At 45.7% G+C, this 68,144-nt stretch overlaps 1 protein-coding gene across 1 annotated transcript; it reads right to left on the bottom strand.

Annotated features, from left to right (window-relative positions):
• Nucleotides 1–32,609: 32,609 nt before the first annotated feature.
• On the bottom strand, nt 32,610–57,299 carry VXN (vexin). The gene is made up of 6 exons (XM_053558570.1): nt 56,796–57,299; nt 50,329–50,384; nt 42,654–42,807; nt 38,727–38,788; nt 35,110–35,183; nt 32,610–33,581 (listed from the first exon to the last, which is right to left on the bottom strand). The coding sequence occupies exons 1-6, from the start codon at nt 56,860–56,862 to the stop codon at nt 33,398–33,400; spliced, it is 597 nt and encodes a 198-aa protein (XP_053414545.1). The 5' UTR covers nt 56,863–57,299; the 3' UTR covers nt 32,610–33,397.
• Between the last annotated feature and the right edge of the window lie 10,845 nt (nt 57,300–68,144).

Below are 68,144 nucleotides of genomic sequence, written 5' to 3'. Positions count from 1 at the left end.
TTTATAAAATTCATGTCACCATTTTTCTGTGCTTCGTGATTTTTTTCAATTTGGCTACGTATGTTGGGCCCAGGCTTTGTCCTTATCTGGAATCACCAACGGCCCACCTTTCTGACCAGTGACTGCAAATTGGAAGACTTGGGACCCAGTCCTTGCTATTCCATTAATGTCCACAGGCTTGGTGTTCTTGTGGGAGTTTAACATTTCACTGATTCCATCTTGATCTTCTGCGTTGGAAAGTGTGCGTGTAGAGCACATGAGTAGACTTCTGCCACGTAAACCGTAATTGTAGACCTTGAAGAAGGAATATTTCTTCCACCACATACAGTACTAGTAGAGCAGAGGGATGGCTTTAGATACTCCATTGAATACTACTCAGCCTTAAAAAATGGTGATTTAGAATCTTCTGGAACAACATGGATGAAAGTGGACACCATTTTCCTATGTGAAGTATCTTCAGAGTTCTGTCCGTAGAATAGGCAAATTCCTCCTTGACTACAGGCTGCCTTCTGAGAATCAGAAGAGAGCAAACAACGTTCATTATTTGAACACGTAGCATCCACTAACACCTCTCAAGTGTTTCAGGCTTGGCATCTCCCATTACATTCATCAAAGGCTGTGGGATGGAAGATTCTGACGTCCGCCTCAGTAACCTCGGTCTCTGACGGTCATATTCACTACCATGAAGAGAGCTTGGATAAGCGCACTGTAGCAGAGCCATCCATCTGCCTCCAGGAGCAGCACACAGATCCAGAACCTTCTCCCCATCCCTTAATTCCAGAGCCAGAACTGGGAGAAGAGAAGTGACATTTAGGAGACAGTATTTTTTCAGGTTTCCAATTAGTGTTTTTCTGAAGGAAGTCTGTGGGGAGTTCTGCTAAGGTAACTCTTCATTGATTTAGGCTGGCAGGGTAAGGGCCCCTAAAGGAATGTGTGATAACCCTTCTAATGTAAATCGTGTTCCAGTTTAAAAGGATAATGGAATAGGTTGAGCAGGGCAGTGTATTGCTAGCACGACAGAGACGTCAGAATATCCCTTTCTGGATTCCAGGCATCTTCAAGTTCTTTGGGTGCCTGGTTTTCATAATGATCCAATACAATTTTGAAAACCTGTTTTGCAAGCTTCCCCTCTGACCTTGCTTTCAGCCATGTCAGCATCATCCTGCTTTGAATTAGAGGCACCGAAAAGCCTCCAAGGAACTGAAAGAACGGCTTTCCGTCTGGGACTGGGGGGAGGAGTTCACGTCTATCCTCCCGTGTCTTTGATAGTTCAATTGCTGTACGGTGTGGATGTTTCCCCAGCCCTTTCTTAATTGTTGCCAATTTCTTGCTATTACACAAAGAAGGTAGCGCCGTGCACACCTGGGTCTTTATCTCAGGCCCATTCCGAGTGATGCCCCGATGTGGTCCTAAGTGTGAATGGCTGAGTCGAGGCGCGCACACTTGAACACGGATCGTCCACGCGTGACGGGGTCCGAGGGCTCCTGTGTTCATTTTCTCTTGCTGAGAGGAGGCGCACCGACATCCCCTGTTGCCCTGGGCCTGCGGGGAGGCGACCCAGGCCGGTAGCGCCACCAGTGTCCTTTGTCCGCCGCGCGTCCCCGAGACGGCACACCTGCCGGAAGCGGGTGGCGTCGGGTGGCGGCCGCCGCACAAATGCGCAACCCGTGGACAGCGGCTTTGTGCGCTTCAGACACCAGATGGGACACGGTTAGGACGCGACAAGGCGGCCACCGGGGAGGTTCCCGCGGACCTGCTGCAGATGCTGCTGCTATAGGCATTTTGGCGGGAAGAGAAAATTCTTTAAAAACAAAATAAATAAAAGAACGTTTTCTCTGTGACAGGGCTCTGGGACAAAGCGTCTTTCTGACTTTCTGTGTGCTGGGGGCGGGGCTGCGCTCGGAACCGGGCCCTTCTCTCGGGGATAAAAGCCTTTTTGCTGCCATATCTGAGCCAACAAATGAGGGGAGTGTCCATCTGGCCTTTGGGGCAGAGACCAGAGCGATGTTTGCACTCGGCTGAGCACCGGCTGTCCCCGGGGCCCCTGTGCTGGGGACTCGGATGGCAGCGGGGTCCGCGGGTGGCTGGGCGGGGCCTCTCGGGGTCCCGGACGCCGCGGGAGCGCCCCGAGTGAGCGCGCGCCGACGCTGGGACCCGGCGGGGACCCCGCGGCAGAATCTCCCCAGGTGCGTCTCGACCAAATGTTCCGGCGAGAGCAAGACCCCGCAGTCAGGGGGGTGGGCGCAAACCCTGACGGGGAGAGGGGAGGGAGACAGGCGGGCAGAGCCACGGTCCATCTGTGGCCACATTGCCCCCTGGCCTCTGCCACCCCGGTGACCCTTTCTCCACATCTGGCATCACAACTGGTCATAGTAAACATGACTTGTTCAGGCCTGCCACTCAACCACCATTTACACACTGGCGAAGTCCCTGTTCGGATTTGAACAGACTGTCGAGCTCTAGAACACCACTGTCCTGGGCCAGGGGACACCAGGGAAAGTGTAGGGAAGCCCCTCGTATCTTGGGAACACCTGCAAAACACAAAAGGCTGTGTCCTCTTCGGGTCTAGGTGTCCTCTCCAGAAGCCTGGCAGGTCTGTGGTGCTCTGTTAGCAGGTCCCAGCAGGGAAGCAGGGAGCAGGGCACTCATGCAGGTGGTGGCCCCAGACCCACAGGCACTCTGCAGGCCTGGGAACTGGGAGAGGTCTGTGGTTAGGGTGAGGGACAGGTCAGGCAAACCAGGCAGAGGGTCTCTACTCTGGGGCAGGGCAAATAAATCTCTGCAGGGAAACCTCAGAAGCCACCTCTAGCCTGCTCGCCTGAGGCCAGTCTGCTTGGATGCCACCCTACCAGATAACTCTGTATTTCTAAGACACTATCTGAGATAGTGTACACAGATGTCCATCTGTGTTTGGATGGTCATCATTACATTTTGAAAATCTAATGACAATCCTTTGGGGAGTCAAGAGCCCTGGACTTGAATGCCACATCTACTTCTTCATGGGGTGACCTTGGACAAGCCCTTCTACTGCTGAGTAATTTCTCTATTGGTAATCAGTTGAGAATAATACTTAGTCCCCAGGGTCCTAGTAAAGCCGGAAGAATGGCGTCCATAGCTCAGTGAGTAGGGCACTGGCGGAAGCTGGCAGGTTCAAGCCTGGCCCAGGCCAGCTAAACAACAACAACCAAAAACAGCTGGGCACAGCTTGGCAAGCAGCTAAGGAACCAGCCACATACACCAGAGCTGGTGGGCTCGAATCCAGCCTGGGCCTGCCAAACAGCAATGACAACTGCAACCCAAAAATAGCCGGGTGTTGTGGTGGCTGCCTGTAGTCCCAACTACTTGGAAGGCTGAGGTAAGAGAATTGCTTAAGCCCAGGAGTTGGAGGTTGCTGTGAGCTGTGACGCCACAGCACTCTACCCAGGACGACAGCTTGAGGCTCTATCTCTAAAAAAAAAAAAAAAAAATAGCTGAGTGTTGTGGTGAGTGCCTGTAGTCCCAGCTACTTGGGAGGCTGAGGCAAGAGAATCACTTAAGCTCAAGAGTTTGAGGTTGCTATGAGCTATGATGCCATGGCACTCTATGCAGGATAACAGTGAGACTCTCTCAAAAAAAAAAAAAAAGATGGAAGAAGCTCTGAAAAGGCTGTGCTAGCATCAGTGGAAGTCATGATAATGATACCAATGACAGAGGACTAGCTACCCACACCTCCCCTCTCCCCCTACTGTGATAGGCAGTCAGCTTTTTTTTTTTTTTCAGAATACTGGTGTCCTTAGACTAGCCTTTCAATATATTCCTACTTCTCTAACTGAGGAGTTCAATATAGTAGCCACCAACTACCTGGGGCTAGTCATCACTTGTCTGTGCCTGGTTTGAACTCAGATATGCTCTAAGTGTAAAATACGTACCAGATTTTGAAGACTTATTGCAAAAAAGAATGTAAAAATCTCAGTAATAATTTTTATATTGATGAGAGATCAAATAATCCTGTTTTTGATATATTAGGCTAAGTAAAAATATGAAAACTAATTTTTGTTTCTTTTTGCTTTTATTTCTAAAAAAATGAAATAAGGTATTTGGAATGTGTTCTATTCAATTGAGCAGTGCTGAGGTGAGTATTAGGAAAAAGACTATTATTCAACATCCAGCCCTCATCCCTCCTGGAAGCCTGGCTGCTTGTGTGCAGAACTCTCTCATCTGTTCTTGTCTTACCCTTGGGAAGCCCAGACCTTCTGGTTTCAGTATGTTCTGACAGGAAGTTGTTTTGCAGCTTTGAATCTTGCCTCCTTCCTATAAACCAGGAGCCACAGTGGGGCTCTGCCATCAGGTTGACCGACACTGCTCTGGAACTGGAAGTTCCAGCTTCTATAACTTTTCTTTCAACACAGGTGATTTAAAGCCTAAGTCAAAAGGAAGAACCTGCCGGTGACTTTTAGTGTTTGAATGTGCTCTGATGCCTCGTTTAACTGATGTTCTCCTTTCTCCTTTATCAGTTTAAATCAAAGCACAGGACAGTTAAGGCCTTAGGGAATATTTTGACATTGTGAGACTTGTGACTGCCACTGGGAGAAAGAAATGTTCTTTTCCTCTATGAGCAGAGAGGTTAGCCCTGAATACTTCATCAGGTAGGATGTGACCACCCCCCTTCCCCCCGAATCCCCCATGTACAGTGATTCTCCCGAGGATTTCAGAAAGGGAAGAATAATTCCTTCTCACCTCTCTGGGGAAGCAACTGAGCGTGTCTCACTTAGCTCCCACTGAGGAAGTGATTTCACACCAGTCTCTTTGTACTTTGGTCTAGGCCAAGCAGAAAAGTCACATTTTCTTAACTTAAACTTCTCTTCTAAATAGTTCAAAATCCCATTGCATTTCTTCCTTTAAGAATGAAAATAGGCTTTTAGAACACTGTGTGGGAGTTGGGACAGAGATGGGGACACCCAAGCTGGGCAGTTCAGCTGGGCGGCCTGCTTCTGTGGGCAGAGGTACCCTGTGTGAAGCCCCTTTTCTGGCTGGCCCACATCCCAGAACGAGGCTGTACTGGTCCTTCTTGGACACACAGCAGCCTTGCCGACATGGATGACAGAGAAGCCCCCACTTCCAAGGGCAGGATGCCAGAGACGCTTCTCCAGCTTCATATTTGATATATTCCTACAAAGGCTCGGCCAACTGCAGCTGGACAAGTCCTTGAGCCTCTTAAATAAGGGAGTGGGCAGAACGGGCTCTATGATTCCGTCCATAGTGTGAGAAAGAAGAAATAGCGGGGTCAGGAGAATCGGATTCACAGAAGAGGCGACTGAATGTTTCTCAGAAAAGCACATCCCCGGAAACGAGCACGGGTGAAAGGAGGTTGCTGTCAAATGAGGTTTCTTATCTGATCATCCTCTCCTCTCTAATGCGGAGCATGCCCAGTGATAACCATCAAACCCCCAGACTTGGATAAATCAGTGCTTTAATACTTACTGTCCCAGCACACTCCGTGCTGTGACTGCCTTCCTGAGAACAGGGCTTGGGTCACTTCCTAACTCTCAGACAAGGGAGTGGACCCAATTCCAGGCCCTGAGAACTTGAGATGCTGCACATCTGTCGATTGCATGGTTGGCAGGAAGGCGGGAAGGACATGAAAGAGGAGGAGAACTGTCTCCAGCTGGCAGTGGTTGGAAGCCACAGGAGTCATCTCAGAGTGCGTAGCCTCTCCCACTTACTCCCTCACCTGCAAAGGACACCTGGTGTACAAAAGCTCCAAAGTCCTGGTATGATCATGTTACGCCTTTACTCAACACCCTTTGTGGACTCCTCGCTGCTCACATTTGGGCATTTGAGGCTGACCAGAGTGTAACCTCAAGCCTTCCTTCCCAGCTTGCTTCCTCAGACCTCCTGATCAGAGTCTCTCATCTTTTTCTTCCCATCTTCATTCTTTTTCTGGGCTAGATGCCCTTATAAAATGCCCTAACCCCTTAGCTATCTCTTCAAATCCTCATCATCATTCAAGGCCCAGCTGGTACTGCCGCCTCCTTCATGAAACCTTCCTGGATCTCCCGAGCCCAGATTTTCTCTCCCTTATCTGAACATTTGTAGTCTTTGGTTTACATCTCTCTTTGGTACTACTTACTTTCTACCTATTCTTTTTTTGGCCGGGGCTGGGTTTGAACCCGCCACCTCTGGCATATGGGACCGGCGCCCTACTCCTTGAGCCACAGGCGCCGCCCATCTTTCTACCTATTCTTATAATCATTCCTACACATCTTTGACTACACCTTTATAGACCTTAATGCAAGGAGCTCATGCAATGTACCAAGTAGATACTCAACAAATGTGTCTTGGTTGACATATAAAATGAAGCTGGCATGGAAATGCCGGGGCTGGCACTGAAGGAGCAGAGCAGCAGGACATCTGCCAGGCAGGTGAAATGGAGATCAAAGAGCAAATGCTTCCCCGACCACCTCAAAGCACACAGGCTTTATTTTCAAGAACCGAGCTTGCCGCTAGCTTGCCAGCCCTGTCTGCCTCCCAGAGGGCACCTGTTTTTTTCCCTCTTTTCTCCTATGAGCCTCACACACCTGGATCCCTCTCAGGTGCAGTAATGGAAGTGTTGGAAATACAAGATGAGCTTAAGGAAGAGAAGTACTAATTTCAAAAGATTATGTTGTGGGTAGATTACTCTCACAATACAGGGAGTCAAGATTTGATCAATTTCTGTTTGTCGCTTATTTTTTTTTTGTTTTTAGGCTATTTAAAATTAGCTTTAGGACTTCCGGGCTCTAAACCAATGCTTCTCAAACTTGAATGTGCTTACACACCACCAGAGGATCTTATTAAAATGCAGATCCCCTTTCATAGTCTGTAATTTTGTATTTCTAACAAGCTCCCAGGTGTTAGAACAACCAAACCTTTGCTTTGGTTTCATGAACCATACCTCACAAAGCAAGGATCTATAGTTAATTTTCAAATTGTGCAGTAACTAAATTTCCTCAAATTGTGCAGTAACTAAATTTCCTCAAATCATCTTTCTTACATTGTCCTCTTTTTTTTTTTTTTAAGCCATTCAAATTTAGCAGTTGGGGGTTGAATACCAAATTTAGTGACACTAATGGCAATAAGCTCTTCTAACCCTCCTGTCTCACTTTGAATTCCCATAATATCTTGTTTGTACTGTTCTTAAGACCCAGATAGCAGATTTCTTCTTCTTCTTTTTTATTTATTTTTTTTTGTAGAGACAGAGTCTCACTTTATGGCCCTCGGTAGAGTGCCGTGGCCTCACACAGCTCACAGCAACCTCCAACTCCTGGGCTTAAGCGATTCTCTTGCCTCAGCCTCCCGAGTAGCTGGGACTACAGGCGCCCGCCACAACGCCCGGCTATTTTTTGGTTGCAGTTTGGCCGGGGCCGGGTTTGAACCCGCCACCCTCGGTATATGGGGCTGGCGCCTTACCGACTGAGCCACAGGCGCCACCCCTTCTTCTTCTTTTTTAATACAGAGTCTCATTTTGTCATCCTCGGTTGAGTACTGACATGTCATAGCTCACAGCAACCTCAAACTCTTGGGCTCAAGCGATCCTCTTGCCTCAGCCTCCTGAGCAGCGGGGACTACAGGCGCCCACCACAATGTCTGCCTATTTTTAGATATGGGGTCTCACTCTTGCTCAGGCTGGTCTCAAACTCCTGAGCTCAGGCAATCTACCCACCTTGGCTTCCCGGAGTGCTAGGATCATAGGTGTGAGCCACCGCACCCAGCCTCAGACAGCACACTTCATTTTATTATAGCTGTGCCATACATTAGAAGTAATCACCTTGAAAAAAAACCCATTTCTTCCTTACGCCTCTATATTTTTCCTCACAACCTTCTGCCAGCACAGAGTACATCTTCACAAATCTCTGTTAAATGAATGAATGAGCAAATTAATGTGCAAAACAAAACTGTAAAACTACATTCCAGGGCATGGTCATACCCTTTAGAGAAAAGTAATCCGGGAAAAAGAAAGCAAGGTGTTTTATAGAAACCTCCCTCTCCCAGGAGCTGACCTCATCACCTAGGGAGATAGCCACTTTGAATCGACTGAATGCCCTTTCGGATACCATGGGCTCCAGGTCACACTTTGGAATGCCACGGGAAAGGACACACCCTTCACCATACAGCAGTTACCACATGTAAGGTGCCTCTGGGACATCTCACTGCAATCCCTGAAATTATTTAAGTGCTAATTATAAACACTCCCCACCCCACCCTACCCCCCAGCAACAGGCTTTTAGCCTTTCCTTCATATTTCTTCCTCCTTTTTTTTCCTGGTCACTTCTCACTATTTTGGCATTACCCTGCCGTGAACCAGAGCCTAGAACAGGTGCTCAGCACAGCCTTCCAGTCCCTTCCCCCTGTTGCCACGCCCTCTATTCCTGTCAAACTGACCGTTGTCTGGTGCCTGAGCACATTCTCAGGCCTCTGTGGTTTCTGTTTTTTTTTTTAATTTTTTTTTTTATTAAATCATAGCTGTGTACATCAATATGATCATGGGGCATCATACACTTGGTTCATAGACCATTTGACACATTTTCATCACATTAGTTGACATAGCCCTCCTGGCATTTTCTTAGTTACTTTGCTAAGACATTTACATTCCACATTTACCAAGCCTCACATATACCCTTGTAAGATGCACCACAGGTGTGATCCTTTCAATGCCCGTCCCTCTACCCACCTCCCCCCTGCCTCCCCACCCTTTCCCCCTTCCCCCTATTCTTAGGTTGTAACTGGGTTATAGCTTTCATGCGAAGGTCCTAAATTAGTTTCATAGTAGGGGTGAGTACATTGGATACTTTTTCTTCCATTCTCGAGATACTTTACTGAGAAGAATATGTTCCAGCTCCATCCATGTAAACATGAAAGAGGTAAAGTCTCCATCTTTCTTCAAGGCTGTATAGTATTCCATGGTGTACATATACCATAATTTATTAATCCATTCGTGGATCGATGGGCATTTGGGTTTTTTCCATGACTTAGCAATTATGAATAGGGCTGCAATAAACATTCTGGTACAAATATCTTTGTTATGATGTGATTTTTGGTCTTCTGGGTATATGCCCAGCAGAGGAATTACAGGATTGAATGGCAGATCTATTTTTAGATCTCTGAGTGTTCTCCATATATCTTTCCAAAAGGAATGTATTAATTTGCATTCCCACCAGCAGTGCAAAAGTGTTCCCTTTTCTCCACATCCACGCCAACATCTCTGGTCTTAGGATTTTGTGATATAGGCTAGTCTCACTGGAGTTAGATGATATCTCAAAGTAGTTTTGATTTGCATTTCTCTGATGATTAAAGATGATGAGCATTTTTTCATATGTCTGAAGGCCGCACGCCTGTCTTCTTCAGAGAAGTTTCTCTTCAAGTCCCTTGACCAGCCTGCGATGGGATCACTTGTTCTTTTCTTGCTAATGCGTTTGAGTTCTCTGTGGATTCTGGTTATTAAACCTTTGTCAGAGACACAAACTGCAAATGTCTTCTCCCATTCTGTGGGCTGTTTGCTTGCTTTAATTACTGTGTTCTTGGCTGTGCAGAAGCTTTTTAGTTTGATCAAGTCCCAGTAGTGTATTTTTGAAGCTGCTTCTGTTGCCCGGGGGGTCCTGCTCATAAAAAACTCGCCCAACCCAATTTCTTCAAGGGTTTTCCCTGCACTCTCTTCTAGTATTTTTATAGTTTCATGTCTTAAGAAAAGAGATAGCTGAGAATGTTAATAAATGGAAAAACATACCATGCTCATGGCTGGGAAGAATCAACATTGTTAAAATGTCCATACTACCCAAAGCAATATATAACTTTAACGCTATCCCTATTAAAGTTCCACTGTCATACTTTAAAGATCTTGAAAAAAACAATACTTCGTTTTATATGGAATCAGAAAAAAACCTCGAATAGCCAAGGCATTACTCAAAAATAAAAACAAAGCAGGAGGAATTACTCTACCAGATCTCAGACTATACTACAAATCGATAGTGATCAAAACAGCATGTTATTGGCACAAAAACAGAGACGTAGATGTCTGGAACAGAATAGAGAACCAAGAGATGAATCCAGCTACTTACCATTATTTAATCTTTGACAAGCCAATTAAAAACATTTAGTGGGGAAAAGATTCCCTATTTAACAAATGGTGCTGGGTGAACTGGCTGGCAACCTGTAGAAGACTGAAACTGGACTCAAACCTTTCACCATTAACCAAGATAGACTCTGTGGTTTCTTTTTCGCTGTTTGCTTTGCCTAAAACTTTCTCTGAAACTCGTCAGCCCTCTCTGGGCTGTGCTTCCCTGCGCCTCCAGTATCTGCATTTGTCACATTGCATCATCTCAGAGGCTCCATCTCTTTGTCCCTCAAGCCTTCTCTTCTGTGACTTCTGCACCCTTCGGCCTTTGATTCCTAGATATTAGAAATAAAGCCAACAGGGGAACACTTTGGCCAGGCACTATTTTCTTCTGCACTCCCGAGAATCAGAAGGAATTCACATCCACCCAGCACTGACTTTGTGCCAATTTTGTTACCTCCCTATCTTTAGTTATGCATCACAATTTCTTGGTGCTGTAGGTGTCATTATGTTATGTACATAATGTTATGTACATGTTATGTACAAAGATACTGAGGATGCAGGAGGTTAAATCACTTGCTCCAGAGCATTCTGAAATTTTTGTCTCCAGACCTGGGCTGATAATTTAGACATCTGCTAAAAGTTGGAACTCTGGAAGCCCAAGTCCCATCAGATCTGCGCTGAATGCATGTGTCTTCTTAATAAGGCTGATAGGCTGGAGGGCAGGCAGCCTGTCAGCAGCATCTGAGTCACGCATTCCTGAACCAGGACCTCAGATGTTGAATGGAATTTCCCCTTCCTGTGGCTGGTACATTCATATGACTCAAGTAAGGGGCACAGAGAGGAGGGAGCTGGCTGGCCTGGTCTGACGTTGAGGGTGGGGCGATATTTCTAAACCACAGCTAGCTCAATTATTTCCTCTCCAAGAGGGGTTATTGCTAGCTACACTCATGCAGGCATTCTGTGAAAACATTTTTCAACAGTTTTATTTCTTTTTCTATTAAATTTAAAGACATGCGATTTCATGCTTGCTTGTCTGGAGTTTCAGATACACTGCAGCCAAGAGGTAAGGGACTGATCTGGGAGCAAAGCAGAAACATGCTGGGTATCCGTGTGACCTTGAGCAAATTATAGCACTTGTCTGAGCCTCCAGTTTCTTATTTGGCTGGGAGGACTATATGAAAGTGTGTGTTTGTGAGAGGATAAACCTGTTATGGGGTCCACTCACAAATGCTTGCTGGGTATGAGTCCCAGGTCTTCTGCTCTTCCCTGACGTGGGTCTCTCATTGAGTGTAGCAAGCAATTACAATATCAATGATGTATCTCAATATTGAAATAAAGTTGCCCTTTGAGATTTTATTTCTTCTCCAGAAAAATGTGAGCCATGTGAAATGAAGGGAAGGTAAAGTGAAAGCAAATGAAACTCACTACCTGAGAATTTAGGGCCATTGGACTACTAACATCTGAATTCCCTGTTTGTTTGTTGGTTGGAGACAGGGTCTCCACCCAGGCTGGAGTGCAGTGACCTCATCGTAGCTGACAGCAGCCTTGAACTCTTGGGTTCAAGCAATCATCTCACCATCCAAGTAGCTGTGACTACAGGTGCACACCACCCTTCACAACTAATTTTTCTTATTTTTGTAGAGACAAGTTTTTGCTATGGTGCTGATCTTGAACTGATCTTGAACTCCTGACCTCAAGCAATCCTCCCACCTCAGGCTCCCAGAGTGCTGGGATTACAGGTGTGAGCCACCATACCCGGTCTTATTATTTTGTTAAAATGTCCCCCTCTAACCTATGATAATTGCTGGCTGAGGGGCCCAGAATCTGCATTTATATGAACTTATCAAATAATTCTTGTGAAGATTAAGACTTTAGGATGACTCGACTGCTTTTCTTAATTCTGTAAAACTAACAAAAGGTGCTATCCCAGATGCCCTGTCCCTGCTGTGGTCACAGTCCTCCCCTCAGGACACCCCAGACCCATGTTTGGCATTTGTCAACCCCCTTGCTGATTTCTGCAAACAAAACCCTCAGGCCCAAAGGTGGGTAGCTGATGGGTGTTTTGGCAGGAAAACCACGGAGATGTCAGAACTAAACACTGCTCACTGCTGCTGCTCACGGCACTGGGGTTTTAGAGCACAGCTCATGACTAAAACCCAGCAAGAAGATTGTTTTTTTTTTAGACAGAGTCTCACTCTATCACCCTTGGTAGAGTGCCGTAGCCTTACAGCTCACAGCAACCTCCAACTCTTGGGCTTAAGCGATTCTCTTGCCTCAGCCTCCTTAGTAGCTGGGACTACAGGCGCCGCCACAACACCCGGCTATTTTTTGTTGCAGTTGTCACTGCTGTTTTAGCTGGCTGGGGCCAGGTTCGAACCCGCCAGCCTTGAAATATGGGGCCAGCGCCCTACCCACTGAGCCACAGGTGCCGCCCAGGAAGACTGGTTTTGATAACTCTGATATTAATTTTGATAATTCAGAAATTCTGATAGTCTCTATAGGGAACGAAAGATGAATGAATGCGCTCTGTTGTGGTGGAGGATGTTGAATCCAGGGAAACTGCTCCACGTAAAACAGGACACATATTATGGGGGCCACAACCCACCTGGAAATTAGACCCCTTTAATCACTGCACACTGGCGGTGTCTCGCGAGGCTCTCCCACCTGTGCCCGCCTCTGTTGCCCTTCTTGGAGTAGAAGTGTACTAGCATCTCATTAAGCCTGGGAAGCACATGACATTTTGACATTATTGTTTTGACACAAGCATATTTGATACAGCCTTTCAAAAGAAGGCTAAAAAAAAAAATCATGAAAAAATCCACCCAACTCTTCATTTTTCAGCTGGTTTTATTATCAATTAAAGTAAGAGCTTCATCCTCCTAAAGCTATATCAGGCGTCCTCAAACTACGACCCGCAGGCCACATGCGGCGGTGTGATTGTATTAGTTCCCGGTTTGTTTTTTTACTTCGAAATAAGATATGTACACTGTGCATAGGAATTTGCTCATAGTTTTTTTTGTTTTTTAAACTATACTCCGGCCCTCCAATGGTCTGAGGGACAGTGAACTGGCCCCCTGTTTAAAAAGTTTGAAGATGCCTGCTTAGTCCCTGAAGCTCACCTCCATTGAATGCTCCAGAAGGCCACTGAGATAGGGAGTGGATCTAAGGTGGGGACCAGGGACGTGCCAGGGCAGGCAGAAGCTGAAAGAAAACCACAAATAGCAGCGTGGTGGTCCTGTGTTTACCACATGTGTGCCCTCGGGAATGCTCCTCCGTGGTGAGGACCGCTTTTTCTCTGGGAACCCACTTGAGTCTTGAGAGTTCTGCCATCTCACATCCTTTAACTTTCCGACACCCAAACTTGGTGACTTTCAGTTAATAATAGATTTGCAAATACCTCCGCCTTTTCTAATTTTCTTGATTATGTCAGTGGAATTATTTTCTAGATACTAGGAAGGGAGGGAGGGAGAGAGGAGGGCAGGATGTTGGAGACACAGTATGATCCCTTTACCTCAGCAACAGGCTGTCCAGAAAACACTCAACTATATTTCTAACAATTTTCTTCACATATGTTAAGTTGGCATTAGTTAATATTGCTAACTTCCTTTACGATGACAGTTTAGAGGTGGTTTCCTGAAGGGCTAACCTTGTTTGAACAGACTTTTCAAAAATATTTTTACATTTTAGGAAAGGTTTTTAAAAAATAAGTAATGAAGCACATGTTAAAAAACAAAACAAAACAGAAAGGCAAAATTATGGAGATAGTAAAAAGACCAGAGGCCAGCTGCTGATTAGGGTCAGCAGCCGGAGTGCAGAGGATGGTTAGGGCAGGGAAACTATTTTTTCTGATCCTGTAATGGCAGATAAGTGGCATTACACATCGTCAAAACTCATGGATTGTACAAAACACCAAAAGTGAACCCTTATGGAAATTATGGACTTTGGTTAACAATGTACCCTCACTGGCTCACCAGTTGCCACAAATGAACCATGCTAATGAAAGAAGTTAATAACAGGGTGTGGAGAGGTGAGTGAGGATTCTGCCCATTTTTTCCCCATATATTGAAAACTGCTTACAAATTTTAAAACAAGATTTAAAAAAGGAGATGCATTTGGTAAAAGAAAAAATACTAAAAAAGTCAAAAGGATATATTGTGAGGTATGAGCTTCTCACTATCCTTGTTTCCCAGTCTCCAAGATCCCACCCCAGAGGCAATAATCACTGTGAGTTTAAAAACTATCTTTCTGGTGGTGCCTGTGGCTCAAGGAGTAGGGTGCCAGCCCCACATACCAGAGGTGGTGGGTTCAAACCCAGCCACGGCCAAAAACTACAAAAAAAAAAAAAAAAAAATATATATATATATATATATATATATAATAAAATAAAAACTATCCTTCTGGGTGGTGCCTGTGGCTCAGTGAGTAGGGCGTTGGTCCCATATACCCAGTGTGGTGGGTTCAAATCCAGCCCCGACCAAACTGCAACCAAACAATAACTGGGTGTTGTGGCAGGTATCTGTAGTCCCAGCTACTCAGGGGGCTGAGGCAAAAGAATCTCCTAAGCCCAAGAGCTGGAGGTTGCTGTGAGCTGTGATGCCACAGCACTCTACTAAGGGCAATAAGGTGAGACTCTGTCTCTAAAAAAAATAAATAAATAAAAACTATCCTTCCAGGCTGGGCGTGGTGGCTTATGCCTGTAATCCTAGCACTCTGGGAGGCTGAGGCAGGTGGATTGCCTGAGCTTAGGAGTTGGAGACCAGCCTGAGCAAGACTGAGACCCCATTTCTAAAAAAATAACTGGGTGTTGTGGCAGGCACCTGTAGTCCCAGCTACTTGGGAGGCTGTATAGTACTCAGTACCCCTAAAGGCCCCTACCTGTCTCAGCCTGAGTCCCCACACATCTCAAACCCCCACCCCCTGGCAAAATCCAGGAACAGGTTTCAGAATAGAATAAGGAAGTTCCCTGAGTTCTCAAAAACTCCTAGTCACAGGTAAAACAATGGTGAAAACTTACTCAAGCAGAGATTCCCAAGCCACTGAGTCTCCCAAGCTGTCCCAGTGCCAATTACCACGTTGTAGCCCCCCAACTGCAACCCCGCCCTAAGCTAACTGGCCACGTTCTGCCTCTGTGTTTGTTCACTTGCTTGCCAAATAGCAACCAAAAAAGGTATAAAAAGCAGCCTGCTTTTCTCTTTGCGGCCGTTTGCCCTTTGGGGCAGCGATCGCCTGTGCAGGAGTAATAAATCACCATCTGATTTATACCTGAAGTGGGATCCGAGTCTTTCTTGCAGGTGGCAGTGCCTACAACAGCTGAAGCAAGAGGATGGCTTGAGCCCAACAGTTTGAGGTTGCTGTGAGCTATGATGCCCCAGCACTCAACCGAGGGTGACAAAGTGAGATTCTGTGTCAATAAATAAATAAATAAATAAACTATCCTTCTAGAGATCTCCCTATAAGTGCATGTCAATATGACAGCCTATCTTTTTTCATACAAATATTGCATGTTATATATACATATCACTAAAAAGAAAGAAATCAGAGAACTAATATAGAGCAGAAGGCATTAGAGGAAGCAAAATCTTCCATAAATGGTGGTGGCCAGGGGTGGGGCATGGGCAGGGTCACATTTGGGGTTTGATGATACCAGAGAGGAGGTTACACTGGATGGGGGCAAGCTTCAGTTTCTATTTCTGTCGAAATAGTTCTTTTGTCAAATAGCTGCACCACAAAAACTGTCTGAAAACAGCCCACTGTGTCTCTGCTTAGAGAAAAGCATGGTGATCACGTGAAACCCCCACATTCAAATGAGAGCTGTTCTCTTCAAATCCTTGGCAAGCACAGGCAGTCCCTCCATTCCAGTGACGTCATCTCCCAAAGGTCTCTGGAACCTCTCCTTTGTAATTGCCCTTCAGAGTCTGGGGAACAACTTGTTCTCTTGCAGTTTTTAATAGCAAGGGCACTCCGAGGCCTTGAGACACCTGGTGGAGCTCCCTGTGCACCCAAATTTGCCAGTGTGATCATTCTGTTGTCTGTTTTTCATATGATTTAAAAAACAAAAAGGCAAATAAACCAGCAACCCCTCGCCTACTCCCACCACCTATATTATGGTATGAAAAATGAAAAATGATTCAGAAGGCTGTCTTCCATCTGAGAAAATGAATACTAATATGTCAGCTTGATTTGTTTCTAATATTTTTTTCCAGATGAAATGAAATGAAAATCAGGGAATGAAGACATTAGACCCATGCTGTCCCATACGATAGATACTCATTTCATGAGGCTGTTGAATACTCACCAATTTGTAGTAGAGTATAAACAATTTACTTATTTATTAGTGGATTTCATTGTCTCTCCTAATCCTGTTTCATCTCCCCCACTGCATTCCACTAAAATACAGTAGAACCTCCATAAGTTGACCACCCAACAGACTGGAATAAACTAGTCAACATAAGGAACTAGCCCTACTGTGAGGATATGTACACGTGGTACATGTCAAGTTTGCGAAGGTGGTCAATGTAGGGAGGTGGTTGACTGTGGAGGTTCTCCTGTATATACTCCATGAAGTCAGAACAGCACTGGCACTAGAAGATTCTTAACAAATTATTTGTTGAATGAATGATAGAAGAAAGACCCCACTTCTGTACTTGAAGAGTTTTCAGTTTGGTTGGGAAGGGAGCAAATCTATACCCATAAAGTTTGTAGGTGAGAATTTCAGAATATATAAAATTGAAATCCAGGGTGGCGCCTGTGGCTCAGTAAGCAGGACACCGGCCCCATATACTGATGGTGGTGGGTTCAAACCCAGCCCCGGCAAAACTGCAAAAAAAAAAAAAAAACAACAAAAGAACATAGCCAGGCATTGTGGCAGGCACCTGTAGTCCCAGCTACTTGGGAGGCTGAGGCAAGAGAATTGCCTAAACCCAGGAGTTGGAGTTTGCTGTCAGTTGTGATGTCATGGCACTCACTCTACTGAGGGCGATAAAGTGAGACTCTGTCCCCCCACCCCCCCAAAAATAATAATAAAATAAAATTGAATTCTAGATTCTGTGGTGTAGATTATAGGTGCTATTGGGATTCACAGGAAGGGAATAGCAGTGAGGTCTGGAAACAGACCTGAGATGAAACTTGAAGAAAGTATATGACTTGGGCCTGGAGTTTGGGTGACTATCAAGAAAGCAAATGTAACTATAGTTAGATGGATGGTAGGCAATGCTAAAAGAATTAATTCTCCAAGAGGGTAATTGTAACACAGGAGAAAGAAAGGGCGCAGGCTTCAGTTTGGGGGACACTTCTAGTGACAGGCTGGGAACAGAAAGAGAGACCAGCCAAGGAGCCAGGAAATAGAGGACCAAGGCGGTAAGGACAGCCCAGGAGTGCTTTGTGGCTGGAAGCCTCGGAAGAACAATCCGCAGAAAGGAGGTGTGTGCTCACAGGGTCCTGCAGGTGTGGGGCACAAACACTGACATGAGGGGCAGTTTTGACCTGAGGAAAATGATTATTTGTTATCACTTAATAGATTTTGAACTGCCAGGCTGTTTCTAGGTGTAGTTATTGCAATTTGGAGAGTGGCCAGCGTAGGTACTACTTTGCTTATGTTTGACTGATTTGTGAATAACAAAGATCATAGATCACCCTATAATTCAGTCTCTTCTTCTAAACATCTATCTCCTTTGTAAAATAACCTATTATTAATTTCTGCTTAAGAAAATGCTACATAATATAAGTAACTAAGCATCAGTTAAATTCCATTGTCGTTAAACTCTGTTATTACCAGTTACGGCTTAGCTAAATCTTGGCTTTTTTTCCAATTTAAAGGAAATGTTTAAAGTTCTTTCCCTTATTAGGATAAAATTCTAGGTTCTAATTTGCTTGGAATAGTAATTGACTATGATTCTTATCCTGGCATCCTGTCTGGATTAGGATTTGCTCCAGATTTTTCTTTGTAAAGAAGCTGTTACGATATTATTGCTGGTACAGAGATAAGCAGGGATGGGTTTGCTAGGCCTCTACTTCTGGCTTCTGGTCTAGGCAAGCAGTGAATGAGACAGAAGACAGCAGCCAGAGCTCTCCCTTCAACACGTGGTTAAATCTGAAGGGCAGTTGAAGTGCCTGTCCCTTCTCTTGAAACTTTCCAGATGCATTGCGACCAGCACCTCATTTTCAAGGACAGCATGCAGGGAGTCTGCTGATAAAAGGAAGCCTTCTGGGACAACCAACCTGCCCGGGTTCCAGGTGGTGGTAGCTGATGTTGCTGTTCCAGCTGTTGATCACTGCTGGAGACTTGGTGTACCAGCCAGTTGTGCTGGGAGCCATATTTTGGCCTGTGTGATGCCAGATGATCGAAGTGCAGGGCTGCCAGCCAGTGTGAAATGTGGGGGAAATACAGGCTGGGTGTACTTTTGATGTGTTTGGGGAATAGAGGTTGAGCAGTTCTACCTCAGAGTTCCGGAGGAGTAGTTGGAAATCTCTTGACATGTATTGTACTGTACTAAATCCACATTTGGTTTATATTGCTTAGTGTGGTCGGCTGGACTATGCACCCCCACCTCTTGCAATGTCCAAAGATCTCCACATCCTAATCCCCAGAGCGTGGGACTATGTTACCCCACATGGCAAAAGGAATTTGCAGATGTGACTAAATTAAGGATTTTAAGATGAGATTATGTGGATTATCCAGATGGGATAATCAAGGGTCCTTATAAGAGTCAGAGTGGACCTTGGAGTCAGTAGTAGATGACTTGTTCAAAGCAAGGGGTTGGAATGATGTGAGGAAGGGCCATGAGCCCAGGCCAGCAAGTGGATGTCAGAAGCTTAACATGGCAAGGAAAGAGAGTCCACCCCCAGAGCCTCACACAGGAACCCGGAGGAACCAGCTTTGCCAATCCCTTAACTTTAGCCCAGTAAGACTGACCTTGGGTTTCTGACCTCCAGAAGTATAAGATTATAATTTCATGTGGTTTCAAGTCACTAAGTTTGTGGTAATTTGTTATATCAGCAATGGGAAACTGATAGACCTAGTAATGCCTTTTAAATTCATAATAAGCCTTTCTGCCAATGATCAGGTAAAAAAATAGAAAGTTCATGTTTAATGAAAAACTAGACATATTTCTGTGCCTGAAGATAGTCCATAATGAACATGTAACTTGCTTGAGGGTTTGTCGATATTTGTTGTCCACTGTGGGTGCTGGAGGGCACAGTGACATTCTTGACTAGGAAAAGCAGAAGGCACTTATCAGCTTCAAAAGTGTATTGCAGTTTTAAAAAGACTGGGCAGAAAGTTGAAGCAGCTGCGGGAGGTGCATTTACATGTGACCCAGTAAATCATGACTTTTTATTTACATCAAATGCTATTTCTTTCAAATTAATTTCACTGATGTTCAATTCCGAGTATTCTTTTTGTATGCATAAAAAAATTAATCAATTGATGTTAGCGTGGTGGCACAAAAAACAACTTCTTTTTGTAATCAAGTCCTCTGGCTGTATTTAGATTAAAATCAACTATAAATGCTTATCCAAAGTATTCAATCTCCAAACACTTCAGTGTTGGAAGCTTTTCAACAAATTGCAGCTATTGATAACAAAATTGTAAACAGGAAGGTTTTGAAATTTATTTTTATAAAAGCAAAGGAGAAAGTGAACAATTAAACATCGAGGTTCCTTAAATTTAGTTCTCCGCTTGGGTTTATTCTCTCTGAATGTTAGGTCACCTTATGAATTAATGTTTCTCAAACTGAAGATCCACCCAGGTATCAGTGAGCATTTTAAATATGTACTCTCATTTGTGATAATCCAACATCTTCTGGGTTATCTGGGTAATCACCTTGTTACTGAAGTTACACTCCTTTTCAGTGCCAGGATTTTGTTGGTGCTTATAAATAAGAACATCTGTAATTGTTCTCCCTGGTAGAAAAGCAAGGGAAGAGAATGTAATGTGTAAAGGGTGTGTTGGAGCCCAGAGAAGACATGAAAAGATAAGACAGGATGGCCATGGCTTTGGGAAGCTCCCTGAGGGGACACAGGCCTGATTACTCTGGCTCACCCAACATCCACATCTGCAAGTCTTTCTGGTTACTGATTGCACAGGCACCACCCCTGGCTTTAATCTAGAACTGCTATCCCCTTACAACCTGCTGGGTGCCCTGGCCTGGGCACTGAGCCTTCCTTCTCTTCATACTACAGGACTCAGGCTGGCAGATGATTAAGGGCTTCTTTCTATTTTAGAACCTGTGCCCCAGACTCAGAGGGAAAAAGGGATGAGACACTGTGGCTCCAGTCTCCACCAGGGGTGGCAGTTTTATCTGGGCACAATCAGCAAAGGAATGAGCATAAATTCCATTCTCAGTGTCTTGGTGGTAACAACTCTGGATCCTCAAACACAACAAACAAATTGGAATCAAAATCACTCTCTGGTTCAGTGCCCATAGCTCAGTGGGTAGGGTGCCAGCCACATACACAGAGGCTGGCGGGTTCAAGCCTGGCCCAGGCCTGCTAAAAACAACAATGACAACTGCAATCAAAAAATAGCTGGGCGTTGTGGCGGGCGCCTGTAGTCCCAGCTACTTGGGAGGCAGAGGCAAGAGAATTGCCTAAGCCCAGGAGTTTGAGGTTGCTGTGAGCTGTGACGTGACAGCACACTACCGAGAGTGGACATAGTGTGACTCTGTTTCAAAAAATATATACATAATAAAAAAACTAAACTAAAATAAAATAAATATTTAAAAAAATCACATACAAAAAATCACTCCCCTCTTTTATCTTATTATAAGAAATAAAGAAAACACTGATATGAAAGTAATAAAAGTCAAATGACTCATAATCCCACATCCAAAAGTAATCTCCATTTATGTGTTTGTGTATATTTTAAAAATATTTCTAAGTATAAAATTAGATCACATTCCATTTCTACTTTTTATTCACATGTTTTAGCAAATACTTATTGGGAGACCCCTATGAGCTCTTATACACGGTAGAACAAGACAGTCCTGGCCCCTAAAGAATTATAGTTTGGTGGGGAAAGAAGACATTTCTACAAATATCCAAACTGATTTCAACATCCACAACAGCAGCCAGCTTTGTGCTTGGTCCTGGACTCCCAACCAGGTTGTGCATAAACAGTGTGCTGGGGGACATAGGCCTAGAGAGCACCTCTGATGTTTAAAAGTTATTTGTCTGGCAGCGCCTGTGGCTCAAAGGGTAGGGAGCCGGCCTCATATGCCAGAGGTGGCAGGTTCAAACCCAGCCCTGGCCAAAAACTGCAAAAAAAAAAAAAAAAAAAGTTATTTGTCTATTTATTCAGTCCTTTATTTCATGAAAGCAAGCATGCAAATCTTTGGCTCAATAGCTAGGATGCTGGCTCCATATACTGAGGGTGGTGGGTTTGAACCTGGCCCTGGCCAAACTGCAATAAAAAATAGCTAGGTGTTGTGGCAGGCGCCTGTAGTCCCAGCTATTCGGGAGGCTGAGGCAGGAGGATCTCCTGAGCCAGAGAGCTAGAGGTTGCTGTGAGCTGTGACACCATGGCACTCTACTGATGGTGACAAAGTGAGGCTCTGTCTCTAAAAAAGAAAAAGAAAAAAAACTTCCATAAAGTCAACACAATTTTGGTAAAAACACATAATATTTGCATCATAGCCATTTTTAAGGATACTGTTCAACAGTGGTAAGTATATCCACATTGTTGTGCAACAGATCTCCAGAGGCCGGGCGGGGTGGCTCACGCTGTAACGCTAGCACTCTGGGAGGCTGAGGCAGGTTGATTGCCTGAGCTCATGGGTTCAAGAGCAGCCTGAGCAAGAGCGAGATGCAAGAGAATGGCTTAAGCCCAAGAGTTTGAGGTTGCTGTGAGCTATGATGCCAAAGCACTCTATCAAGGGTGACAAAGTGAGACTCTGTCTCAAAAAACAAACAAAAAACCCCCCAGATATCCAGAACTTTTCAGTTTGTAAAACTGAAGCTCTATTTCCAATCAACAATTCTCCGTTTCTCCATCTCCCCAGTCCCTGCCTATCATCTTTCTGTTTCTGAGTTTGACTACATTAGATGCCTCAACCAGATGTATATTCTTTTTTTTTTGCAGTTTTTGGCTGGGGCTGGGTTTGAATCCGCCACCTCTGGCATATGGGGCCAGCGCCCCACTCCTTTGAGCCACAGGCGCTGCCCCAGATGTATATTCTTACCTTGACTTTGCAGAGAAGTGATTATTATCCCCATTTTATAGGTAAGGAATCTGTGGTGAGAGCCTATATGCAAGTAAAATCAAAACCATCCCCTCTCTCTTCCCCTGCTGACTATCCCCTTGAGTTCAAGCTGACCCATGTGCTATTCGCCAACCCCCCTTGTTCTCAGACATCTTGTCTGAGAACGCCCTCTGCTCTCATAGTAAGAGAAATCTCCCTGAACTGATTTCTTGGTATCTTTCCTTCTAGTCTCCTCTCACTGACTTATCTCTGGAATGCCTTTAGGCCCTTGCCCTTTCTTTTCTTGGTAAAATTTGTACTCTTCTTTCAATACCCAGCTCAACTGTGTCGACTTTCCCAGTCAGATGCTCACTCTTTTATTTTCCCTTTCAAATGTATAAATGCCTAACATGCCAAGATTCGCATGCTTGATTTAGTGACATAAATAGATGCTAGTTGTTTATGTTGGTATGTCCCACTAGACTGTTCCATTGTCTAGGAGTGAGAGCATTTTTGCCTTTCCAGTGTCCAGGGCGGTTTGCTGAATAGTGAGTTCGTCATTTATCACATCTGAAATCATCCCACATTTTTTTTTTTTTTGGAGACAGAGTCTCCCTTTGTTGTCCAGGCTAGAATGCTGTGCAACCTCAAGCATAGCATAGCAACCTCAAGTTCCCAGGCTCAAGTGATCCTCCCCAGTAGCTGGGACTGTAGACTCCCACCACAATGCCCGGCTAATTTTTCTATTTTTAGTAGAGACGGGGTCTTGGTCTTGCTCAGGCTGGTCTTGAACTCCTGTGCTGAGGCGACCCTCCTGCCTTGTCCTCCCAGAGTGCTGGGATTACAGGCGTGAGCCGCTGCACCTGCCCTTCATCTCGCTTTCTGACTCTAAGCTTCTTCAAGTTCCCATCCTTTCTGTTTTTCTTTCTGACTGCCAATCTCAATTCCCTCTTCTAATTCCCAGCTCACTTCTTTTAGTGCATATTTCCTAACATCCTCTTTTTCTTGCCTTCCACATCGATCCAACTTAAGTACTACTAAATTCTGTTTCCGTGGGGCGACATTTGCTTTTTTGTTGTGTTGGAAGGAAAGAAAGGTTTGCATTTCAAAACACGATATTAAATTGTGAAGGAGGGTGTGTTTCTTAAATCCCTGTCTGAAACCCAGGTTTCATGAGGGAGTAACAGCGCCCCTTCTGGAGGTCTCCAGGACTAAAGAATCCTTTGGGTGGCATCTAGGCTCATGGTTATTCATTGTGCTTCCAGGCAGAGTCTGGAGACTAGAAATGCTCCCTGGCTGTAGAAATGCTCTCATTTCAAGGTGCCTCCCTGTCCTTTCCTGTGCCCTGCCCCCTCCCCTTTTCTGTGAGGAAGGCTGGGGCATTGACTTGTTTGGCTCTGCACTGTTTATGCTGTTGCCCTGGACACTGGAATGACAACTGAGCCACTGTCTTTCCCAACCAGCTCACCTGCTGAGTAATGGCTGGCTGAGAGCCTGCTCTGTCCCCTGCCTCCCTGGAGCCACAAGCAGCATTTCCTCCTTCTGAAATGAGCCACGGTTCTGGCTAGGAACGCTGTCCACCCTTCTCTTAGTCCTTGGAATGAAAAATTGTGCAATAGTAACTGGTCATTGGAAATGGGGAAAATATCTGTGCCCTTTGTTCTGAGACCTAACAGATTTCAGGAGCAGGTAGGAACCGACTTCATGGTGCAGAGGTTATGTAAGGAGCCTGGACATTCCCAGGTTGGGGATACCACTGTTGGCCTGGGCACTTTCTCACCCCGACATTTCCCCATTAGTATTAACTAGGCCCAGAAAAGCCCCTACCTTGTGTAGAAGGCATCCGGGGTGCCGGAGCAGTTTTTCTTTTTCTTTTTCTTTTATTTTTTAATTTCTTTAGAGACAGAGTCTCACTTTGTCGCCCTTGGTAGAGTGTAGTAGTGTCACAGCTCACAGCAACCTCCAATTCTTGGGCTTAAGCAATACTCTTGCCTCAGCCTCCGGAGTAGCTTGTACAAGAAGGTGCCTGCCGCAACGCCCGGCTATTTTTGTTGCAGTTTGGCTGGGGCCGGGTTTGAACCCACCACCCTTGGTATACGGGGTCGGCGCCCTACTTACTGAGTCAAAGGCACTGCCCCAGAACAGTTTTTCTTTAGGGTGGGTTTTTTTTTTTTTGGTAGAGACAGAGTCTCACTGTACCGCCCTCGGGTAGAGTGCCGTGGCGTCACACAGCTCACAGCAACCTCTAACTCTTGGGCTTACGTGATTCTCTTGCCTCAGCCTCCCGAGCAGCTGGGACTACAGGCGCCTGCTACAACACCCGGCTATTTTTTTTTTGTTGCAGTTTGGCCGGGGCTGGGTTTGAACCCGCCACCCTCAGCATATGGGGCTGGCGCCCTACTCACTGAGCCACAGGCACCGCCCCTCTTTAGGGTGGTTTTCCACTGCAATTAATAAAAGATGATGAGACCCTTGCAGGCATTTTTGCCCAGGGAACAGTGGGTGGCGCAGGAAATTGCGTGTCCAAGTGACAGAGAACCTGTAGTCCACAGCACTGCTCCCAGTGTCCCCTTCTTTGCTGGAACTCCAAGGTGCAGGGTGTGGGGAGGAGGAGACCTCACAGCATTGAGCCACCAGCAGGTCACCATTCCCGGGGGAGCTCAGAGCACAAAAGTCGGAGCATCTGAGGCAGCTTGCCTTGCGTGTGACCAAACTTCCCAAATACTTCTACAGTAGTGCAGAGGACAGAAGATATACCCTGGGGGTCTCCAACTCAGGAGGAATTTTTCTTTGAGTGCTTATGGTTTTTGTTTATTTATCTTCTTGTTAACTTAAAAACAAAAAACTTTAAAACTATTCCAAGCTTGCTGAGAAACTGAACCACTTAAAAGTCAACCACCTGTGTATTTGTATTCTATGAAAATACCACTTCGATAACAGCAGTAACCTCTGAGAAAGAGGCACTGGAAGGGGGAGGGCAAGACTCTTCTATTTCTTTTCTTCTTTCTTTTTTTAAATTATTAAATCATAGCTGTGTACATTAATGCTTCTGTTTCTTACGTGTGGCTTCTGTTCTGTTTATTTTTTTATAATGAGAATTTATGTATACATTACGCCTTTGCTTTAAAAGTACATGAAAGGGTAAAAGTAATAATGGAAACATTTTTTAAAAGTGTAGTTGCTGCCAGGATGCCCCCCACCCAAGGACATTCCCTCCATAACCCCATAGGCCTGTGCAATCAGGAAACCCAGAGGGACATATGTCTGCCACCACCCACCAACCTCTCTGAACACCCCACTCAGGTTCCTCCAGTTGCCCCAGTAGTGTCTGTGACCTATTTTGCTCTGCCTCCAGCCAGACTTTAGGACTTGGTTGTTCAGGAAGGAAAGGGAAGGGAAAGAGGTGTGCACACATAGTATATAGCATATAGTTATGCACAGTTTTATACAGTTTTTGGCATTGTTTTAGTACTAACACCCTCAAAGAGAGCTCAGACTTTGATGGAGATAATCAAGTAAATTTTGCCCCTCTGGGCAGCTGTCCCCTCCAGGCTAGCAGACAGGAAAGAAGCCCTGGTGCCTTTAAAAGTGGCCTCTAGGTAGCCGGGTGTTGTGGCGGGCACCTGTAGTCCCAGCTACTCGGGAGGCTGAGGCAGGAGAATCGCCTAAGCCCAGGAGCTGGAGGTTGCTGTGAGCTGTGTGAGGCCACGGCACTCTACCGAGGGCCATAAAGTGAGACTCTGTCTCTACAAAAAAAAAAAATAAAAAAAATAAAAGTGGCCTCTAGGAGGGCCCCTCAGGACAGGGCACAGGTTGGACAACTAAGCGCACTGGTCCCTGCGGTTCGACTGCCTGAGTCCCTCACCATTCCTGTGTGAACTTGGCACCCTGATTAAATCTTAAGCCACTGTTGGGCGGCGCCTGTGGCTCAAGGAGTAGGGCACTGGTCCCATATGCCAGAGGTGGAGGGTTCAAACCTAGCCCTGGCCAAAAACCACAAAAAAAAAAAAAAAAACTTAAGCCACTGTAAACATCCATGGCGTTGCTTAGAGGCTAGCAGGAGCTAAGGCCTGTGCCCAGACCGTGCGAAACAACTGTGAGCGCCTGTTACTCCAGCCGTGTTTGCCACGAGGTAATGAGGTCCACCACAGCCTGACCGGATGGCCCAGGAAGATGTGTGGGGTTAGCCTGTGGCTTCAGGAAGCCCCAGAACACAGAGATGGGTGTCTGGGGGTACATTTACACAGGGTCCAAGACAGAGGATGACATTCATGCCCCCTCAGGCTGGAGGAGCAGGGAAGAAGTGGCCAGAACATCCAGGCCTCCCATCTCCTCCCCACTTCCTACTTCCTTCCCCCGTCTCCACCTCTCACCACATCCTGAGGAAGAACAAAGCAGCAGCTGGGGGAGATGAAGCAGGACCAGCTGAGCGGTTTCACAGCAGCACCCAGCTCCCCTCAGCTGCTATTGCAGGGAGCTTGGCCAGAGCCCTGGGGAGCCAAGATGACAAAGAGCTTGGCTTTGTTCTGGTTTCTTTATGTGGTAGTAAGAAGGCAGGCCCCCTCTCCACCTCCTGCCCCTCACTTCTGGGATGCTGGTATCTCTAGACAGCTGGAAAACCTCCATCCCTGCTCCCAGCCTGCTTCTAAACTGGCCACCTGCTCCATTTGCAGGGCGGTGCCTCTAGGGGATTTTTCATGACACACTGAGTCTCCTGGGTTATTTGGGGATGTGAGGCTGTGTTTGAGACTGGGAGCCTGCTTTCCTGGTGAGATCACTGCTCTCTGAGTTATTACCTTGCTTTCCTTGGCCTGAGCAAACAGCAGGAATGCCTTGGAGGAATGTTTGTGAAACATCAAGTCTCTGCAGCCTAGTTACGCTTTTGCCGCCAGACCTCTAAGGCTTAGTGGTGCTTCAGGCCTGCAGGACTCACCTCTGTTACCTGTCTTGTGGGTAAGGCCAAGCCGCTTCCCTGGTCAGGGCTGGAGTAGGCAAGAGGGGCCTGTGGTCTCCTGGGCTGAAGTGCTTTGTACTTTCACTGGAGGGCTAATTTTGTTGGTAGGGAATATAGGCAAGAGGCCAAGGGCAGCGTTTGGCAGCTCTTGGAGAGGGAGAGTCGTTTGAATTCAAAAAATTGGTCACCGCCCTGCACATCTTGCCTGTGAGCCCAGGGCGGCTGGCCTGCACCGGCCTGGCGGGCTGTGTGGCCACCCTGGGCTTGTGGGCACAGCCTGCGCACTGCACCACGTGGGATCAGGTAGCCTGGAGCTCAGCGGCCTGGAGCCCCTGCCCGCCTGCTGCAGACGCCTGGCACTGGCTCTGAAAACCATTCTATTTTCAGTTCCCGCCTAGCTCTTCAGCCCTCATTCCTGCCTGAGTCACCTCTCCCCAGCTCTGCTTCTTTCTGAATGGAGCAGATTAGCATAACACCATATGTCAGAGGAGCAATTCACAATTTACAAAGGCCTGCAGGCCTCAGATCTCTGCTGAGCTTTCACCAGCCTGTGAGGTTGACTGGGCAGGTAATTTAATCCATATTTCACAGATGAGGGGAAACAGAGGCTCAAAAAACACAAGTAGCTTGGCAAGGCAAAAACATACACACACTTACACACACACACTCACACACACACCGGCAAGTGCGGGACTGAGGGAGTCCTGCCACCAGGCTTCCTGCCTCAAGTCTGGAGTTCGTCCCGCACCCCTGGTGTTTGGGCTGGCAAGTGGGACCCTGTGCGACATCTGCTTCCTGGCAGCGCTGCACTTTGATTCCAACAAACTTAAAATGCCAGTGGGGTCTAGAGAACTGGGAGAAAGTAGCCTGATGCTGCTCCCCCATTCAGGCTCCTGACCTTTCTCCCCACATATCTCACCTCCCTTCACCTCACCTTCAGGTGCTTAAGAAATTTCGTCTCTCCTTCCTTCGTTAGCAGGTGTAAAGGCCTGGTAGCAGTTCCAAAGCAGTTTTAAAGGCTGACCTCTCCATACCTTAGCCACTGTACACTAGTGTGGCAGACCAGGCACATTCAGGACATCGTCTCCATGAGGACAGTTCAAACTTTGGCCTAGGCAGATGACCCGTGAGGATGAGTGCCCGCCATGATATCGAGTGGGTCCTGGAGGCCTCCCCTCTAGTGTGCCAGGCAGGACCCACGGCTCCTGGTCCCTGGGGAGGGTAAGGAGGGCTGACGGGGTGGGGGCACTCTGGGGGCTCTGGGCACTGGCCCACTGTCATACACGTGTGGCAGTGCAGGCGCATGCCGGCTGCATAGCAGTACTGGTTATTTTGTTTACTTTCTTCTAGGACATCTGAAGCAAGATGAGACATTTTCTTTCTTTCTTTTATTTATTTATTTTAAGATGTGACATTTTCCTTTCAATTACTGAGGAAACTGGGCCTCCATGAGGTTCAACAGCATCACAAGCTCTCACTGCTAGTGAGTATTCCTGGCATTCTGGAATTCAAAGCATTCTACAGGCCCCAAGCAGGACAGAGGAGGTGGGACCCCCTGGTGGGCAGGCAGGTGGGACCCCCTGGTGGGGGTCATGTCCAGACTCAGGCTCCACCAGAGGCCAAGGAGCAGGGTGTGGGGAAATGTGGAGAGCTGGCTACAAGGTGCAGGGTCTCCCTAGCCTGGGGAACATTCAGGGAATGAACCCCCAACTGCTTCTCCTCTTTTCCCAAAACAACTATATTCCTTTCTTCATGCTCTCCCTGCCAGAAGTCAGTAGCTCTTTCTTTGTTTAGTTAATTTTTAGGAACTATGCAGAGATCCTTGTGATCTTTCCCTTCTTACTTCTTATCATATGTTAACGAAGTTGAGTAGAAACCATTAACAGGGTGACTTAAATGTAAAGTCATTCACATTTTCCAATCATACTGTAAGACCAAAGATATGTCTTTTGTCTATGCTACTTCCCCATATTGTCTATGCTACTTCCCTGTGTACAACCCTGTACAGATACTATAAAATAAAGCTGATTTTGTGCTTGGTGCTTGCTGCAACCCTCAGCTCAGTCAGACCTCCCGATCCCATCTTTTGTCTCTGTGTCTTCTCTTGTATTTTCCTCAATCCCTGCCATTTCCACTTTGGTTCACTCCTCTTCCCTGTGCTGGTTTGCGATAGGGAAACTCAGAAAGGGAACAGAAAGGGAAGGACTGTGAGTGTGCTTTGATTGGGAAGATGGCATGGGGAACATCGGAGGTGGGGGACGTGTGGAATCTGAGAACAAAATTGTCCTTGCCTGCAGCTTTGCTGTGGACAGAAAAAGTCTTAGTGGAACAGAGACCACTTCCATTGTTTGCTTTGCCTCTCCATCCAAATATCGTCCTCTGGAGACACATTCACAGTCATACTTGGGGCGCTAGCCAGGTATTTCTGATTTCAGAAATGGCCATGTCTAGCCAGATATGGTAGCTCATGCCTGCAATCCCAGTGCTTTGGGAGGCCAGACAGGAGGATTCCTTGAGGCCAGGAGTTGGAGACCAGCCAACTCTCTCTGTAATGAGATCCCATCTCTAAAAAAAAAAAAAAAAAAAGCCTTGGTGCTGGCCCCAGGAAAGAGGAAAAGTGTCATGGCAACCATGAGGGGCAGCCTGGGGTGGGGATGTGTCTCGGTCTCAGAATGGCTCAGGCCTTAGAAGTCTGAGGGGTGGGAAGGAGCTATTGTTGGGGGTATCACGAGTCTCCCAGCGTGGCTCCCCACACCCTGACAAGGGATGGAAAGGTGGCTGGCACAGCCTCCACCTCCCTATTGACAACTGAGTCACATGCTAAATTCCTTCTGCTGCTGTTTCCCTGCCTCCCTGTTACCTCCCAATAAATGGTATTGATAGGTGTGAGTCTTGTCCCAGATCCAAAGTGGCAAAAAATAAAAAATAAATTTCTAGGCACCTGGCCTGGCCTTCGGAAGGAGACCTCTTTTCTCTGTGCTCAGCAGTAATGCACCTCTTGGTGGAGGAGGCTGACATTCTTTTAAAATATTAAAAACCAAATGCAAATTCTAATTCTTAGGAGACTCATCTTTTTGCCTGTGTTTTTCCTCGCTTGTCCCTTGGTCTCTGCCAATTTAGAGTTGGAGACAACGTGCTACATGATTCCTTTTAAAATTGGGCTCTGGCTGGTGCTGCTTCTGCCTACTGCCCATCTGCCAGCACTAAAGGCAACCTGAGCTGCGGGCGGGGTGGAGAGGCGCCGCAGGGAGTGCTCAAGCAGGAACTGAAACATGGGACTGGACTTGGTCCTAACAGAGGCGCTTTCATTACCCTAAATGTCCTGGAAACCCTGTTGCCTCTGGCTCCGGAAGACTCCAGGCGTGGTCATTCCTGGATGGCTGTCTGCAGCAAGCCTTGGCGCCCTTCTGCAAGTGACCATGACCTGAGTCACGTGGACAGTCTCCAGCAATGGAAGGCTGTATCCCCCTGCAGCCTGGCTTGAGGACAGATAAGAGGGGAGGATGGTGAGCCCAGCGAGGACAGGGCATCAGCCTAACTCCACCAGAAGCACACCTGGTGTTAATTGCTGGCAGGGCCTGTGATATCCAAAACGGACATTGCCTTAGGATAAAAAGAATGGGCCTTGGGTTTTTCTTATAATCCCTCTCATTTAAAGGAATAGTGCTCAGATACTTAATTCTTTCTCTTTGCCAGGGTCAATAAGGGAGCCTCAGGCATGCTCTTCTAGTGGTTTATTAATATCACGAACAAAGCATACTTTATTTTTATTTGAATTGGCCATATAAAATGTTCTATACAAGGCAAACATGAAATATTTAAATTAAAAATAAATAAGTTCCATCCTATATAAATCTCCAACTGCCACATTCAAATGAAAGATAACCAGTTATAAATTAAATAAGTCAAAATAAATAGTTATAGCTTGCTGTGTTCGGTCCAGCACAGATCACCTGCTAGCTCTCTAACTTTGTTCTGGACCCCAGCATCTATACTGAATAAGAATACTGGAAACCCCCTGGGACTAGCCCCTCAGGAAAGAGCACCTGATGCCCAAGACTCCAAATCATGATCGGATATGAGGACTAGGATGATTGGGGTCTAAAGCAGTGGTTGAAAAGCAAAGATAAGCAAGGGCAAAGCACAGAAGCCCAGGTGTCTTATCCATCCCCATACCTTCCTATGTTTCACCTGGAGACATGGAAACAGGTGATTCAAATTCAACAAAAAGCAGGGCATGAGCACAGCATAGCAGTCATAAACCACAGTGGTCAGAGGCCTGCAATGCGGCCAAACACTTCTTTGTACCAAGACATAGCAATTTCCAACACGGTCTTGGGCTAAATTTCTGATTTTATTAAGTGGCTTAGATAATTTTAAACCTTTTAATTAGAAAGAAAGCCTTCTAGAGGCAAAGTTTGGACCACGGATGACCAATAATACAAGGCATGTGTCACTCATCACCTCCACAGTCAGGCATCTAATTGATCACTGCATTCTTCTATCTCAGATTCCATCTCTGCGCAGAACTCCAGGCAGCCTCTACCCATCAATTGTGTTTAGCTCTTTAGCTGAAAATTATTTAGTAACATTGGTCCTTCCCTATGTTCTGAACTATTTTGTGGGAAAGTGTAGATGTAACGCAGGCATTGAAGCCTGATGCTGACATAGTTAGATGCCGTCTGTCTAATCATTTGATTTCTTTGAACTGGTGTCTATTGTATGAGTAAGACCTCCTATCTGAAAGTTGTTAGAAAGATTAGGATAACATATTTACAGTGCTGTGTCATCCTGGCACATAGTAGGCATTGGATAAATGATAGCTATCATTATCATTATTAGTAGTATATTATCATTTTAAGGCTACTGATGTTGACGATGGAGTTGATGGTGGCATTTCCGTGGAAAGAAGGAAAGCATAATATTATATATAAGATTGAACCTCATGAAATTGATACTCAACCTAATATACGATGATGTATTTCATTCAAATCACTAACTTGTTTCCAACTGTATCAGTTTCTTCCCTCAAAGTTTGCCCCTAGGGACAAATCATTTAATAATTTCCTCAAATCAGGTGTTAGAGTAAGCAAAGCAGAGAGTCTGCTGGAGAGAACTTGAGGACCTGGGCTCGACTTCCAGTTCCTACTATCTAGTCACATGGGCTCCATAGGCCTCAATTTCCCCATCTATAATCTGGGAATAATTGTGCTTTCTTCAACAGAGTTTTTACGGAGATAAGAAGAGAAAATGGACGAGAAAGCACTTTCAGAAGTTAAAATTACTTTTTTTTTTGAAACAGAGTCTCTTTATGTCACCCTTAGGAGAGTTCTGTGGCATCACAGCTCACAGCAACCTCTAACGCCCGCCGGGGCTTAAGCAATTCTCTTGCCTCAGCCTCCCAAGTAGCTGGGACTACAGGTGCCCGCCACAATGCCTGGCTATTTTTTGTTGCCGTTGTCATGGTTGTTTAGCTGGCCTGGGCCAGGTTCCAACCTGTCAGCTTTGGGTATGTGGCTAGCGCCATAACCACCGTGCTAGCCAGAAGTTAAAATTATTATACCAAAGCATGGTATTATTAATTTCACTAGACTATGCCACTTCAAAAAACATTAGCATTTGAGATTTAATTTTTAATGTTCTTCTGTAGAAAAACTGCACATAAAAGCATAGAGAACTCATGCAATCATGCCAATGACCATCAGCAGCCATCTTGATGATATTCTCAAGTGCATATTGGCACTACTAAGTTAATATGTGATGCCTTGTCCTTCAAAATTAGACCTCATCAAGGTGAAATAAATGTGATGATGGGAATGGTAAGAACCATTGTGTTCACAAATGCCTCAAAGTCAAGCTCTTAAATTTACATCAGAAAATCACACTTTAGAATGACTCACAAGGAAGACAGAGGAATCCTCCTCTTCTTTTCTCGGAGGTCTTTAAAATGGGATGCTATGGTTTTGCATAAATAAGGGGATATAAACTTTATGACCATGGCTCTAGCAATTGAGCAGTTTTTATTTTGCCTTGAAGGGACAGACTTTTCCATGCCCTAAGCCCGGGGTGACCAGTTAGTGAGGGAGGATGACGGGTTTGGACCAGCTGATAGCAGAGGTGAGTGTGGCTCAGCTGCAATCCTGGATCTTTCTCCCTTTGTCCAGGGAACCTTGGCCAATGCAGGGGAGGGTCACCTTAGTCAGCCTCAAAGGCACTGTTAGTGGCTCCCACATATTCTGACTTCTTCTTGTGTCTTGACCACATTTTCCGGAGGATGCTGGGGACCCCATAGGAAGCACTGCCTGTCAGTGGTAGGGAGGCTTCCGCTCCTTGGGGAAGAGTTGGGTACTCTTCGGTCATCTTCTTGCGATGCCTGGACCTACAGTAAAGCCAGGGTGGGCAGAGAGGGTGGTTATTTCATTGAGAGAGACTTAATTTTTTTCCCAGGAGAAGATAATTCTCTTTCCTCCTCAGCTCCTTCATCCTGTGACCAGGCTGTGCATTGTTGGAGGGCCACTGTTGGGACCCCCTCACTGGGATGACTCTACCTGAACAGTCATCTTACTGGAAAGGGCAGGTGCCTCAATGCATCAGCTACTGAAACAGCTTAAGCCTGGGGGCTGAATCCTCCTCTCATCTTACTATGTGACCTCAGGCAAGTGACTTAACCTTTTCCAGCCTAAGTTTCTTCACGTTTAAAATGAGTATAATTTCATCTAACTCATGGGGCTTGTGTGAGGATGAAAATGAGATAAAACAACATCTGGCACATTGTAGACCCTCAATAAATGTTCATTTTGCTCTCTACTTGCTTCCCTAAGGTGAAAGAAATGGCCTCACTTTATGGGGCGGCGCCTGTGGCTCAGTGGGTAGGCGCTGGCCCCATATACCGAGGGTGGCGGGTTTGAACCCGGCCTTGGCCAAACTGCAACAAAAAAATAGCCAGGCATTCTGGCAGGTGCCTGTAGTCCCAGCTACTTGGGAGGCTGAGGCAAGAGAATTGCTTAAGCCTAGGAGTTTGAGGTTGCTGCGAGCTGTGATGCCAAGCACTCTACAGAGAGTGATAAAGTGAGACTCTGTCTCTAAAAAAAAAAAAGGCCTCACTTTTCTATAGCCAGGGTTCAGGAACAAATTGAAATAGGAATGACTGAGCTTAGAATGAAAAGATTGGCTTACTTGTGCTAAGCTCCCATGTTACCTCAGTCAGTTCTTGTAATAGGGACGATACCTCTGTCATTCCTGTGTTGCTATTTTGTTTTGTTTTTGAATGGCTGGGGACTCTGCCTGAAGTCACGGTGAATTAGGGGCAGTGCCAGCAGGAAAGCAGATCTGGGTGAAGAGCCCAGCCTGTCACCATCCTGAAACCCCTTTTCTGCTGCCTGTGGCATGGATGATGTAGTGAGGGACATAAACACACACACTGAATCAAATTAAAGATGCTGGCCGGGCTGGCACCACACTGAAGGCCGTGTTCTCTGGGGGGGACTGGGGACCCTCCACTTTGCCGTCCTCACACTGTTTCTGGGTCAGGGCTAACAGGCACTCTGGGGTTCCACGTTTGGGGTGAAGCCTTTGTATTTGATACCCTTCGTCATCTGTGGGTGGGGTATCCCAAACTCAGGCATCGCTGACACCAGTGTGCCCATGGGTGGTTCTGAACATGGCTCGAGATTGCATTCCCCTAATTCACCAAGACCACTCCCAAATGACACTTCTCCAAGTCGACCGAGTGGCGTTAATGAAGTGGAAAGTGTGACATACACTCCAGCGTGATCCCGGGGAAACAGTTGAGGAGGCACTAAGATGGCCTCATTAGAAGGCTTCGACCATCCTGAGAGCCAGGCCACCTGTCGCTTTTCTGCAAAGGACCAGAAAAGGACCAGGGGGGTGCAGAGCCCAGCACTTACCCTCTCGTCAGAACGGCTCCCTTCTCCGAGCCAGTGGCTGCTGCCTCCACTGGGATTCGGGGCCCTGGAAGCATCTGCCATGAGGAAGCAGGAGTGACAGTGAGGATGTGTCTGGTTCCCACCCTGGCACCCACTATTGTCCTTTGAAGGGGGGGTGACTGAATTGAACCATTACCAATAGCTAACAGTCCTCACCCTTCAGCCGGTGTCCGACCCCCCTGGAGGGTTCGACACGGCAGTCCCCCCACACCCCTATTTCTGAGTCAGCTGGTCTGATGTGGGTCTAAAATCCTGCATTTCTAACAAGTTTCCAGGTGCTGCTAGTCCTGGGATCCCATTTTGAGAACCACTGACCTAGAGGAACTTGAGAGGGCACAACTGAATCTTGCACAAGAACTGTCACTCTCCTGCTGTCATTGCCTATGTCCAGTTTGTTGTCAAGTCCCTCAGCTTCCTTCTTTGAATGGGCTGCCTAGGCCAGCGCCAGCTTCTCCATTTCCTATGCCTTTGAGGGACAGTCACCTGGGACCTCTTTATTTCTGGCCAGATCTGCTGCAATCTGTGTGCCCCTCCTGGACCCAGAACCATCAGGACACCCTGCTGCCGGGCAGACCAAGGCCAGGCCCACATCTGCCCTCAGGTTCCTCCATGCCGTCCACGCACCTCTGCCTCCTGTTAGTCCCCGTGTTTGTCACCGCTTCCAGTTCTGGAGGAGACAGGGGTGAGGAGGTGGAGGTCCTGCCTTCCCTGAGGCTCACACACAGCCCTGCACCTTTCCTTTACTTTCTGAGCCAGGCCTCATCTCTGCCTGCCCTTCAAGGCCACTGTCTTCAGGAAGCCTGCCCTGAGGCTGGTGGGCCTCTTCATGTCCCCATGGCGCTGAGTGTCTATGTGACATGTTTTGGCATCCCACCTATCGTCTTTGGTGGCTCTCTGCTTGCTGGCTTCATGTGTTTGTCCAGTCTCTCATCCACAGTGAGACTGCTTGGCGTGTGTGGGTCTGAGACCTGACTCCCTTGGTAGCCCTCTTCCACTCTCCCAAAGGAGGTGGTAAATACTTGGGAACATATGTTGAATTGAAAATTAACTGCTGGCCTAAAAAGGGCTGGGTCCAGAGGCTGCTCAGCCAGCTGATACTATGCTTTGCTCTTCTGCCCTAAGCCCCTTGGAAGGCTTCGAGTCACCGCATTCCTTGAAATTGCTGGGAAATTCCAGGTCAAGGGCACAATCACTCACCACCTCCCTCTCTCCTGAGCAGGCCAAAGGTTTGGGCAGAGTTGCTGTGCCACCTTGTGGCCTCTCTGGAGCACTCCCTCCTCACTATGCCAACCTGTCCTCTCCTTTAGCCTTGGGGACAGAGGGCTGAGGGCTCCTTGTTCCACTCCTTTCCTCTTCTTTCCTTAGTCCAATACCTGTATCATCCCATGTATTTCAGTATTGAATCATATTTAGCTGTGTGGGCTCTGGACCTCTGTCCTTCTGTGGGAACCCCCCTGTCTCCAGATTCAGAAGAAGGGGCCGGCTGTGCTGCCCCATCCTCCTCTATGTTGCGAGTCCCTCCCCTTTGTAGCCGTATCTCCATCACCATCCTGTGCATTCTGGCTCCCTCTGTGCCCAAGCTAAGGGCTGGGGCACTCATCCAAGGCCATGAGCCACCTTCCCTCACCCCCAACTTTTCTCTTTTTCTAGGCTTGGCCAAGGACAGGTATTGGAGCTGACAATCTTCCCTCTGTCTCAACCATCCTAGTTTCCCCCAAGTACAAGGTTGGGAAAGGGGCTCCCTGACAAACAGCTTTTTCCATCCCTGCCCTTTATGTGGATTTCCTAGAATAGTGACGACCCAAATGAGATCCCAGGATTAAGTCTCCTGCCCAAACGAGGAGTGAGGGAAGTACCCACGTCTCTGTCCAACTTTTCTGTAAAGATGAGGGGTTGGCACAGACAATGTCTTGGGTCTCTTTTCACATTGCGCCACCTATGAATCTTGATAGCTGATACTCATAGAGCCTAGTGTGACGGAGCCAACCTCACCTCCAACCACTGCTGAATCTGCTGACTGAGAGGGAACCTGACATTCATGCCCAGAGGATGACAAAGGAGATGTAGACCCAGAGATGGTCCACCTGATCCCCCTTCAAGGAAGGACAGCTGCCCAGCTGTGAGAGGGAGGAGCTGTGAGAGGGAGGAGCTGTGGGAGGGAAGAGCTGTGGGAGGGAGGAGCTGTAGGAGGGAGCTGTGGGTCTCTGCTGCAGAAAGCCAATTGGCTCAAGGTCACACCCTTCCCAGGGCAGCCCACCTACTGTGATGAAGTGAGGAGGAAATATAAAATCTCAGCCATTCTAGACCAACTTAGACCAACCTGGATGGGCAACATTTGCCCCAGAGCTCCCTGCCAGGAGGTATGGGGCCTACATCATGGTTCAGCAACTTCCTTCACACAAACCTGCTTTTCCCACTCCTGTTATAGGTGTTGGTACCTAATATACATCTAACTCCAAACCCCAAATCTCAGAATCTTCTTTTGGAGAAGCTGACCTCAGATGTCCCCGTCCTGAGATAGCTGGCTGCTAGGGACTGAATTTTTGCATATCCCTACAGATTTATATGTTGAAGACCTAACCCTTAATGTGAGGGTATTGGGAGGTGATTAGGTTTAGATGGGGCCACTTATGATAGGATTATTTCCCCTATAAGAAGAGGAAGAGATGCCAAGATTGTGCTCTCTAAGCATGTACAGAAGAAAGGCCATGCGAAGGCACAGAGAGAAAGCTGCTGTCTGTAGGCCAGGAAGACAGCCCTCACTAAACAATAGAGCTGTTTGCACTGTCTTGTCCTTCCTGGCCTCTGGAACTATAAGAAAATGTTCCAGAGCAAGTCTGTTGTTATAGCAGCCTGAGCCTACAGCAGCCTGAGCTAAGACACTGGCGTTCTGGTTTCACAGTGCTCGAGAACCTTACTTCTTTCCCCACTTATAGCAGCTCCTGGGAATTAGTCATTTCCACCCAGCAAGGGCCTACCCTAGACACCAGTTCTTGGATGTCCATTGGACAATAGCTGCTTCTGTGTGCCTGAGAGCTGCATTTCTAGACAGAAAGAAGCAGCCAGTAATGTTTTACAAGTGCACACAGCAGGACCAACTGATAGCTTTTAGGAGCAAAGAATGGCCAGCATACGCTTTTTTTTTTTTTTTTTTGAGACAGAGTCTCACTTTGTTGCCCTGTGCTATGGCATCACCCTCCCCCCACCAGCCTACCTCACAGCAACCTCAAACTCCGGGGTTCAAGTGCTCCTCCTCCCTCAGGCTCTTGAGTAGCTTGGACTACATGTGCTTGCCTCGATGCCTAACTATTTTTCCTATTTCTTTTCCACTAGAGATTGGGTTTCACTTTGCTCAGGCTGGTCTTGAACTCCTGAACTCAAATGATCCTCCCAGCCTGACCTCCCAGGGTGCTACGATTACAGGCGTGAGCCACTGTGCCTGGCCAACGTGTGCTTTTCTAATAATTCCCAGGCCTGGAACAAAGGACACTTAGTGTCCCCTCATAGAACAACAGAATCAGACATGATGAGAAGATTAAAGCATGACAGAAACAGGCAACCAGGCTTATTTTACTTACCAAAGATTTTCCATATGCTCGGTTCCCACACAGATTTGATGCTTTGGGTTCAGAAATCCCCACTGCAAAGTTGAAGGGAGGGAATATTGCTCAGTGGTACTCTGTGTTCGGCATCCCCTCCTTCCCCCGGGGTGCATCAGTTCCCTTGTTAGCCCATCAGTCCCAGCAGGGGGTTTCTAAAGGCCTCCACTCTGGGCAGGGTCAGGCGCAATTGCCACCCTTTTGTGGGGCTGGAACTAAGATTTGAATAAGATCAGTGTGTCTATGGAGGTTCCTTGACTGAAACAAATGTGCCACTCTGGTGTGGGATTGTGGTACTAGGGAGGCTGTGCGTATGTGGTAGGAAATCTCTGGACTTTTAGCTCAGTTTTACTGTGAACCTAGAACTGTTCTAAAAAATAAAGGCTATTTAAAAAAAAACCCATATGTGGAAGCATTTAGCACTGTGTCTAAATACCACATGCGGTGGGGTGCTCAGAGAATATGCCCTCAGCATTTTCTTTCTTCCTTTCTAAGGTCTCAGATCACAAGTGGTTAAAGAAACTCTCAAGGGTTAAATCTCTACAGTTGGGCTTAATTATTTAACACGGTGCTCCTGGACATTCCTTTAAATATAAGCAGAGAAGTCATGTCCATGGTGGGAAGCTCAGCCCCATTAAGGTGGAAGGACAGGAATTTCTCAGATGAGAATCCTAAGACACTGACTGTATGCAAGCTATTTGGGTGGAAAACCTTCTTTCTAATGCCTTCGCTCCAGATGCCCAAACCTGCTTCTACCCCAAAGTGTGTGAGGCTCTGGGTGATGAGCTAAGGTTCCCAGCATAAGCTGGGGAAATTTGGCTTTCAACACAGGCCTCTACTGGTGTAGATGTTCCAGGACAAGCCCCACTGTATTATTATAAAGCATTTAGAAATGAAACGTCACCTAGGAAGACATCTTAGTGTTAATGAAATGAAATGTTATGAAACTTCCAAGATCACACCACAATGAATGGTGCCCTGGTATAAATAACAGCAACTCGTATTTTTGTCTGCGTGCCTGAAACTGTGCTGAGAGTAAAGCATGTAAATGTTACTTAATCCTCACCACACTCCTAAGAGGTGGGACTATCATAATAGTCTGCATTTTCTAGTTGAGGAAATTGAGATTCATAACAATTATAAGGAAGGCAGGTAAGGATGATTTAGGGTGTAGGGACTTGACTAGTGGTCTTTCAGGGTTGGGGAGGCTTGACTGAGGACCCCCGACCTCAGCCTGGGAGAAGGTGGTTTGCTAGGTGAGGAAGGGCATTCTGCAGCAAGAACAGTGTCAGTGAAAGTTGGGGGGGCAGGGTATGGAGGTGTGATCACAGAACCACACCCCAGCTCTGGCAGGATGAATGCTGGGGGTAGGAGGGTCACAGGAGGTAGTCCTGGAGAGGTCAGCATGGTCTAGAGAGCAGCAGTGGGAGGTGATATAGCACATAGAGCTGAGGATGACAGGGGCAGATTTTTGCTATAGGAGGACCCCCTTCTTTTGCTTGTTAGAGGGAGGGGGCCTGGAGGCTAACACCTTGATTTTCTCTACCTAGTGGGGCTGAAGGAGTCTGAGCCCCTCAAGGTAGCTACCGAAGTGAGATGAGAGATACCTCGGAGTGAACACTGTCAGGATTTTGTATGTGAAGGGTGGGGGAGGATAAAGAGGTGTTAGGGAAATACCCCAAGACTTGCTGGAATGATGGATAACTGGCCCCAGCTGAGAAAGGAAGAGCAGTTCCAACAATACTAAAGTGCCTGGGGGTATCTCAGTGAAGTAGCAGCCAACTTTCCCAGGCCCAGGAGGTGGGGGCTGTCTCCTTTCCAAGCACCTTGAGGTCTGGGTGAGAGACTTCCTCAGCCAGGTCTCTGCCTTCAGAGTCCTCATGATTGCCAAGATTCCTCAGAGCATCTTTTCCCCATGTGAGAAGGCTGCAGCCTCCAGGCACCTTCTGTAGCTCTGAGAAAAGTAAGTACCCAGGCCTGAGATCTCCGGGGAGACCTATAGCTTTCTGAGGGAGTGTGGGTCGGCCTTTCCTGTGGAGAGCACCAGGGTTTGCCTTTGACTCAGAAACGTTCCCTCCCTCCCACCCCCTCTAGACTCTATCAGATCGGGTGGAGCTGAAGAAATTGAATCAGTGCCCAGTTCAGTCTCTCTCTCTCTCAACCTGACTGGCATGTTACCTGCATGAGCTGACTGTCACGTGTTGGGCAGATTCTCTCCATTTCATAACCTACTGCTCTTGTCTTTCTGAATAAAACACCGACTCAGGCTGCCCACGCTGCCACAAACTACTTAGAAAGGAATGAATGTGACCCCTAAAACCAGACAGTTGGGAGGACATCATTCCGGGGGGAAGAGGCACTGGCTGGGGAATCAAAGACCTGAAATATAATGTTGGCTCTGTTGCTAACAAGCAGTGTGACCTTGGGTAGGTCAAACAGTTTCTATGGTTTCAGTTTCCTCTTCTGTAAATTGGCAGAGGGGCGGATGCTGCGGATCAGAGGTTCTCTGCCTTCAGTGTACATTAGAATCACCCCATGGGGGAGGCTCATTAAAACAGATTGATGCGTCCTAACCTGGGCATTCCTGATTCAATAAAATTTGCATATCCCATAAACTTTCAGGGTCTGCTGCTCCTCCTGGGACTCCACTTGGAGAACCACTGTGTTAGATCATTTCTAAATCTTTGCTGCTCAATATGGTATCCCCAGAACAGCAGCATCTGGGAGCTTGTTAGAAAGATAAAATCTTGGGGCCCACCCAGTCCTACTGAATTTAAATCTGCAGAAAAACAAGATTCCCAGGTGATTCTTTGGCACATTAACATTTGAGAAGTGTGGCTCTAAATTCATTTTATGATTTTGTAGAAATGACAAATATTCTTTTTCTCTCTCCAACATATATGCTCCCACCCACCCACCTATATATAGACACAGAGAAAAGTCTCTTAATTTGCAAGGCAGATTGTGGTTTTCCTAATGCTTTCACTCTGCATACATATACGTGTATGTAATCATTTAATGAGTATATAGCTTGACTTCCGTGTTCTTATGCACAGGATCACGACATCATTGCTCTTAGTGATTAAAGAAACCTTAGTGGTGTCATTTAACAACTATGAAGGGGAAAAATGAAGACGGATGATGGGACCATACTCTATGGAGCCTCATTACAGTTCTTATAACATACACAATTCCCAGTGCCAAAAGGTTTAAGGAAGACACCCCGGACTTTCTACTATGTAGTTTTGGAGTTAAAATATGAATATGTAGTGGGCATAACTTAACCTAAATGAGCTATTATAGACAAAATGCTATCATAGATTCTGGTGGGCTAATGGCAGATTCGTGTTTTGCCCGTTGGGGTGGAAGCCATTTTCCAAAATAGTATCCAAAGTAGGACTGTAAATGTTTCCAATTTTCAAAACAAATTGCCCCTAAATTCTTTTTATAGGTTATTGTTTAAGTTATTCAAACTTAAAATGGTAACACTTTAGGATGGCGGTTTATGAAGGGCTGTTCAAGCAGGCGGGCGCACACATACAGGCACAATCTGGTAAATAAACAACGTGAAACTTCCTTTGCTTCGTGGGTCATGGTTTCCTCTCCCTTCCAGAGCTTACGGCCCTGCGTCCTGTGGAGCCTCATCACACACACCCAGACGCCCCTGCCTTACAGAAAGAGGGTGCTACGTGGGGCTCTGTAGGTGGGGCCCCACAGCAGGTGCCTTCCCAGTGGAAACAGCTTTTATTTGGGAAAAGCGCAGGTGCTTTGCTCCCCACACGTCTCCGAGTCACCCAAGGGAGGGGATAGACACCGCCGCTGCTGCCCTTTCCTAGGTGCCTAAGTGGCTCTCAGTGAGTCCCGGAGCCAGGGTGGTCCAGGGCCCTGGGCTCGCAGTTCACATACCAGGTCTGGGGAGAGCTTTGGCGGGGGGCGCCCCAGGAGGCCGCGCGGTCTGTAGCCGGCCCACCCTGCGGCCGTCCACCGTGTCCCTGCGGTCACCGCGGTGCTGCAGCAGCTCCAGGGGCCGGTGCGAGTAGAGGTCCGACTCGATCACCACCTGCAGGGCCAGGAAGGACAGTTAGCTTACTTCTCTATTCCATCCCACAGCCCCCAGACCTGGGCTTTGCAGAGGGAGCTTGGGCTGACAAGGAATTTTTGGAGCCTTCCTTACTCCAGTGAGAAAATTGGGTATAAAAGAGGCCAGAAGTGGTTAACCATTTTATTTGATGTCACATTGCCAAATGGTGTCAACGTACAAGAAAATGAGGGTTCTCGGGGGTTGGCAGGGATCTTGAATGGGAGAGCACAGAGTTAGAAGCTGGGGCCATCAGACCCCAAACCCAGGTAAATCAGCTGCCGGGTGGCTGGACATGTGTGTTTTTTTTTGTTGTTGTTGTTATTTTTTAGAGACAGTGTTTCACTTTATCACCCTGCGTAGAGTGCTGTGCTGTCACAGCTCACAGCAACCTCCAGCTCTTGGGCTTAGGTGATTCTCTTGCCTCAGCCTCTCGAGTAGCTGGGACTATGGGCGCCGCCACAACACCTGGCTATTTTTTTGTTGCAGTTTGGCCTGGGCCAGGTTGGAGCCCGCCACCTTTGGTATATTGGGCCGGCACCCTACTCACTGAGCCACACATGCCGCCCCTGTTTTGTTTTGTTTTTATAGATGCAAGGTTTCACTGTTGCCCAGGCTGATCTTGAATTCCTGGCCTCAATCCATCCCCCTGCTAGGATTACAGGCCTGAGCTCTGGTGCCAGCCAGCTTGTCCGTCCTGACAACAGGACAGGCTATTGGAAATAAAGGCAGTTCTGGAAATTGGGTCTTACAATCTTTTTAGCTAAGTGGATGACACCCTCGTTCATGCAGAAGACAGCTTTTTGGATGTTCCAGAGGAGGGAATTCCTAAGGCAGAGACCTGGGGCCTGACTGATTCTCAGATTTTAAAAAGAAATAATAAGCTTCTGGAAAAATGGGGCAGGTGGGCTCACCAGTACCGTGTTTTTGCCTTGATCGCCTGCTGTAGAGATGTTCTGGGAAAGTAAAAAGAAATAGCTCTATGGTCAGGGCCTATTAAAATGGGCCTTAACTATGGTAATAGAATAAAATTAAATCATCGAAACAATTTAAACGCAAAAGTTTAAGACTAAAACTAGCAGCCATTTTTATCTTACTGTGGAGAGTCAGGAGGGAATCTCAGCGGTTTGGGCTCAGATCCTGCATTTTTTATAAACAGCCAGGACACTGGGGGTCATTCACTGCACAGGGGCAGGGGAAGCAGACCTTTCATCATAGCTATTCCTAATTTTATTTTCATTCTCTCAGCTTCAAGCTCAAGGAGGATGAGTGAGGACTGGTGTGAGGTTTTCAGACCACTTTGTAGGGGGAGAAATCAAGGCAGGCTGTGGAAGCCCCAGGAGTCACCGTAAGGCTCCACCGACCTCCAGAGTTCCCCTCTGAAAGGGAGGCAGATGTTCCCTTTCGGGAACCAGGATCGCCCCCTCCCCAACCCACTCTGCACCGTGGGCAGGGAGAGAATAGTGAGGCCTCAGCTGCTTGCAGCTGGAGGGTGTGGGTGGTTTCCTGGGAGTGGAGAGAAAGCCAGTTACTTCCCGGGTCACAACGTGGGTCTCTTCTCCAGTCTCCTGAAGGATGCCAATAGCAGGAGAGGAAAGAGGAGTGTGGCCTGTCCTGGAAGGTCTGTTTCTTAGCTGGGTCTGCAACTTGGTCCTCATTTTCCACAACAGAGGCTCTGAGATTGCTCTAGGTGGCGTGTTAGGCCTGCACCAGGGAATGGACAGCTGAGTGGATGATTGTGGCCACCTGAGAGGCTCCTGACAGCCTGGTTTGTTTTGTGGTCCATGGGGCACAGTCTGGGCCTGCTGCAGCTGGTTTTAGAACACACTGGTCTGACAGCAAGCTCTATAGCACCCTGAGTATAGGGGTAAGATTGAAGAATTTGGGGGCAGGGGGTAGAGGAGGAAAGACAAAAGTTTAATGCTGGCCAGATGCGGTGGTGGCTCACACCTATAATCCTAACGTTCTGGGAGACTGAGGCAGGATGATCGCTTGAGCCCAAGAGTTTGAGTTTGCTGTGAGCTAGGCTGATGCCATGGCACTCTAGCATGGGTGACAGAGTGAGACTCTGCCTCAAAAAAAAAAAGTTTAATGCTGGAATTTTCCTTTTCTAGGTCAGCAAATTGCCTGCTGAAGTATAGGAATGTATTAGGGCAACAGGCTTTCCTACACCAAAGTGATTTTTCCCTACTGGTCTTAGAGACAAGACTAGAAGACACAGCTAACACACAAGCCCCAGGGTTCCATCCACTGATAATCTTTGACTCACACTTTTGTTTGCCAGTCTAGAGGGCTGACAGGGAGTCAAAAAGACAGTAAAGACTTAGATGGTGGAGAAGTATCATAATTTGAGGCTGAAGGGATCCACAGAAATGTTCCAGCCCAACTCCCTAATTTTACAAGTAGGGAAACTGAGGCCACAAGAGACCATGTATTTTACTCAAGGTCCCTTTACTCTGTAAGGGACAGAGAACCATGGTTCTATGCCTCTTGAGTGTTTTTTGTGAAACCCACAGAAGTGCCTACATTCAAACAAGAATTTCCAAGTGCAATTGATTGCACAGTGGACCATGAATCACTGTGAGACTGGCTTCATTATACTGAAAGCTTAACTGACCCACACTTTTGGTGTGATGTGGGAAGACTGGAAAGGCGTCTAGAGAAGGAGGAGTGTGTACGTGTGCCCTGGGTGGGAGAGAAAATGCAACTCAAGGGCGGCGCCTGTGGCTCAGTGAGTAGGGCGCCTGCCCCATGTGCTGAGGGTGGCGAGTTCAAGCCCAGCCCCGGCCAAACTGCAACAAAAAAATAGCCGGGTGTTGTGGCAGGCGCGTGTAGTCCCAGCTACTCAGGAGGCTGAGGCAGGAGAATCGCGTAGGCCCAAGAGTTAGAGGTTGCTGTGAGCCGTGTGACGCCACGGCACTCTACCCGAGGGCGGTACAGTGAGACTCTGTCTCTACAAAAAAAAAAAAAAAAAAAAAAGAAAAAAAGAAAATGCAACTCAAGAGGAGTCAGAGAGTCCAAAAACCCCCGATGCTAATGGAACTCAGAGAGAAAAGAGATATTTATCAACGAAGAAACCTGACATCTATCCACATAGCCGCCCAGGGGGAAAGGGGAGATATAAATATGAATTTGGGGCCAAAAAAGCTATAAATATTGGTACATTTGCAAAATAAGAGTTATTTTTTCCCTGGCAAGAGAATAAATCACAGTTGTTTTTAGACCCCCAAGTTAAAGCCAAAAAGGAACTCAAAAAGAACCCTAGAACCAGTTGCTTGAGGAAATAATAAATAAGAGACGATTCTTTCCTATTGGGGATTCACTTTCACCACCTGTAAAAGGAGGAGGTGGACTAAGAGACTCTTGTCTTTTCTAACCTGTACATGCTGTGTGACGGGGCTGAGTTTCACAGGCAGAGGCTGGCGACAGGGAAAACCAGAAATACAGAGGAAAGCTCAGAAGGCCAGAGGACTCTACTTCTCTGTCCCCCGGAAGGAGGAGTGAATATGTGAAGAAAAGACAAGCCCAGCTGCTTGACTAAAAGACAAAAATTCTTTTGTGAAACTTCCTTCAGTATTTGGGAGCCTGCTCCTTAAAAGATGGGAACATTTTCCTTCTAGACTCCGGGCTTAAGTTTTTGCAGACCACCAGAAGCATCACAGTCAGTTACCCGATAGCCAAATTTTCTTCCATTAAAGAACCTTCTCTTTTTTTCATATATAAAATGTTCTCAAAAGTCCTTAGAAGTCTCGGTGCCAGCCACAGACACCAAGGGTGGCACGTTCAAACCCTGCAATGACGACTGCAACAGACAATAGCTGGGTGTTGTGGGGGGCGCCTGTGGTCCCAGCTACTTGAGAGGCTGAGGCAGGAGAATTGCTTAAGCCCAAGAGTTTGAGGTTGCTGTGAGCTGTGACACCATGGCACACCACCAAGGGCAACATAATGAGACTTTCTCTAAAAGAAAAAAAAAAGTCCTTAGAAAAAGGCATGTAACTGACAGAAAGATAGGTAAAAGATGTGATTAAGAAACCCATAAGGAAAGGATTTTGAAATGATCATTAAATCTATGAAAAGATGAAGACTCACATTAAAAATTATAGAAATATACAAATTAAAACAATGCAATGTTTTCTCCTATTAGATGTCAAAGAGCAACATTGTTGATAACATACAGTATTGGCTAGACTGTTCTGGAAAAGGCACTTGAAAACATAGTTGCTAGGAATTTGGAAATGGCTATAAAATTATTTCAATGTTCATGCTGTTTGGCCCAGCATTTTCCCATCTATGAATTTATGCTCAAGCATTTGGATGAGAGCATAAGAATAATTTAAAGAATTTTTTTGTGGCATTGGTTTAATGGAAAAAATGGGGAAGCCCCATTTATCGATGATTTGGTTAAATAATGAATCTGAAAAACTGTGAATTTGGCTTGAGTAAATAAATTATAGTACATGCAGGCTGGGTTCAAACCAGAACCCAGCTGGTAATCCTAGCACTGTGGGAGGCTGAGGCAGGTGGAATGCTTGAGCTCATGAGTTTGAGACCATGAGCAAAAGCGAGACCCCACCTCTACTAAAAATAGAAAAACTGAGGCAGGCTCAGTGCCTGTGACTCGACCAGCTAAGGCGCCAGCCACACACACCTGAGCTGGCAGGTTCAAATCCAGCCTGGGCCCGCCAAACAACAATGACGGCTGCAACCAAAAAGTAGCCGGGTGTTGTGGGGGCGCTTGTAGTCCCAGCTTGGGAGGCAGAGGCAGGAGACTCGCTTGAGCCCAGGAGTTGGAGGTTGCTGTGAGCTGTGATGCCACAGCACTCTACCCAGGGCAACAGCTTGAGGCTCTGTCTCAAAAAAAAGAAATTTGTATCTGCCTACAATACCCATGGCTTTTCCAAGGTATTTCAAAGGTGACAGTACACGTGAAAGCACAGATAACTGGAACACTTCCCAGCTCTATTCATTCCTGAACTACTACTGCTACGGTAACAACAGCAGCAACCAAACATGTCCGGCTTAAAACTCAGGACAAGCGCCTTTATTTCTACTATCTCTTTTACCTTCACAATAACAATTTATTCTGCTGCAGGTAACCACTAATAAAATAAAATAACCAAAGCCCTCAGAGGCCACATATAGATCTTTGAGTGCAGCCCCTTGATTGAATATAGAGTATACAGCTAACTTCAGATTGGGGTCTGAAAAAATTAAATGGAGAATTCCAAAAATAATTCATACATTTTCCCATGTATTAACCTATATTATACTTTAATAATTCATACATGTCGTTTTGACATGTGTGATGAAATCTCTAGCTGTCCTGCTCTGACCCACCCAGGATGGGAATCCTCCCTTTGTCCAGTGTATCCATGCTGCGTCCACCAGCTGCCTGAGAGCAGCCATCTTATTAGTGGGTTGAAAAAGCATAGACAGTGTTCAGTACTATCTTCCCTTTTAGGCATCAACTGGGTTCTTAGAATGTATCCCCCTTTCTATGAGGGAGTCTTAAAAATTTTTTTGAAAATGGAGAATAGGCTTTTCAAAGTTGAAATACTTAAAAATTCAAGGGAAAGGGTTTGGTAAATTCCTACCCAATGTGTACATTGCATGGGCATGTGGCATATTTCCTGGGTGAAGGGCACAACTATAACTCGGACTGTGACCTGAAAAAAGCAAACTCTGGGACCTAATTGTATGTGCCCTCATTTTAATCTGAAATTTAAAAAAATTCAAAATGATATTATATGAGAAATTGTGACAGAAACAGAAACTCAGGTAAAACCAAGAAGAAACCGCTCCCCTTTTAAAATAAAGTGCAAAGGTGGCACCTGTATCTCAGTGGGTAGGGCGTCGGCCATGTATACCGAGGCTGGCAGGTTCAAGCCCCGGCCCGCTGAACAATAATTACAACTGCAACCAAAAAACAGCCGTGTGATACGGCAGGCGCCTGTAGTCCCAGCTACTTGGGAGGCTGAGGCAAGAGAATCACTTAAGCCCAAGAGTTTGAGGTTGCTGTGAGCCGTGATGCTATGGCATTCTACTGAGGGCGACATAATAAGACTCCCTTAAAAATAAAAATAAAGTGCAAAGATATATTGACAGTTTTTTTTTTTTTGAGACAGAGTCTCAAGTTGTCGCCCAATCGACAGTTTTTATATGAAGAAATATGTGTATAAAATGATAGATGCACAACGTTTTAGGCTCTAAAGACATGTAAACTAACTTTAAAATAATGCATTGGCATATTAAAGCAGCAAAACATAATACAGAAAAATGATAGCCAAAGTTGGTGGTGTTGGAAGGTAAATGGAAAAGAATTGCTGGAAGCTCCCAAATGTTCAGAATTCCTGGTAATATGTGACAAAACTATAAACAGTTTGTTTTTTTTTTGAGACAAAGTCTCACTATGCCACCCTCAGTAGAGTGCCGTGGTGTTACAGCTCACAGCAACCTCCAACCCTTGGGCTTTAAGCGATTCTCTTGCCTCAGCCTCCTGAGTAGCTGGGACTACAGGTGCCCACCACAACACATGGCTATTTTTGTTACAGTTGCCACTGCTGTTTTAGCTGGCTGGGGGTGGGTTCAAACCCGCCACCCTCGTTATATGTGGCCGGCGCCCTACCCACTGAGCCACAGGCGCTACCCACTATAAGCAGTTTTTAAAAAAGATCTCTATTCCCCACATCTAGCACAATGTCTGTCACGCATAGTAGAAACGCAAATATTTGATAGCTGAATAAGTGGAAGGATGGCAAAACTATTCTTATCTTTTACCTATGAATTCCACTTTGAGGCCTATGCACTGGGAAATTAATCCAAAAGAGTAGTATTTTGTAAAAATAAGTTAATTGCTCTGCTATTTATAATAGTCAAAAAACGAAACTTTACAAAAGCCAGCAATCAGAAAACACCTAGGTCAGGAGTGCTATAACCATATTGTAGACTCTCTTTAAATAAGAAAAAAATGTGTATCTAAAACGAGGTTTACTCTCTGTGCCTGGGGAAAATGGAGTATTAGCAGGGTCCAATTCAGGGTTGCTTGGTGTCTAGTTAATGTTTGTCAATCATTTGGTTAAGTAGGGACAGAGCGTATAGCAACAACCACTGGGGATGTGGAAACCCTGCTGGTCACTGAGGCCAGGGGAGAGAGGGTGAAGAGGCTGGGCATTGCTTTTCTTTTTTTTTTTTTTTTTTTTTGTAGAGACAGAGTCTCACTTTATAGCCCTTGGTAGAGTGCCGTGGCATCACACAGCTCACAGCAACCTCCAACTCCTGGGCTTAAGCGATTCTCTTGCCTCAGCCTCCCGAGTAGCTGGAACTACAGGCGCCCGCCACAACGCCCGGCTATTTTTTGGTTGCAGTTTGGCCGGGGCTGGGTTTGAACCCGCCACCCTCGGTATATGGGGCCGGCACCTTACCAACTGAGCCACAGGCACTGCCCAGGGCATTGCTTTTCTAATGAAAGTCAGTCAAAGCAGATCAACACTAACGTGTCCTTACATTCTTGGTCAGGAGGTGTTGAGAGCTTTTGACTCTTCTTCTTGCTGGACTGGACACTGTGGAGAGAGACAAAGAAACACCAGTGAGGCTGAAGCAGCTACAGTAACAACACTGAGAAGATTTGGACCTGGGGCTGGGTGGGGGCGAGGAGGGGATGGGAAGAAGGGAGGAAAAGGCGGTTCCTTTACAGAGCTCGAATATATCAAAGACCCCCCCAGCATTATTCACAGTCGCTCAAAGTTGGAAACAACTCAAGTGTCCGCCAACAGATGAATGGATAAACAAAAGGTGTTATCTACATACAATGGAATATTACTTGGCCTTGAAAAGGAAGAATCTTGGGCAGCGCCTGTGGCTTAGTCGGTAGGGCACCGGCCCCATATACCGAGGGTGACGGGTTCAAACCCAGCCCCGGCCAAACTGCAACCAAAAAATAGCAGGGCGTTGTGGCGGGCGCCTGTAGTCCCAGCTACTCGGGAGGCTGAGGCAAGAGAATCGCTTAAGCCCAGGAGTTGGAGGTTGCTGTGAGCTGTGTGAGGCCACGGCACTCTACCGAGGGTCATAAAGTGAGACTCTGTCTCTACAAAAAAAAAAAAAAAAAAAAAGGAAGAATCTTAAAAACAATGTACCAAATGAAATAAGCGAGACACAAGAGGCCACATATTCTATGATTGCTCAAATTCATAGACACAGAAGATAACACGGGGGCCACCAGGGGCTGGGGTGATAGGAGAATGAAGAGTTAGTGTCAAATGGGTAGACAGTTTCAGTGTAGGGCAATGACCTTCTGGAGACAGATGTTGCTTATGGTTCAACAATAATGTGGATGGGCTCAGCGCCTATAGCACAGTGGTTATGGTGCCAGCCACATACACCGAGGCAGGTGGGTTCCAAGCTGGACCCGGGACAGCTAAAACAACAATGACAACTGCAACAAAAAATAGCCGGTGTTGTGGTGGGTGCCTATAGTCCCAGATACTTTGTAGGGTGAGGCAAGAGAATTGCTTAAGCCCAAGAATTGGAGGTTGCTGTGAGCTGTGATGCTACAGCACTCTACTGAGGGCGGCATAGTGAAACTGTCTCAAAACAAAACCAACAAACAAAGAAACAAAAAAACCCCCCCAAACTCCCAATAACGTGGATGTACTTAATGCCACTGGCTTGTAACACTCAAAAAATGGTCATAGTAGTAAATTTTATGTATGTTTTCCACACTTAAAAAAAAGCTTAAATCCGTTAACCATGAAAAATGTTACCTGGTTGGGAAAAGATGTGGGTTTTGTTAAAATTTGGGACACGCAGGCATCTATTTTCCACAATGCTGTTAAAATGACCTACTTGGATCTGAAATCCCACCAAGCCCTGCCTAGAACTGAAGTGACTTCTTAGCACATGTCAGACGAGTGACAGACGAGTGTTGTCCTTGTCATCTTCCGCAGAGCCCATGGAGCCCGGAGTAGGAAGCGCTGGTCAGTAGCCAGGGCTCCTGATTCTCCTCCTTCACTTGGGTGTGAATTCAAACTTGAGTGGCTGCCAGTGGAGTGATTTGGGGAAATCACTCACCCTCTTGAAGCCTCACTTTCCTTATTTATGAGACTGGGCTATTCATGGCACCTAGCTCAGAAGGCTGAGGCAAGGATTAAATGAACTAATCTTTATAAAACCCTTGGCCCAGCACCTGGCAAAGACTAAATTCCCAGGAGTTAGCGGTGGCTGTTGTGATTTTCCTCTTCTGCAGGATGAAGGCAGGTGGGAGGAGCAGGTGATGATGTCTGCAGAGCGTAGCATTCTGCTAGTGTTTCTTTTTCTAGCATTTCTTTTTCTACACCTTTACCCCATTTCCTCCTGCTGGTTCCCAGTTCTTCTTGCCAGCCCTCCCCATGGTCACTCATTCGCAAAAGAATTATTTTGAATGCTATGGTACTGTTCACCCAGAATTAAGTCCACTTTTGTATGCCTCAGGAAATAACTTCTGGTACAATTTCTTAGTAAAACCACAGCTTTTATCTTTCATATTTACTGTGAATAGTGCCTATAAAACCTTTCTCTTAAAGGGTTCTTTTTTTGGAAAATAAAAATACACACGTTTTAGTTACAGATTTGGTCTCTGTCCTTTAAAATACTTAAGAAACACCATAATATTTGCTGTTGCCATATTTCTGTGAGGTATTATGATGGCTCAATTAAAAAAAGTAGATATTTATATGTTGAAAAGAGGGATATACTACGAACAACAATAAATGTAATGGTAGCCCACATTCAGCTATTTTTTTTTTTGGCCGGGGCTAGGTTTGAACCCGCCACCTCCAGCATATGGGACCGGCGCCCTACTCCTTGAGCCACAGGCGCCACCCTCAGCTATTTTTTTTTTTTTTAACCTTAAATCCATTAAGCATGAGAAATGAGACTAGGTTGGGAAAAGGGGTGGATTTTGTTGAAAATCAGGACACCTACACATCTATTTTCCACATTGCTGCTAAAATGACGTACCTGAAATTGGGGATGGCTCCTTTGTCTCACCCCTTTCACCCCTATAGCACCTCTGTGAGTAGGCTGGTGAGCCTTCATAAGCTCCACTGTACAGCGGGGGATACTGAGGGGTACAGGGGCTGCGCTGTTAGCCACTAGACTACACTGCCCACGCTGCTGAGCTTGTGCTCAGAAAGGTTTGGTTATTGCACTCTGTAAGCATAGGGTTCCCATATCCTTGAGGAAAAGAGAAAACCAGGGAGAACTCAAACTTTGTTAGAAAAAAATCAAGCGGATCGTATTTCTGCAGTTAGGGAATGTGGGGATGTAATGAGTGACCAATCTCTCTCCTGAGCAGTGACTCAAGACGGCCAGCACTGTCTTCTCTCACTTTCTGCTTGAAGGCTCTGGAGAAGGCCAGATGGGCAAAGTAAGACGTGGGAGGAGGCAGACTTCCTCCATGTATGATCTAATGTAAACTTGTAAATATTCCTTTTCTAGAAAACAACTTTCTGAGCAGAAAATGTCCATGAACACCAACAAATATTTGGTTTAATACCTGGAGATGGCCATGAATGAAAATGGCAAGAAAGAAATGTAGGATTAAATATTTATCTTTGAACATATTCATTGCTATAGATAAAAAAAATAGAAATCACTTTGTCAGCGAGGTATTTAATGGGGTTTAAAACAAGCCAGCTATAGTTCTAGATGCTTTATATGCTTTATATATTAACTAATTTGTTCTCCATGACAATCCTGGGAGGTAAGTTCTGTCTCTCCCCTTCACAGAATGGAAACGCAGGCCCAGAGAGGCTTAGTAGCTTGCCCAAGGTCACACAGCAAAAGTGGCAGCAGTCTCTTAACCATTTCGTCTTTGACTTTTTCTCCCCTTAAAAAATCTTCAGTGGAAATAAATTATAGAAAATAGGTATATTTAACATTTTCATATTTGCTTCCAAGTTGTTTTCTTCTCATGTAATAAATAAAATATTAGAGGTAATATTCTGATCCCTTTTCTACCCTTTCCTAATTTACCTTCCCTGTTTTCCCAGGGCCACTGACATCAGTAATTTTATCCACATCTGTATTTCCATACCTTTCTCTAGATATGTATCCATAGACAATATTCAGCATTTTTTTATTTTTCTAAATTTATAGAAATGCTGTCATACATATATATTTTTTCAGGCTGCTTGGTTTGCATTCAACAACATGCTTTTCTTTAACATTGTGCTTTGAGCTCTATGTCCATACACACAGATCCAGTTCATTCCTATTGATGTTTGTAGTATTCTACAATGATGGCACACATTTTATCCATTTCATGAACGTTCAGGTTATTTTCAGTTTTGCACTTGTGGAGTCAGTGTCACTGGGTGTCATCAGTGTCTCCGTGTGTAGTGGGTAGTCAGTGTCACTGTGTGTAATGTGTAGTCAGTGTCACTGCGTATAGTCAGTGTCTGTGTGTGTAGTTAGTGTCTCCGTGTGTAGTGGGTAGTCAGTGTCACTGCGTGTAGTCAGTGTCTCCGTGTGTAGTGGGTAGTCAGTGTCACTGCGTGTAGTCAGTGTCTCCGTGTGTAGTGGGTAGTCAGTGTCGCTGCGTGTAGTCAGTGTCTCCGTGTGTAGTCAGTGTCTGCATGTGTAGTGGGTAGTCAGTGTCTCCGTGTGTAGTGGGTAGTCAGTGTCACTGCGTGTAGTCAGTGTCTCCGTGTGTAGTGGGTAGTCAGTGTCTCCGTGTGTAGTGGGTAGTCAGTGTCGCTGCGTGTAGTCAGTGTCTCCGTGTGTAGTCAGTGTCTGCATGTGTAGTGGGTAGTCAGTGTCTCCGTGTGTAGTAGGTAGTCAGTGTCACTGCTGTAGTCAGTGTCTCCGTGTGTAGTGGGTAGTCAGTGTCACTGTGTGTAGTCTGTGTCTCCGTGTGTAGTGGGTAGTCATTGTCTCCATGTGTAGTGGGTAGTCAGTGTCACTGTGTGTAGTCAGTGTCTCTGCGTGTAGTCAGTGTTTCCATGTATAGTGGGTAGTCAGTGTCACTGTGTGTAGTCAGTGTCTCCGTGTATAGTCAGTGTCTCCGTGTGTAGTCAGTGTCTGCATGTGTAGTGGGTAGTCAGTGTCTCCGTGTGTAGTGAGTGGGTAGTCAGTGTCACTGCTGTAGTCAGTGTCTCCATGTGTAGTGGGTAGTCAGTGTCACTGTGTGTAGTCTGTGTCTCCATGTGTAGTGGGTAGTCAGTGTCTCCATGTGTAGTGGGTAGTCAGTGTCACTGTGTGTAGTCAGTGTCTCTGCGTGTAGTCAGTGTTTCCGTGTATAGTGGGTAGTCAGTGTCACTGTGTGTAGTCAGTGTCTCCGTGTATAGTCAGTGTCTCCGTGTGTAGTGGGTAGTCAGTATCACTGCGTGTAGTCAGTGTCTCCGTGTGTAGTGGGTAGTCAGTGTCTCTGCGTGTAGTCAGTGTCTCCGTGTGTAGTGGGTAGTCAGTGTCTCTGCGTGTAGTCAGTGTCTCCGTGTGTAGTGGGTAGTCAGTGTCTCTGTGTGTAGTCAGTGTCTCCGTGTGTAGTCAGTGTCTCTGCGTGTAGTCAGTGTCTCTGCGTGTAGTCAGTGTCTCCGTGTGTAGTCAGTGTCTCTGCGTGTAGTCAGTGTCTCCGTGTGTAGTGGGTAGTCAGTGTCACTGCGTATAGTCAGTGTCTCCGTGTGTAGTCAGTGTCTCTGCGTGTAGTCAGTGTCTCTGCATGTAGTCAGTGTCTCCGTGTGTAGTCAGTGTCGCTGTGTGTAGTTAGTGTCTCCGTGTGTAGTGGGTAGTCAGTGTCACTGCGTGTAGTCAGTGTCTCCGTGTGTAGTCAGTGTCTCTGCGTGTAGTCAGTGTCTCTGTGTGTAGTCAGTGTCTCTGTGTGCATGACATGTAAGAATTCCCCTGGGCCATTTACCTAAAAGTAGAACTGCTGGTCAGAGGGTCAGCTGTGACTCTGAGAGTGTCCAGAGTGAATCCCAGCTCATGCACGTGGGCAGACTTCTAGCTCCTTTCCCTGTCTCTCTGTCTCTCTCTCTCTCTGTGTCTGAGACAGTAAATGTCGGCAGCTTAATTGATGTCTGCTGCGGTGTTTGTGGCCATGCTGAGTCTCTCCCTCACTCCCTGAGCAATGGCCCTGTCTGTGGCTGACACAGAGGAAGAAAGGAATTGTTTGAATGTGGAGTCACAACACCAGCAAACATCCAGCCCACATCATTCAAGTCTGACAATGAAACCAGGGGCTAAGTCTGAGTCACACGTGCGCAGGCAGAGAGCAGAGGCACGGGCAGAGGGGGCCGCCCTTTGGCAGGGGCAAAGGAACTGCCCAGTGTCCACACACTAGGAGTCAACTGAACCCGCACTCAAAGGCCCTCCCTGGGACTGACTACCATTCCCTGAGGACTACAGAGATTATAAAGTTGGGATTCTCCTGTCACACGTTCAGGAGATAAAGAAAATTCTTAGCCCCAGGCTAAGTTTGGCAGAATGGCGCTCAGTTTCTATGGAGAGGCCACCCCGGGGTCAGGGCACTAATCTGACTGCTTATTGGACTTTAGGCCACCACCAGGAGATTGCTCCTCCTGTTTCATGGCACAGTGAGAAATCATACTTTTGAGCCAGCTGTTGTCATTTCAGAACCCACTTGCTGACTGGAGAAAATGAAAGAATCCATCTAGCTGCCCTGCGATGTTGTTTTCACCTCTGTTTCCCTAACAATGGCTTGCTGTCACTTTCGTTTGGCAGCTTGGATTGTCAATATTGAATTAAGTGAAACAGGGAGTGTTTAACTGCCCCCGTTTTCCCTTTGATAGATTGTTTCACAGTGATTGATGTTTATCCTTTCTCCTCCTTCCCAGAAAGAAAAAAAAAATTAAAACAGGGAACCCGTGAGACCTCAGAGTCCTGAGGATTAAGCGTAGTAAAACAGCACGTGAGGGTTCTCACCGTCCTGCGTGAGACACCGCATTAAGGAGACAGTCAAGGGCAATTTTACTCACCCTTGGAAGGAATCACGGTGGTGAAAACTTCTATGTTTTCATCACTGCAGCTGTAGATCTGATGCATCGTTCTAGCTTCTCTCCCTGAAGTGCCTGGGAAGGGAGGCCTCTCTCTGGACTCCTGGTCGCGAGGGTTCCTAATCCAGTCTGGCTCGGGGATCACTGTGCAGGTCCACAAAAGACAGGGTGGTGCTGTGAGCTCATCTCATTCCACAGTCTTCACTGCAACATTTTCTAATCCCATCTGTCCTTTTTTTTTTTTTTTTTTATGAATCCTATTATTGCAAATCTTTGATTGAGAGTGAAGGCTTCAATCCCCTCCCAGCTAGGATGTATTTAACATTTTCATTTTGCCGTGTCTGCCGCAGTGAATTTGGAAGTCTTTTGTGAGGTGACGATGAAGTGAAATCGCCTCCTGCGTGAGCACCAAGCGTGGCTGGAGAATTCTACCAAAAAGAAATGTGGATTTTTGGTACCAGCAATTCCCCTTTTCATTTCAGAAATGAAAGGGCTTCTTCTTTTTTTTTTTTTTCTTTTCCCCAGGAGAACGGGATATTCAGTAATTTGTCATGTGTTAACTTGGCTTCCTTCAAAGTTTCTATTTTAAACAAAAGGACTGTGTCTCCAGAGTGTTTTCCCCTCCTGCCACCACACGACAAGGCTGACATTTCCAGAGAGTCGTGTGTTTAGTGTCCCCTTGCACAGCCCTTCAGGTGCTTAAACAGACGTGGCAACAGGCACCCCCCCCCAAGAAGTCCAATTATAAGAAGGCTATATTTTTATTATCCTATATTTCCTAGTATATTTATCCTATATACCCTGTTTCCCCGAAAATAAGACCTGTTTCCTCCGAAAATAAGACCTACTTACAGGAAAGATAAGACGTCCCCTGAAAATAAGACCTAGCACATCTTTGGGAGCACACCTTAAAATAAGACACTGTCTTATTTTCGGGGAAATGGGGTAGTTATTATCTCGTAAGCCCTATTATCTGATATATAGAGAGGTATATAAGTTATATACTTCTTTTTTATCTTATATGTGCATATTCTATATGTATACCCTGTATTTTCACCTATGTATTCTCTCTGTATATATATATATATACACGAAAATAAAGTTGTGGTTGGAACATACATGTATCATGCCAAACCAACTGCCTTTTATTCCACCATGACAGCTTTACTTCTTTATAATAGTACTGAGAATGATGTAATAATATGAATAATGGTAGTCGACATTTAGTAAATGCTCGCCATGAGCTTGGTAGCCTGATACATAATTTCATTGATTATAATCACTCAGTGAGACTAGCTATTATATTTTCTATCTTATAGGTGAGGAAACTGAGGCATAAATTGATGAAGTACTTTTACTGAGAGTAAAATAGCTAGTTTGAGGTAGGATTAGGATTTAACCCCTAGTTTGACTCCAAAGTCAAATGCGCCATTAAATGGTACTCTTTTCTTTACCTCCGGGCAGCTGGAATAACATACAGAGAGAGAGAGAGGCTCTCTAGAAATACTGAGTTTAATTGGGAATAGCAGGGCATTACAATGCAGGACGCTGGTGCTATGACAAATCACAGGCACACCCAAGGACACTGCGGGAAGGGTAAGCTTAAAGGCAAACGGAAGATACACCCAGGTTGTTTAGAAACAAAGAGAAAGGGAACAGTGGTTACACGGGCTTATGGGAGGAGTCGATGACAGTTTGTTAGTAGTGACAGTGTGTCAGACTAGTGTTCTTTTTTTTCTTTTTTTATTAAATCATAAACACATAGATCATGTATACATTAATGCATTTATGGGGTATAATGTGCTGATTTCATATAGAATTAGGAACGCTTACATCACACTGGTTAATATATACTTCATCTCATTTATTAATTCTTGTGTTAAGACATTTATACTCTATACTAATAGATCCGACATGTACCTGATTATGCACCATAGGTGTGATCCCACCTGGGCTAGTGTTCTGATATAAGCCGATAACTGTCCTTGTGTGACTCATGTAGCAAGCTGTGGTTTGGAAAATTTCCGTGTGATAGTTCCAGTTATCAGGCACATTGTGCCTGAGAGAGCTCCCCCACCCCCATGAGCTCCCAGCTTTATTAGGGCTGATATAACTGACTCCATTTTGATTCTCACAACTTTCACACTTTGAAACCTTCCCCTTGGGTCTGGGTGTGATAGCTCACGCTCTGGGAGGCTGAGACGGGTGGATTGCCTGAGCTCAGGAGTTGGAGACCAGGCTGACCTAGAGCGAGACCCGGCTTTAAAAATAGCTGGGCATTGTGGTGGGTTCTTGTAGTCCCAATTACTTGGGATGCTGAGGCAAGAGAATCACTTTAGCCCAAGAGTTTGAGGTTGCTATGAGCTGTGACACCACAGTACTCTACCAAGGGCGACATTGTGAGACTCTGTCTCAAAAAAAAAAAGTAGTTGTCAATATTATGCCTGTTTCTCTGAGAACTGCACCTCCTATGCAGAAGATGGCTCTGGGAAGCCAAGCTTGCTCTACTTGAACTTGACCCCTTGGCCACCAAGTTGGACATCTAACCAAAACTGATGCCTCTTGGAAACTAAAATTGGGCTTTGGTCTGGAGCTAGAGGTGAGGTATATACTCTGAATATCTGGGGTGGTTCTCAGGGCCAATGGGGCAAATTTGAAAGCAAGTCGGTAGAAATCAATGGAACTGACTGGTGGTCTGGAAGAGGCCCGGGGCCTGGATGGAAATCTAAGATAAAGAGTTTTTTTTGTGTGTGTGTGTGTGTGGTTTTTTGGCCCTACCCCTCTGAGCCATAGGCACTGCCCAAGATAAAGAGTTTTAACTGGGGGAGGAAGCCAGTGCTTTCTCCATGGCCCACATTTTGTGAGTCTGTGCTGTGTATACATTCAAGTGTGGCCAGTGGGAGGGATGGGGCCTGGAGGGTGAGGGGAGTTTTGGGAGAGTCAGGGAGGATGTGGGGGATTGAGACTGAGCAGAAGAGGCAGAGACCAGGAAGGGAGAGAGCACACCGGCTGTGTCCCACCTTGCTGCTCTCAGGCCCGGGTCATTCCTGTCTCGGGGTCAGCGAGATGCCTCAGACTCCATCTGATAAATTTCCTTTTGGAATAAGCTTAAGTAAATTTCAGTTGTTTTCAACTAAAAAGGATACCATCTGAAAAACTTCTTTGTGTCTATACATTTTATGATCTCCACAGTGATTAAATTTTTAGATAATGTAAAACTTTGGGGGGTATCTAGTATAGTAGAAGTGAGGACCCAAAATTATGTTAACAGACTAATCTACAAGATGAAATTTAACAAAACTGAGTGCAACCATCTGTCTTTACATTTAAAATAATAATTAATTAGGTACAAAAATGGGGTGACCTGGTTTAGCAGCAATTTATTAAGAGGAAATCTGGGGTTTGGGTTAACCACATGTAACATAAAAGGGCAGGAACTAAAAGACACAAAGTTTCCAGGACCTGATGCTAAATTGAAATTAAGAAGGGCGGCGCCTGTGGCTCAGTTGGTAAGGCGCCAGCCCCATATACCGAGGGTGGTGGGTTCAAACCCGGCCTTGGCCAAACTGCAACCAAAAAATAGCTGGGCTTTGTGGCGGGCGCCTGTAGCTACTCGGGAGGCTGAGGCAAGAGAATCGCTTAAGTCCAGGAGGTAAAGGTTGCTGTGAGCTGTGTGAGGCCACGGCACTCTACCGAAGGCCATAAAGTGAGACTCTGTCTCTACAAAAAAAAAAAAAAAAAAAGAAATTAAGAAATATACAAATGGCCAACAAATACATGAAAAAAATGCTCAACATCACGAATCATCAGTGAAATGCAAATTAAAACCACCTTACCCCTGTCAGAATGGCCATTATTAAAACGTCATAAATAACAATGTTGGTGCTGATGTGGTGGGAACATAAATTAGCACAATGTCTATGGAAAAAAGTATGGAGATCTTAAAAGAAGAAAAAATAGACCTACCATTTGATTCAGCAATTCCTCTACTGGGTATCTACCCAAAGGAAAAGAAGTCATTGTAGAAAGGACACCTACACCTGTTTATTGCCACACAATTCACAATTGCAAAGATATGGAATCCAACTGAGTTTCATATGGATGAGCAGATAAAGAAAATGTGGTGTGTATATACAGATAGATATGTGAAGTATTATTCAGCCACAAAAAGGAATGACATAACGTCCTTTGCAGCAACTTGCATCAAACTGAAGACCATTTTTCTAAGTTAAATATTTCAGGAATTGATAAGAAAATACCACATCTTTCCACTTATAAGTGGGAGCTAAATGATGGGTGTCTGTGGTCATAAAGTGTTGTAATGGACATTGGAACTATGAAGCAAGGGGAAGGAGGGAGAGGATCCATCAGGGATAAACAATTACCCAATGCATACAGTGTACACTATTCTGGTGACGGTTGCACTAAAGCCCTGACTTCAACATTATACAATTCATCCATGTAAGAAAAAACACTTGTATCCTCTAAATCTATTAAAATAAAATAAAATAAAATTAATTAAGAACTCCCTGGGATACTCCAAAGCCCATCAGTATTGCCTAGATTTAATCTCTAGGGGTCCAGACTGGATTATGTTTCAGCTAAGAAAGCCCAAACCAGATTAATTCCAGTACGTTGTATTATGTCTAATGAAACACATAATTAAATGGCTAATGTAAGGAAACACATCCAGAGAAAAACAGTTCTTTTTTTTTTTTTTTTTTTTGGCCAGGGCTGGGTTTGAACCTGCAACCTACGGCATATGGGGCTGGCGCCCTACCCTTTGAGCCACAGGCACCGCCCGAGAAAAACAGTTCTTAATAAATCACTTTTACCCTCTCCTGTAAAAAGAAAAAATTCCTTTTTTCCTCTTTGAAATATTTTTTAAATAGTAGAAAATAACATGCTTGTTACAACAACCTTAAAAATTGTAGAGGAGTGAAACTCACTTTCCCCAATCTAGTATCACTTCCTAAAAGCATCACTGTTTACCGGTTGGTGAATATGTTTGCAGATTTTTTTCATGCTCATTCATACATATATTGACGTATACATAAAAGAGGCTTTGTAAAAACAGAAGTGGAGTCATACTATGCACACGTGCACACAAATAGTTCTCAATCTTTAAGTAGATATGTAGGAGATCACTGTATTACAGGATTTAGCCACTCTTTTTTTTTTTTTTGTGGTTTTTGGCCGGGGCTGGGTTTGAACCCACCACCTCCAGCATATGGGACCGGCGCCCTACTCCTTGAGCCACAGGCGCCACCCAAGCCACTCTTTTTCTTCATAGATTTGTAGCTTCTATTTTTAAAATTAGAAACAATGCTGAAAAGTACATCCTTGTGTATATAACTGTATGCACATCTTCTGATATTTCTGTAGGCCACGTTGATAGTTGTGGGAGTGCAGGTCATAGCATATGCATGTTTACAATTTTGAAGGATTTTTACAAATTGCCTTCTAAAATTCTGTTGGCATTTTGGTCAACAGGATATGAGGGCTTATTTCCTACACCCTTGGCAATACTTGATACTATCAATCTTAACTTTTTTGCTAAAATGACCCTGTTTGGCTTTAGAGCTCTGAGCCAGAATCTCAATTGTGCTAGACAGGATCCTTTAGCTCAGCTACTATACAGTCCATGGACAGGGAAATGACTGAGTCCTCGTTTTGGAATGCAAACTGTATAATCCATACGCAGCAGTAAGCATGCATGCCCCACAGCTGTGAGTACTGGTGGCCACCCCTGTCCAGGGTGAGGCTAAGCCTAAAGTCGACTCTCTTCTGGTCTGGGGCCTCTTCTCCCGGGTTCTGACAGTTCACTGCTGAAATGGATGCCTGCTTACTGCCATTTTTACATTTGGCATCTACATTTATGACAGGGCAGTCCATTGATGTCAACAGAAGACTGTCTTTCTTTTTTTAGAGACAGAGTCTCACTTTGTTGCTCTTGGTAGAGTGCTGTAGTGTCACAGTTCACAGCAACCTCCAGCTCTTGGGCTTAGGTGATTCTCTTGCCTCAGTCTCCTGAGTAGCTGGGACTACAGGCACCCGCCACAACGCCCAGCTATTTTTTGTTGCAGTTTGACTGGGGCCCGATTCGAACCCACCACCCTGGTATATGGGGCCAGCGCCCTACTAACTGAGCCACAGGTGTCGCCCAGAAGACTGTCTTTCTTTCTTCTATCCTCTGCAAAATGCTTGCTACCTGTTGGACTGCCAAGAGACTGTGTTTCTGTCCAAGCAATGGAGTTACAGCTCACTGCTGGAAAAGGCCCTCTCTGAGGAAATTACATTTGAACTGAAACCTAGGCAGTGCTCAGACTCCCCAGTGTAGGATCACCAGGGGAGCTTGTTAAAATGCAGATTTTGGTTCTAAAGATCTGGGGTGAGATGTTGCTGATCCCAGGGAACACTGTGGAATTAGAGCGTTCATTTAAGGAGAATAGAAGTTCCTAATCCAGATGCATTAGCATTATGAAGAGCTCAGGTCCTCCCCTAGACTATTGAAATCTGATTTTCTGGGGCCTTGCCTGGGTATTTAAAAATACCCCTGGGGTTAAAATATGCTAGGTTGAGAGCCATGGAGGAGGCCTGGGGGTTCTCAGGTTTTCCCTAGACAGGAGCATCAGTGTCCCTGGGGAACTTGTTTTTTTTTTTTGTAGAGACAGAGTCTCACTTTATGGCCCTCGGTAGAGTGCCGTGGCCTCACACAGCTCACAGCAACCTCCAACTCCTGGGCTTAAGTGATTCTCCTGCCTCAGCCTCCCGAGTAGCTGGGACTACAGGTGCCGCCACAACGCCCGGCTATTTTTTCGTTGCAGTTTGGCCGGGGCCAGGTTTGAACCCACCACCCTCAGTATATGGGGCTGGCGCCCTACCGACTGAGCCACAGGGCGCTGCCCTGGGGAACTTGTTAAAAATGTGGATTCTCAGGTCCCATCCTGTCTGCCAAGTCAGAGACTCTGGAGTAGAGCCCAGCAGTCTGTTAAACAAGCCCTCCAAGGGATACTGATCCCCACTAATGTCTAGGAAACACTGGTGAACAGAGGAAACAAGAGGGTGCACGACAGAGCCCTCTTCCAAGACTTGGATCAGTGGTTCTTAACCCTGGCTGCACATTAAACTCACTAAGCATCTTGATAAATGTCTAGGAGTGTGGGCCCCACCTCATTCTTTTGAATTCCAAAAATCCTGGAGTTGTTCCCAGGAGTATGTAGCTATTTCATTTTTTGTTTTTGTTTTTGAGACAGAGTCTTGTTCTGTTGCCCAGGTTGGAGTGTAGTGGTGTGTGATCATAGCTCACTGTAGCCTCAAAGTCCTGGGCTCAAATGATCCTCCAGCCTCAGGCTCCCCAGTAGTTGGAACTACAGATGTGCAACACTATACTGTTATGCCCAGGAGTCTCTCAAAGACCACACCACCAGACAAGTTGAATTAAAGAAGAGTCCTTTATTGAAGAGCTGGCCGGTGACTGCCTCAGTGTCCCAATATGGAGTTTCTGAGTGCAGTGCTGAGTTGTCTGAGGCTATGACTTTTATAAGGCAAAGTTTTTCCAGGGCAAGCAAGCATAGAAAACAGTAGTTAGGGGAAATCATGAGGATAAGGTGACTTAGTAAGTTTACAATGCCATGGTCACAAGAGCACTTAATAATTCTTTTTTTTTTTATTTTTTTTATTTTTTATTGTTGGGGATTCATTGAGGGTACAATAAGCCAGTTACACTGATTGCAGTTGTTAGGTAAAGTCCCTCTTGCAATCATGTCTTGCCCCCATAAAGTGTGACACACACTAAGGCCCCACCCCCCTCCCTCCATCCCTCTTTCTGCTTCCCCCCCCATAACCTTAATTGTCATTAATTGTCCTCATATCAAGATTGAGTACATAGGATTCATGCTTCTCCATTCTTGTGATGCTTTACTAAGAATAATGTCTTCCACTTCCATCCAGGTTAATACGAAGGATGTAAAATCTCCATTCTTTTTAATGGCTGAATAGTATTCCATGGTATACATATACCACAGCTTGTTAATCCATTCCTGGGTTGGTGGGCATTTAGGCTCTTTCCACATTTTGGCGATTATAAATTGAGCTGCAATAAACAGTCTAGTACAAGTGTCCTTATGATAAAAGGATTTTTTTCCTTCTGGGTAGATGCCCAGTAATGGGATTGCAGGATCGAATGGGAGGTCTAGGTTGAGTGCTTTGAGGTTTCTCCATACTTCCTTCCAGAAAGGTTGTACTAGTTTGCAGTCCCACCAGCAGTGTAAAAGTGTTCCCTTCTCTCCACATCCACGCCAGCATCTGCAGTTTTGAGATTTAGTGATGTGGGCCATTCTCACTGGGGTTAGATGATATCTCAGGGATGTTTTGATTTGCATTTCTCTAATATATAGAGATGATGAACATTTTTTCATGTGTTTGTTAGCCATTTGTCTGTCGTCTTTAGAGAAAGTTCTATTCATGTCTCTTGCCCATTGATATACGGGATTGTTGGCTTTTTTCATGTGGATTAATTTGAGTTCTCTATAGATCCTGGTTATCAAGCTTTTGTCTGATTGAAAATATGCAAATATCCTTTCCCATTGTGTAGGTTGTCTCTTTGCTTTGGTTATTGTCTCCTTAGCTGTACAGAAGCTTTTCAGTTTAATGAAGTCCCATTTGTTTACTTTTGTTGTTGTTGCAATTGCCATGGCAGTCTTCTTCATGAAGTCTTCCCCCAGGCCAATATCTTCCAGTGTTTTTCCTATGCTTTCTTTGAGGATTTTTATTGTTTCATGCCTTAAATTTAAGTCCTTTATCCATCTTGAGTCAATTTTTGTGAGTGGGGAAAGGTGTGGGTCCAGTTTCAGTCTTTTACATGTAGACATCCAGTTCTCCCAACACCATTTATTGAATAGGGAGTCTTTCCCCCAAGGTAAGTTCTTGTTTGGTTTATCGAAGATTAGGTGGTTGTAAGATGTTAGTTTCATTTCTTGGTGTTCAATTCGATTCCAAGTGTCTATGTCTCTGTTTTTGTGCCAGTACCATGCTGTCTTGAGCACTATGGCTTTGTAGTACAGACTAAAACCTGGTATGCTGATGCCCCCAGCTTTATTTTTGTTACAGAGAACTGCCTTAGCTATACGGGTTTTTTTCCGGTTCCATACAAAACGCAGAATCATTTTTTCCAAATCTCGAAAGTACGATGTAGGTACTTTGATAGGAATGGCATTGAATAGGTAGATTGCTTTGGGAAGTATAGACATTTTAACAATGTTGATTCTTCCAATCCATGAGCATGGTATGTTCTTCCATTTGTTAATATCCTCTGCTATTTCCTTTCTGAGGAGTTCATAGTTTTCTTTATAGAGGTCCTTCACCTCCTTCGTTAGGTATATTCCTAGGTATTTCATTTTCTTTGAAACTATGGTGAAGGGAGTTGTGTCCTTAATTAGCTTCTCATCTTGACTGTTATTGGTGTATACAAAGGCTACTGACTTGTGGACATTGATTTTATATCCTGAAACATTACTGTATTTAATAATTCTTTTTACAAAACAAATACAATCTACAATGTCCTAAGGTAGTGTAGGGAGGGGGACTCACAGGTGGGAGTCATAAACAGCATGATCAGAAAAAGCGATTATCACCAAGGATATAATCATGAGTGCAGTCAGTAACTTACATCACTAACAATTTTAGTTAAATGCATTCACAGTTATACAATGGGAGGGCAAATAAGAGGAACCAGTTTCGAAGGTAAGGGAATATAACAGAAAAGGAGTAAACAGTAAAGTGGAGTCAAACTTGCTCTCTTAACATTTCCATATCATGTACAGATGGCATGAAGACCACCTTAACATGATCATGAGGGTTGTTGTCTCAAAAGTAGTTCGTGACTTTCTACACAATACTAATAATTCTAACAGTTCTAATCAGGTACACTTAAAATATCATGCAATGGTTGAATCCTATGTACTCAATTTTGATATGAGGACAATTAATGACAATTATGGTTATGGGGGGGAAACAGAAAGAGGGACGGAGGGAGGGGGGTGGGGCCTTGGTGTGTGTCACACTTTATGGGGGCAAGACATGATTGCAAGAGGGACTTTACCTAACAATTGCAATCAGTGTAACCTGGCTTATTGTACCCTCAATGAATCCCCAACAATTAAAAAAAAATATATATCATGCAATGGGTGGGGAGGCAAAAGGAACTGTTTTTTTTTTTTTTTTAAATGCAATAAAATGTAGCAAAACAACAGAATGGAATCAGGCCCATTTTGCCTTCCTGCTGATTCTCAGAAAAGAGAATTATATCAAAATGGAGGTAGGCTTGTTTTTCTTTTACCTTAACAGTACCAAACTAATTTTTCTTTCCTTCTTTCTTTTTTTTTTGTGCTGAGACAGAGTCTTACTATGTCACCCTTGGTAGAGTGCCATGGCGTCACAGCTCACAGCAACCTCCAACTCTTGGGCTTAAGCGATTCTCTTGCCTCAGCCTCCCAAGTAGCTGGGACTACAGGCACCTGCCACAATGCCTAGCTATTTTTTGCTGCAGTTGTCATTGTTGTTTAGTTGGTCCAGGCTGGGTTCAAACCCGCCTGCCTTGGTGTATGTGGCTGGCACTGTAAACATTGTTCTATGGGCACTGAACCTTTCTTTTTTTTTTTTTTTTGTAGAGACCAGTTCAGGCTGGTCTCAAACTCCTGGGTTTAAATGATCCTCCAGTCTCAGCCTCCTTTCAAAGTGCTGGGACTATATGTGTCAGTCACCATGCCAGCCAGTGTATGGCTTCAAAACAATCCAGAGGTGCTGATTCAGTGGCTGAACAGAAGAGAGGCAACTCTGAACATGAGCGGTGGCCTACATATGGCCTCCTGGCTTGCACTGTGCTATTCATATGTCTGCGTCTTATGAATTCAATCCTGCCATGTGCCAGACTCTGTGCTGATAATGTCACTGTTGAACCAAGTATGTACCAGAAACTTCACCCACGAGCCCTACGACATCCCTGCAAAGTAGACCTACCACTGCTTTATGAAAGAGAGCCTCTAATCTCATCAGTCATGACTCCAAAATCTGGATTCTGCCTCCCCCAGAGTATTCATCATTGTAAACTTGCGGGGTACCAGGCTGTGGGCCTCTAAGAGGCCTTTGTATCTCATCTTCAGTGGCCTATTTTGTGAAATTGGAGACACATTTGTAATTTTGTCAGATATAAATAATATTATCTTTTCAGTTCCTCTGAGAGAAGGAGAGATGGTTTCAATCTTTAACTTACGCCAAGTGATTTTCTTTACAAAAAAGACTTGATCAGAGGGCAGGTGCTTGAAGTGTAGA

This window comes from Nycticebus coucang, chromosome 13 (genome assembly GCF_027406575.1).
Source record: "Nycticebus coucang isolate mNycCou1 chromosome 13, mNycCou1.pri, whole genome shotgun sequence".
NCBI lineage: Eukaryota > Metazoa > Chordata > Mammalia > Primates > Lorisidae > Nycticebus > Nycticebus coucang.
This window is presented reverse-complemented; position numbering and strand designations above follow the sequence as displayed.

Coding starts and splice junctions, on each gene's coding strand:
- VXN (XM_053558570.1), bottom strand. CDS start 56,862: ATGCATCAGATCTACAGCTGCAGTGATGAAAACATAGAAGTTTTCACC. Junction 50,385..56,795: donor CACCGTGATTCCTTCCAAGG/GTGAGTAAAATT, acceptor CTCTCTCCACAG/TGTCCAGTCCAGCAAGAAGA. Junction 42,808..50,328: donor AACACCTCCTGACCAAGAAT/GTAAGGACACGT, acceptor CTGGCCCTGCAG/GTGGTGATCGAGTCGGACCT.